Consider the following 72,089-nt stretch of genomic DNA (forward strand, 5'->3'; position numbering starts at 1 on the left):
CAACATCTGCAGTCTCATTTATCGCCATCTTATGTGGGAGTTCTCTCTCTGAACACCAGGCTGCATCTCCAGACTTCACCTTCGTGCTCTGCACAACATTCCTGCACGACATCATCACACTTCAGCGATTGTTAGCGAAACGCACGCGTGTAGATCTGTGTGCTCGCAGCGTGGGGACAGGAGATGGCGTGTGTGCGTGCACATCGCGATGCAGCGTCTGCGTTCATTCCAGTTTGAGGCTGCTCTGCTGCAGACGAGAACAAAAGTTCAGTGTTTTAGAGACAGAGGATTACAGGATTTTCTCTCTCTCTGCGGCTGATGCACCAGCCCGTGTCTCTCTGGGCGAATCCCTCCAGAAACTGTGCCCACCTCACACCTCGAAAGACCCGCGCGTCCTGCAGCAGAGACACGACTCGGGGTTTATCCTCTTTTCGGAGGTAGTGAGGGATGGCAGAGGATGGAGGGTGATGCTCTCTCTCTCTCTCTCTCTCTCTCTCTCTCTCTCTCTCTCTCTCTCTCTCTCTCTCTCTCTCTCGCTCTCTCTCTCTCCCTCGCTCGCTCTCTCTCTCTCAGATACAGTAGTGTACGTGCTGCCGGAGGAGAGAAGGTGCACCGGGGTTCAACACGGTGCCGGAGCGCGGGACTTTATTGTTGATTCCACTGTACATAAATATATATATTTTTAACTGAGCGGAGATGAAGATGCTGGGGAACTGGAGGAGTATTCCCTCCCACATGTGCAGCAGCAGCTTCCCTCTGCTCTGGATCTTCGTCGGCTTGAATGTGGTGGAGGTGGCGGGGTCCCAGCAAGGAATCCCCCTGTCAGTGTGAGTGTGAGAAGCAGCTCTGCAACTTTATCATCACATGTAAATAACTCACATGTTGGTACCTCAGTGGCAGGTTGAATACCATTCTTGCATTTTCATAGATTGCGAGGAATTTAAATAGGTGAATGTTGTGAGATTTGGATTTTACACAAAGATCTCTGAACATTTAGTTTGTTTGTTGTTCGTTTTCCTTGTGATGAAGTTTCTTCTATGGTGGTGAATTTAACCACACACCACTGATGTGTTCCCCACACAGGCCTTATTAATGCTTTTACTCAGCTCTCAGACAGTTGTGGTGGAGGGACGAAAGAAATAATTACAGAGCGGATTTTAGCAACTAACCAGGAGGATTAATAAAATACAGGAGGAATTCAAAACAGAGTTGAAAAAACTGCTACAGCAAAACAATATTTATATTTCAGTCTTATTTTATTGTGGTTTTTGTGTTAGGCTGTTAGTTCTGCCTAGCTCAAGATACACATTTTTATATCTGTTGGACTTGTTGTGGGATTCATTTCTCAGCGGAGCCATTTAACTAAATCTATTTTCTTACTGGATAATAATAAAGAATTGATGAAGAGCAGGCCGATTGTTAATTAGTTTTACAAACTTTTATAGTAACTGTTAATGTGCTTAGCTGAAATGACAGCTCTCATTCCCTTTATAGCAATTGAATACTGCCAATGTTTTATATAGTGAACTGATGACACATTTTTGAATGTGTGAATCGTTTAAATCACGTTTTTCTTTGTAAATCAGATTGTATCTGCGGCAAACTGCAGGCTTGTTGAACTGCACTGGTTTACTTCTGCAGGATTTAGTTTCCTAGATCTTCCTTCAACAATTGGCAATGAAAAATCCCAAAATAAAAATCTTAGACATAAGTTGAATTTCAATACTGACAATGTCCTGTAAAACACTGATGTCACTACTATATTAACCACTATACTGTAAAGCGCTTTGAGTGTTCATCACGACTAGAAAAGCTCTTTGTAAATACAAACCATTTAATTTAATATTAAGTCTTATAAATCTATATGTGGGAACGTATATGCTATGTACATTGTCAAAAAAGCTCTATTAATGTACTGCGTTTACTTTACTCGGTGGTGGCAGCTTTTCAAATGTTTCATGCAGTTTAAAACGCTTACTGCTACTTCAGAAACCCTCAAGCTTTTGCAAACCAACAGAGAACAGAATATCAACTAAAAACAAATTATAAATATTGTAGGAAAGCTCAACCACATGAAAAATACAAATCCTAAATTTTTCAGAGATTATTGAAAATATTTTTCAAAGAATTTTAGAATAAATAAATCAGGTCTTGAAACATTTGTATCCTGAAGGGTTGTTGCAGTAATCTTTATTTCATATTTAAGGTACACTACTGTTTCATTTAGAGTTAGAGTCTTCTTAAAGAGAAGATGCTCCAATATTTACAGAATATAGATCATTAAAATTATAAGCATCCTGTGTCTGGACCTACAGGTCCGAAACACTGGGCCATGACAACTTTATTTGGATGGATCATGTCAGAAAAAAGAAGAATGAATAAACGAAAAATGCTGAAACAGCAAATTTGATTGAGAGCATGGAATATTCAATAAAGACAATAAGTCTGGGCAATAATTTCTATTTCTAAAAGTAAGTCAGTCTGTTACTTTTCCACCTATTTGTTTTTACATTTATAATCTGCATTTGTCCATGATATCTGTGAGTCTCTCAGCTGAAGTGTTATTTATTTGTCTATTTTGTGTCTTTTTTTAGGGTAAAGCTCTGGGCCTCAGCATTTGGTGGAGAAATTAAATCAATTTCTGCAAAATATTCTGGATCCCAGCTACTGCAGAAGGTACTCTTCTTATTACCACTGATCTTTCTCTTTGTCTGACGGTCATGTAGTTACACACATTGTAGTGTAAGGCTGTATTCCCTCTCTAATGACTGCAGAGACACTTTGATGTCGCAGCTGAATGCTGATGCGTTGTTCTAGAGGAGACTGGCTGAGAAGGAGACCTGCATCTCAGTATGTGTGTGTGTGTGTGTGTGTGTGTGTGTGTGTGTGTGTGTGTGTGTGTGTGTGTGTGTGTGAGAGAGAGAGAGAGAGAGAGAGAGAGAGAGAGAGAGAGAGAGAGAGAGAGAGAGAGAGAGAGAGAGAGAGAGAGAGAGAGAGAGAGAGAGAGAGAGAGAGAGAGAGAGAGCACATGTGTTTGTACTTGATACGGCCCATTAACCACGGCTGTGTTCCTCATCTCTCATCCCATCTCTCCAGTCAACTCTCTGGAGTCAAGAGTTTCAACCTCTGGATAAGAAAGCGACCAGGAGACAAATTGAATGTGTGTTGTGGGGTTGGATGGTGGGTATAGGGGCGGTGATATGATGAACAACTGAAAACTGAAAAAGGCTGAGCGATATTCTAGGGCAGTAGATTTACATGTGTGACCACTTGATGGCAGAGGTGTGCTCTGTGTTCACAAGCATGCGGCTTATGAAGGTGGTCGGAGGTGACAGAGGTGGATAAATGGGAAACTGCTACACGAGGACCAGAGCAGAGAGCGTGAAGTAAACAGCTGGAGGTGAAGCTCCGCTGCGTGAATGCTGCAAACTGCACTGCAGTGATGTGTCCAGGGATACAGTGCATACGACACACGCTCTGTGTGACGCTCATGCGCCTCGGTACAGTAGGAAATGTGGGAAATAAACAGCATGTGTGTGATGTGGTTTGAGACATTTCATTCTTACCCTTTGGCATTTTTAAATGGTTCAAAGTCTAATGATGTCGTTAGGATACATTATGGAAAAATGTGCTTTACGGAATGAGAGAAAAGAAAAGAAAATACAGAGACAAGGCACAAAAGCATTTCCACAAACTGCACAAGCCTTAACACTAGATGCTGTCATGAAAAGTTATTATAACACCATATTTAAATAAAGAAATATCTATCAGCTCTGTGGTAGTTTTGGTTCATACAATGTTTCCCCAGAATGCAGTGTGACATATTAAGTGTAATTTTAAAACAATGGGATCTGCACTACACTTGAAGTAAAGAGTTGGTGTCTGAATGAGTTTTTAAAACAACAAACCCACAGGGTCCCTGGGGTTGCACATGTGCACATGCATCATAAACACAGCAGGCGGACCAAACGGCGTCTAAATAAGGTTATCCACTTAAATGTGTCGTTGCCTGTGATTACTATTGTTTTGTTTTTTAGAGAATGCAGTGAAAGGACCACCACTGACTTTAAATACACTGGGCGCTGCAAAAATGTATACTCCTGTAAGATGTCATGTCATTTAAAAAATGATCTAAAATGTCCAGTTTCAGATGATCTATTTCATCTGTTTGCCTGTTGACTCAGATCTATGGAAGATGTCATTGTGGCATCAAACTCGACTGCACTGTGCTGAAGGTGTTTACAGAATTGCCTAGAGACACAGTGCAATGATGCATTTCAAGAACAGGACAAACTACAGCACCAACACTCACGTTTTATCGTCAACATATTTACATCTATTGCACTTTATGACAGTTCTGTTTATCTGCTCTCATCAATGATGTATAGATGCATTTCAGATTAGACAATCTGTCTGTATCTCCCGTTCTCTCCCTTCATTCGTCTCCTCTCTGCTTTAGGAGCTATGGGCCATCACAGCGCCACGTCCCGGGACCAACTCCAGCTCGGAGCCCATCGCCTCCGGGAAGGGCAGCAGCAGGATTAATTCTAAAGGCTCCGCTGCCTGTCTTGGAGGATGGGAGGAAGGCGGAACACCCAGAGGAAGTCCACGCAAACATGGGGAGAGCATTCAAACAGCGTTTAGAAAACGGCTCCAGGCTCCAAACCTGGGACCTCCCTGCTCTGAGGTGACATTTCATTCATTTCAAAATTTGAGTGCAAATGTGTGATCGAAGCTGAAGCACAATGTATCCCTTTCTTCTCTTTGTTACCAAATCTGAATTGTATCATTGTTCAAAGTCACTTTCTGCAGATTTCTTCCCTTTTTATGTGTGTAAGCACTTTTCCCATGCTCCTGTTCATGGATGCATGTCTGCAGAAAGCTGTGCGGAGCCAGTCAGCACAAAGCAGCGAGCTGTGAGGGAAGTGACGGGTCGTTAGGGGCTTCTCATTAAGGCTGATCATTAGATTCTTTTATGATGAATTACTCGCTTCCAATAGGACTTTTTGCCAAACTGGGGAAACACTGTGGCTCGTCAGGCTGCCGCTGGCAGGCAGACCTCACTCATGCACTGGTCACTACTCTGATCAATAATCATGATCACTGCTTTTGATGGATGGGGCTTAACCTCCACTTGAGACTTGAGGAGTGTGAGTCAGGAGGAGGAGGAGGAGGAGGAGGGTGACTGGGGGACTGGGGGTGCTGAGGCGAGGAGGACAGGCGTGAAATGAACTGTTCTGCTCCACTGCGAGCCCACACTCTTCCTTTCAGTAGGTAATTTGTCGCCTCATGTACTGAAGTGTGTGTCTTTTTTGTGCGTTCCATGCACAAAACCTGTAATGTGTTTGAGCCCATTGTGGTTTGGGTTTATTTTTAGATAAGGTTGTGGGACATGTGTGTGTTTGGGATGTGGCTGACTGGACAGGGAGAGAGGAACATGCTTTAGTTTTCATCAGGCGAGTGTGTGTGTGTGTGTGTGTGTCTGTGCTGGGCAGGTGTGGGATTATGTAACGTTATATTCCTCGGAGCTGTGGCGGGCTTTGTTCTGTATCACTGGAGGTCCTGTGCATCCAGCAGAATCAGCACGATGTGAGGTGTACTTCATTACCCAGAATCAGCCGAGCTTGACACATTATTATCTTTCTCCTGTGCTTTGACTCCATTTCAATTACCCTCTTCCCATGCATAGCCTCCAGAGCCCCCCCCCAAACGGCCACCCAACAGGGCCCTCTCCAGCCAATCAGGGAGGGAGACGCGGCGGGTGCAGCCAATGACTGAGACCAGATAAAGACGATCAATCATTGTGTGCTGCAGAGGCTTTTATCAGCCGATCATCTGAGACTGGCTGCAGCTTGTCAGCCACCATGTGAAGGCTGAGAAGCCACGTTTAGCAGTTCCCAATCTCTGTGGAGCAGTGGTCCGCTCGCATGTTGCAGAACACACAAATAAACAAAGATGCTATCTATGTGCTTTCTTTTTTCCTTGACTTACTAGAATTTAGTGAAAGTTTTAAGACCCCCTGAAGTGATGAAATGATGTCTTATTTTATGTTTCTTTTTAAATATGTACTTAAGCTAATTGCCTATAAACTTCCATAATGTTTTTAGTGTCATGGGATTTTCAGTTTTCCTCTGTGTCAATGCCACTCTGTTGTTTTCTGTGGGTTTTTTTTCAGAAATATAAAGAATTGGAAAAGTCAGTCCGAGTGGAAGAAATTGATGGAGTTAAACTGGTCAGAAATCTGGCTGTGAAGATGGAGGAGATGTTCCGCAAAAAAGCAGAGGCCACCCGGGTGAGTTAACATCTGGTTTGAAAAAGGATGTGTGTGTTCTCTTTTCTCTCGTTTTGTTTCAGGGGTAAGGGACTGTATTCAAATGATCAGGGTGTGGGGGAGAGCTTCAGAGATGGAGGAGAGTTTTATATAATGCTTTTATTTTTATTTTTGTCTTGAGGGAGGGTCTTTGTTCTTATTTTGGGGTTGCTGTGGTTTAGGAGGTAGAGCGGGTCATCTACTAACCAGAAGGTAGGAGGTTTGATCCCAGTCCCCTTGGCCAAATATACAGAACCCCAAAATTGCCATCAGTGTTTTAGTGATGTATGCAGATAAAGTGCCATATGTATGTGTGTGTGTGAATGGCTGAATGGCAAAACTGTACAGTAAAGCCCTTTGAGTGGTCATCAAGACGAGAAACTGTTTTATAAAATACAGACCATTTACATGGTTCAATGAAGGAAAAACAACCGAATCTGTGGTTATGTTAATCAGGGGTGGGATTACAAATCTACACTTCTAAAGCCTTTCATTACTGAGCTGCAGCATCTGTGCCTGTTTCATTCACTTACTGTGCTAATAGCTCTTATTGTACAGTTGTTGTAACATCCAGTGGCTCTCAGTGCAGCGTCATTCTGCATCAGTCTTTTTATCTTTTACTATTGTGCATTTTGGCACCTCAGTCATATTAACCTTTCTTTAAACTTTATGATTTTAATGATCGATTGTTGAAATTTGACTTAACGGGTCCAATAAATCCATTGGGAATTAGGGCATTACCTGAGTTTCTGAGCTAATGTAATGTAAAGATCTCTGTATTTAAAGATGATTTCTGTCCTGGTTGCCAGTGTCAGAGGTCCGTCTGGAACATGCTCTTGCATCTAGTTCATTTCAGTCCAGGTCTGAGCTGGAGTCAGAGTCAGAGCCTCAGCAGCAGCAGCAGCAGCCTCAGGAGCTTGTAACCATTTTAATGCTGCACCTCGCAGGGACTGCTGGGTAATGATAACGTTTATCTCTCCCAGCCTGATCCCATGTGGGTGACCATTCAGACCAATTCCATAAATTACACTGGCAGGAGGGCGCTTAATTTAATAAACCTTGTACCATGTGAAAGCAATTGACTTGGCCTACAAATAAAAAAAAATAAAAAAAACACACTCTCATGTCTCAACGGCACATGCGTAACAACCGATGACGTCATTATTGCTCTTGATATAAAAAAGCTAAATGAGACCTTGACCTTAATAAAGCGTTGAAGGTGAAAATTACGCACCAGCAAATAGAACTAGAAAACTTCCCATTTCCTCCACGGCTTTATTTAATTTTCTCCACTGCTGACGACAGGAGATCTCTGCGCCACAAGGTCAATTGAACGTGGCCACCGCGGCTCAGCGTTGTGTTTGTATTGCAGTTATTTTGACACATGATGTGAATGATGTTAATTATATCCGCTCGGCTACGGGAGGCGAGAGTGACCGGAGTGTGTGGGAAACACAGAGTCAAGCACATTTTCCTGAAACGAGTTATTACAGGAGGAACCATGGACCGTTACTGCTGCTGGTGCACTGTGGGGAACCCCCCCTCCATCAGTCATTTCACACCTGGTGGGGGGGGGGGGGGGACTCCTCACTTGGGCAGCAAATGTTGACTTCACCCAGATTGTATTGTACGCCCTGGCTGTGGTCCTCCAGTGGGCTGACATTTGCTCAGATGAGGAAATAACAAAGCGCCAAAGCAAAGTTTGAGAAAATCCAAGAGCAGCAGAGGGTAAAAGAAACTCCTCGAAGGAGATGCTCTATAGAGGCCTTCTGGAAGGATGGTAGCAGACTTTGAAACGCCCATAGTAGCATTTATATAAGGTTTTTAAAAGGGCATTGGGAAATGGTGGTTTCTACATTTATATAAACTGTTTACATAACTTTTAATCATGTGCGTAAAAGCAGTTCTCTAATTAACCGATCGTCTCCCTCCGCAGCGGCTGGTGGAGGCGGCGGAGGAAGCGCACCATCAACACGAGGACAATCCAGACCTGCAGGTGAGGGGAGAAATAAGAATAGAAAAGAAAAGTGAAGACGTAATTGTTAAAAAATGTGTCATTGCGTCAGACCGGGTTGGATCCTTTTTTTTTTTGTCGGGCAGGGGAGGAGCGGCTGCAAGGTGAGAGAAGGGTAATAGGCCTTAAAAGTCTTTAATATCGTCCTTCACCCTGATGTGCTGTCAGCGCTGTGATTCATAATGTTCCTCTAATGAGCTGAGCCTCACACACTGAAGGCTGCGGCGCCCTGCTGTCGTTACTCACTGGAACAAATCTCCAAAAGCAAATCTCTGAGTTCCACGTACAGTAACGGAGCAACTGTAAAAGAACACTGCGGGCCTGTTGGACAAAGACGCGTCTGCGCGCAAAACCACAGGCTCAGCTGCAGGATGACATGTGTAGAATTATCTCTGCAGATATCTAATGCTTCAGTGGCTCAAGTCTTTGCAGTATAACATGGGCCGACGCGCAGAGAATCGTGGGACACTTCTTAATTTTAATCACACCTCGCAGGATCCGCTCATGTCCCCAGAATCTGCTCAGGAAATAATTGTGCGACTCTCATTGCGCACAGAGCTGCCTGAGTGTCTCTGCAGAGGTAATGCAGCATTCCTGTCGTCTGTTACTGCTCCCTCTACCCCCCCCCCCCCCCCCCTCTCTCTCTGTGGACTAAGATGAATGGAACACTTTTACGCGGCGCATTGTTTCACTCTCATGGCTCCAGATTGGAAACGCGAGTTTCCAATCTGAATTGAATCTGATTGAAAATGAGAGTTTTAAAGGAAATGTTTTTTTAACCAACACTTTTCTTCTTTGCACTTCTGTAACAGATCTACGAACACACAATTACAGTTCTTAATATATGTTTATTTTATTTGATTACTTTATTTATTCTCTTTGCATCATTTTGTTAAATTATATTTACAGTGCTATTAATAAAACAAGGTTTCCATCTTCTTAATATAAAGTCACTTTATATATAAATTGCAGATCAGATAACGTTACTGTGGACTCACTTTGTAAAATACACTGGCATTACTTACATGATTCATATATTTTTAAGACATGGTTATCAAAAAATTACGTTAAATTAATTTCTATTAAATTAACACAGTTACGTTATATTTTAATCTCTTTTTTGCTGGAGAGAAATAATGTTCGAACCATAAAGGTATTTTTTATAAAGCATAGAAAAAAATGATTACAATTCTTGTATTCTTCTTTTTTATTGTCACTTATTGGTAGCCTTACAGCACAGGCCTATCACTGAAATTTCATTTTCAAGGGTGTAAAAAATAATAAGAAAAAATTCAATATCCACCTGCTGTAATGATGTGATGCTATAATATTACTCCTTGTGGCATCATTTAGCCGAGCTCGCCTCCTCTGACACCGCACATTCTTCATGCACCATTTCATTGACCACGAGGAGATAAGCCCGCCGCCCTTATCTCGGCTGCTGGGTGTCAGCACAGTCGGGTGTTTTGCATTGACCCGGGTGTCTGCGGTTCAAGGGTGTGCAGGTCAGGTCTGATGGAGCAGCAGAAAGTTGGCTTTTCAGAAATGTATCTGTTGTAATATTTATTTATTATTATAAGTGCAGGTTTTTAACATTTATGTGGGCCTAGAAAATGCTTCTATTATACTTTAAAGGTAAGGAAGGAATGCAGTGGCTCATGAGGTTATTGTTTTAGCATTTCAAATAAGAAAGAGGTGCAGACCAATGGAATAAACACGTTTGAATTTAGTCCTTTTTTGTGGAGTCGGATTCTGTAGTTTTTTATGTTAAATGAGATTACATTTCTACATTGCAGTTTGCAACATCAGAATAAAAGTTATTATTGCCTTTTGTTGTGTAATTTAGGAATCATTGTTAACTTTATATTTTGTACGTTAGAAATGAAAAATAATTCAATTGGACAGAAAGTGTGTTATTTTGGAATGGCCGACTGCTACCATGGGAGTTTCTTAACATAATAAAATACATTCTATTACTTACATTCTTATGCTACTGATTAGAAGTGTTTTAAAATAATAATGCAAATGTTTTTAAGTTAAGTGCATTTGATTAAATTCCCTAGTTAAACATGTACTTAATCAAACGACAACTCTAAAAAAGTCTTCCTAGTGAAGAATGGAAAGGATGATATTAATTGTAATGTAAGAACAGGGCCTGTTAAACCTAAAGGGTTCAGTAGCACTGGTTGAGACCCACCACCTCCACCACCTCCATCCACTGGAGCCTGGTTCTGCAGTACAGGCCCAGCAGTCTGCAGTGAAGGGCTGCTCTCTGCTGCAGGGCCTCCAGATAACTGCAGTGGTGTAAGAGTCAGTGGGGCGTCTCGGAGAGCTGCAGTGTCCCATGGCCTGCTCCTCAGTAATAACCCCGGTGGTTAACGTGCCTCTCCACAGCACCATCACTTCTGCTGAGGGTGCACGTTTCTCCTCCGCCCTCTGCGGCTCTCTCCTCCCCTCCGCCCCACCGCAGCTCGTCAGAGAGCTGCTCAGGCGTGGTATGAGCTGTCAGGGGCTGCTTGATGGTGATGCCTGCGCGGCCTCCCCCGAGTGTGATGCTGCAGAGTCCATCACCCATCTCTCCCCTCTCTACCTCCGTCGCTCCCCTCTCGTTCTCTCTCTCCGCGCAGACATTGAGGACCAGAGGCCACAGAGAGGCTGCTCAGACGGGTGGAAGTATTTCTCGTGCAGCAGTACAGAGAGTGAAGGACAGGACAGACGCACGGTTGGGTTTCACTTAAGAAAGGCCAGACTTTTCTCTGGCACCCGTGAAGCTGCCCGGGCACATTCTTAGACACCATAGACAACTGCAATACTTCATGTACATTCTCACCAATGGAGGCATTAGAAAAAAATGGTGCTGACTAAACTTTGACATGAAATTTCCAAACTGTCATGTACTTAATGGCTGTTAATTAAGAGTTGGTGTAGCTCAGGTTGTCGAGCGAGACAGCCTTTAATTCCTCATCTACCGCTCACATGTTGAAATGTCCTCGAGCAAGAGGCTGAAACCCAAATGCTTCTAACCTGCTTCGGTGTATTACTTTTTGATGGTACATGATAGTAATTATATATTGTGGAAAAACTATTTGTAGCTGATAGGAAATTGATGGAAATGTTCAGTTTTTATTGTGCCATTTGCCTTATTTTCTTCTAATCCTTCTTTAGAAGCCAGCTGTCTTATTTTATTATTTCTTATGTCATGGCTTGTTATTGTGAGGGCATATGTAGACTACATGAATCATTATAATGGTTCCCTCATTGTTATTATCACTGAGCCTCAAATCTGAAAAAAAAATGGAATTTTATAAGTTTTTTTAAAGTGAGGTATAGGGGCAAATCCAGGGGTTGGACTAAGAGGGAACTGGCCCCAGCTGAAATCTGATTGGCCTCTGAAGTGCCCCTGTTCTGCTAGTAGTCCTAATTTTAATACACTAATCACTAACTAACAATAACTATGACAATTTGTTAAGATTTTTTAATTTTCTAAGTTTTTTTGAAGTAGATAATGTTCTTGAACAAAAAACAATTTCCCAAATATATTTAATGAAGTCTGGCTTTGCTCAAAGTTATAGAGCAAACAATTAACCCAGGAAGGACTTAAATTTTCACATCACTAAAAAGGAATTGAACATAGATGTTGGAGATATTATTGATCATGCAGCACAAATTGTGTCCCCTTTATGGCAACTGATTTAGAAAAATCTTAGATCTGCCACTGGAGTGAGGACTGTGGATTTTGTGTCCCGTTACATACTGTGCAATAAAATCATAAAAAGAAAGGGATCTCATAATGAACAGTAATTACAGGAGGAATCAATAAAGCAACAGAAAGCATCCAGTGTACATGGACATGTGAGTATTTGTAAGGCAGATTCAGAAAGATAAATAAGGTAGAACACTGTCCTTGTGAATATGAAAACTGTACTTGTAATTGATAGTTTTGAGTTTCATGCACGACTACACTTGCTGCAACTGCAGTGTCTCTAACATCCTTCACATTGGCTCCTCTCCTCAGTATGAATACTTCAACGCTGTGCTGATAAACGAGGTGGACGAGGAAGGTAACAACGTGGAGCTCGGTGCAGAGTTCCTCCTGGAGCCCAACGACCATTTCAATAACCTGTCGGTCAACCTGAGCCTCAGCGTGGTGCAGGTGCCCACCAACATGTACAACAAAGGTGAGGGACCATGCAGCCAGAGGACAGGATTATGTGTGGGGCTATTTAACTACAGCGGGCTGATGAACAGGGGGGGAGGAAAGTGAGAGGTGAAAGGGAGAGGGATGGTGGCTGAGGCTGTATCAGTGTTACCGTCTGGGAGAAGTGGAGTTCGGGGGGGATCGATAGCTGTCCGGGCTGAAAGAGAAAGCACACAATTCACCGACTTCAGAAAGAGAGCTGAGGGAGGCGGGGCCGGGAAAGATGTTGCTCATTGGGAAGCTGCTGGCTCTTCTCTTGTTGTATAACAGAGTGTGTCACCTCTCCCTGTGTGTCGCCCGGGCCGCTTTTGTTTGCCTGTAATGGACTCTCCATAAGTCCGTGTTCGCAGCACAAAGGGAGGCTCATCCAGCAGCAGGAGGGGAGGGGATGATGGAGTCAGGCACTAAATCTCCTTTTTCTTTGTGGGTGGGGGGTCAATAAGGTACAAAGGTCGACTGTGCACTGTGCAGGATGGTCCAGGATGAACACCATGATCACCATTATCACCATTTCATTGGCCTGTCTCTTTTCCCTCCTCCTCCTCCTCAGATCCTGACATAGTGAACGGAGTTTACTGGTCCGAGGCCTTGAATAGAGTGTTTGTTGATAATTTTGAGAAAGACCCCACGCTCATCTGGCAGTACTTTGGGAGCGCCAAGGGTTTCTTCAGGCAGTACCCTGGTGAGTGCTGCCATTTCATATTTCTGTGTGTCTGTGTGTGTGTGTGTGTGTGTGTGTGTCTATGTGTGTGTGTGTGTGTGTGTGTGTGTGTGGTGTGTGTTTGAAAAGAAAGGACCGTCCCATGGGAGCTATCAACTGTCAGCGCAGTAGAGAAAAAAATCAGAACAAATGATTCAGGAGAAGTAAAAGGGTGATTTGGCTAATGTTGTAATTTTACAGACCATCAGAGAGGATGCATAAATACAGACTGTAATTAATCAGCATTTGGCAGCGTGGACCTTCAGCCACAGTGAGGAGCAGTGTGTGGCTGCTAGATCCATTCAGAGATATCAGACCATCACAGATGTGAAACCCGGCTCTCTGGAGTGAAGCCACAGAGATAAAATGAATCTAATGATATAGATTGTGTATATATGTTTAATTTATAAGAAGAAATGCATAATGGAGAGATGAGAGAGACACTCTCATTGAAACGCTAAAATCACACCCGAGTCTTCCGGGCTTTTTTGGACAGATTCTATCGAAGATAATAGATGTGTTTTCAGTTTCAATAAAAATGTAACTGCATTTAACACAAAAATGTGAAATGTTATTTTATTTTTTGTCGACGAATTAGATGAAAGGCCAAAAATAACTTCAACATGTTACTTTTTCCTCTTATGCTTATAGGTTCTTACTTAAGTACCATGAATGACAAAAAATGTCCCCACCAAAAAAAATAAAAAAATAACATATAGGCTACTTTCACTTTTTACACACCACAGTGCATATAGATTTCATCAACCTTTTCTATAACAGGGTTAAATAACGTAGTTTTCTTTGTCAGGGAGTATTCTTAGCCACATGTGTTGTTTGTATTTACTGCAGCTGGATGGTGGATGTGTGGCTGCACTCAAGATAAACTACAGTGTGTGTGTTCATCATTATGAAGGAACACGTTGCTCCTGAGCCCGCTGATGTCTTTTTAATTGACTCTGGACAACAGTGGAGGTCAATGACTCAGAGGAATAAACTGTACCAGGCTTTCAATACACAGGCAATTTATTTGTTACAGGAGAAATTCTGGCAATATTGAGTCTATACAGTAGAATCTCAACAAACTCATCCTGTTAACATATACAATTTGTGTTGCACAATTTTTATACAATATATAGTTTATTCTACAAGATCTAAAATGGAATGTGCCTGTGATGTTTGCCTCCAGTTTCTCAATATCACTTTGACCCCCTCTGGCTTAAAATGCTGTTACCGTTTACATGAGACAATCTGGCCTGCAGCCTGTCATGTTTTTTAATTAAGATTGAAAAGATAAGATTCTCAGTGAATGGATCAATGTGGCAGTTTTTTATTTTATATAGAACAGTTGACTTAAGGCCTCTAAATGCTGAATAATAGGTGCTGTGTAGGAAATATTTATGTAAAAATGGTGGATCTTTTTTCTTGCGTTTAAGGTTTTTATAATAGTGTTTGATGTGATTTGTATGTTACAGTCTGTGTTAAGTTTCTGCTGTATATCTGCATTGTGTTTATGTTTAAAACTTAAAATAAATTGATCGTGATAAGAAGAAATTTAAAAAAAAGAGAATGAACTTTGATGCGGCTGCTATAATCTTGATTATCAAATATCCTGTGTGTCCGAGTTTAAACTGTGAAACTCTTATATTCTGCCTCCGTCTCTCTTTCCTGAATCTCCTCTGCAGGAGTGAAGTGGCATCCAGATGAACACGGCGTCATCGGCTTCGACTGCAGAAATCGAAAGTGGTGAGCCTCCACACACCGGAGAAAAGATTGTTGCACAAATTATAATTATTATCACAATGGTAAAAGTTGGGATTTGATGTATAATTGACTCTGATGTATCAAAGGTATATCCAGGCAGCAACGTCTCCAAAGGATGTGGTTATCTTAGTGGATGTTAGTGGAAGTATGAAAGGACTGCGGCTGACCATTGCCAGACAGACCGTCTCCTCCATATTAGACACTCTGGGAGATGACGACTTCTTCAACATAATTGCAGTAAGTTTTACCTAAACTGTAGTTACATCCTCTTCTCAGTCACATTTTTCTGTAATTTGAGATATTTTGGAGACACTCGTGCTGAGGCTTTAATTCTCTTTTATCTAAATACTGTTTATATTCCTTCAGTATAATCAGGAGATTCACTATGTGGAGCCTTGTCTGAATGGCACGCTGGTGCGGGCCGACCGAACCAATAAAGACGTGAGTCTCTATTCAAACTGACTTGTGATTAATGCATGTGGATTTTTTTTCATCAGGCTGAATTTGTGTGATTAATGTTTTAAACCGTTGTCTTTTTTTTTGGTCTCCTACTTTCATTGTTATCTGTCAGCATTTCCGTGAACATCTGGACAAGCTGTTTGCCAAAGGGATCGGGCTGCTGGGCGAAGCTCTGACCGAAGCGTTCACAATCCTGAGTGATGTGAGTTCCACTACAGTAAACTGGGACTGTCAGTTTAATCAGGACGCTGCTCGAACAGAAATCTGCCCAGTCTATTCTCCACTGAAATTATTTATCATGAAGCAGATCATCTAAATTCTTGTTTTCTGTTTACTGATTATGTGACAATGGTGTTGATTATTCATGAGCTTTCACAAAATGAATAGTTTTTTTTATTGATTACTTTAGAAGAAAGTAATGAATGTGTGCGTGTGCTGGGATATCGCAACAAAATGTATTTCTGAGGCTCCACTTGACCAGAACATTAGGAAAACATTCATTTTACAAGCCACATTTGTTTCCAGTGACAGTGTTGAATCATGTTCTGCCTGTTCTCAACTAATCATAGAAAGCAGCACCACTCCAGTCAAATGTATCTGAGCGTCTGGGAGGTGTGAAGCCTGTTGAAACGCTCCAGTGCTATCCCCATCCCGCCCTCCAAACACAGACACATCTATTCTGAAGCGTGATTAATGGCTCTAATTAATGTCAATGATTAATAACGTGGCTGATTGGAACACAAAGCAGATAAGGCCAGGAGCCGCGCCGCACTCTTTTTATCTCCCTGCTTTCAGGCGAGCTTTGGCTGCGCCGCTGCAGCAGAGGGTGAGCAGCTCTTACCTCTGCATTTGTCAGATTAATTAAAGCCCTGCAATGAATATGGTAATCAGGTAGCCAGCAGCACGCTTTCCGAAATCCACTGTTGTGCCGCTGCCCAGTGAGTCAAGTCAAAACGCAGCCTTATATCGTGGAGCGGATCAAAGAAAGGAAAATGCTCTTGCAGAGCACTGCAGCATTTCTTTACATTGAGTCAACTGAATGAGAGCCGAGCTGTGATACAACATGTTCTCACTGGGGGCTGATAAGAAAGAATCAGAAAACAGCAAAACTATGATAAAATATTTCACCACATTTTATCACAGATTATGAAATACAGATTCTTGAAGGATTTCAGAGGAAGAACATTGGCTCCGAAGCAGAACGAGCTGAGGATTTTCTAGATTTTATCAACATCGAGTCCTAAAATGTCCCTGTTGCTCATTATCTTTTATCTGTGACATTTATATTTCCACACTCTGGACGATACTGAAACAAATGATATATAACACATTTAAACATAGACTGAAGACTTTTCCAGAAATTACTTCAGAAACTGCCCACTTCTCTTTCTCTTGCTCGTGTGGGGAAACGTAATAAGAAATCATTTGAAACTGCACAATTTATTAAACTAAATGTGGCTAAAACAAAATACATGGTTAAAGCAATACAGATTGTTTAGGGCTAAGGAGGTGCGGATCCTTTGAATGGTGCAAAAGGGGGAAAAACCTTGAAGGAGGAAAAAGAAGTTTGCGGCAGAGAGAGAAGAGGGAGAGCACATGTGAAACCTCTTATATAAAAGTCCAGGTGAAATACCTGAACCTCTACTGTAAGTGAACTGTCTCCTGAGCTTGATGAGAAAAACCCACAGACGGCTGCTTTGACCTTTTCTGTCTGAATCGCGTTTGGCTGCTATACTTTAGTTTTACTGGGTTTACTGGGTCATGTTGGTTCACTGTCATGATTCACTGGGTCACCCGGATAGAACAGACGATGCTTTAAGTTCTACCTGTAAAAAATGATCTTATAAGCAAAACAATTCATTATATACTGTATAACATTCAAATTTCATAAATGACCATGTTAGTCAGCACAATATTTTGTATCTGGAGGTAGAAGTGTTGATTTCCTCTCCTGCTCCACACAACCTGTCCCAACGGATGAAGTTTATTAGCGAAAATTGGCTCCTGGAGTATGAGATTAAACACAATCTAATAAAAATATAAACTATAAAGGAAAATATATTTTTATATAATTATGTCTGGTACAAAAAATCACCACTGTTGTTGATCTCAAACCTGTGACTTCGTATCCAAGACCCCCGGAGCATTTATTTGCCTGGCTGGCCAGAACGTAATCACAGATTAAATCAAGAATTAACTTTAACTAATGCACCTGGGATGTGTGACAGACTGTTACAGAATCGTTGTGAGTTCACATTAAATCTCAAATGGTCTCTATTTTTATTTTAAGCACTTCTTCAGTCATGATGACTCAAAGTGCTTTACAGTAAAGTTATGCCATCTACCACAGTGCACCACCAACCTTCTGGTCAGTGAACGACTCGCTCTATCCCCACTGCAATACACTGCACGACTGACGAGTGGCTTCATTTCATTTCTGTGTATGCACTGCATTTGTGTGTGTGTGTGTGTGTGTGTGTGTGTGTGTGCTGCAGCACTCAGCAGGTTTCAGTCTGTGAGTGTGTCTCGACAAACTCCTATCTCTCTCTCTCTCTCTCTCTCTCTCTCTCCCTCTCTCTCTCTCTCTCTCTCTCTCACCACATTCCATGTTACAGGTCAATAAACCACTTAATTACCACCATGCATCTTCTTCCCTCACAATAAAGTGGAGCACATTCCTCAAGTTTATTTACAGAGACATTATCGGTATTTTATTAACCGATGGCCTCACAGCCACCATATCTGATATCGCTGTTAAAAGTTTAAACTAAAACATAAGTATAACAGTTTTTTTAAATTATAATGTTTTTTTGTATTAATCCCCACGTGCTGTGTGTGTCTCTGCAGTTCAATCAGACTGGTCGTGGCAGCTTGTGCAGCCAGGCCATAATGCTGGTGACCGACGGGGCGACTCAAATGTACGACAACGTCTTCGAGAGGCACAACTGGCCAGAAAGAAAGGTGAGTTTCTCTCTCTCTTTCTCTCTTTCCTTTCCTTCTCTTTCTCTCTCTCTCTCTTCCTGTCCCACAGGGTACCTAATGTTCAACATTACCCGCGTCCTTCTCAGAATTTTCCCGCCTGCGCTGCACTTTTCTTGCTTCAGCGATAGATGGACATTTTAATACTCGATATGCCGGCTGGAGCTCTGCCTCTGACGTCTGGAGGAATTGGTTTCGTCCTTCATTACTAACTCTGTAATGTAAAACCCCGTGTCGGCGTGATGTTTTTCTACGTTTTGACACATTACAGGGCAATATTTGCCCCATGAGAAATAAAACATGGGAAATTAAGTGCTTTCAAGGGCGGAGCAGGAACGAGCAGCTCAGCCTCAGAGGCTCCTGTCCTCGTGCCCCCCCCCCTCCCCTGAAGCGCTCGGCTCAACACTTCTTCCAGGTCCCAACTCTTTTGTTAGGCATCCTTTGTCAGACCCTAAAAAGCAATTGAAATCAAATGGACTGCTGTGCTATTCACACAGCAGTTAAAACAACAGCTCAGGGGCTTTTATTCAGCTCTGCCGAGCATATGTGTGTTGGCAGTGTTTGGCAGCGTATGGGGCAGTATTTGGCAGGGTGTCCCATCCCCCCCTCAAACACCCCGAGGGCCGCTATATGGCAGCCATTCAGTGTTTTCTATACGCATTATGCTTAGCAAAGCATCTGGAGCCAATGAGCCGCACCGGTTTGGCCAAGTGTCACGCAGCGTTCTCTATAAGGACAGTGGAACGTGCCCTCGTGCCCAACCCCCAACCGGAGAAAAATAATTGAATTTATCAGCATAAACTGAAAACTGGGGGAGGGGGGGGGGGGGGAATCCACAAGTCACTGTAAACGAAACAGAAGGAGTGGAAAAGCAGCTAAACTCTGTCCCCTCACGAGGATGCAGAAACATGCAGCCGCTCTTTGCTCCTGACGCAGATAGAATCAGGACGGGACGATAAGGCCGGAGACTGAGGAGACGCATCGCTTTGCATCTTTTGTTTTATCCTTCCATCTTTGAATCTGTCCACATCTGCGTGTCCCCTGCACAGGTGCGGATCTTCCCCTACCTGATCGGACGAGAGTCGGCGTTTGCTGATAACCTGAAATGGATGGCTTGTGCCAACAAAGGTTTGAGGCTCTTTGATAAACACATAACCAGCTTCAGCGAGTGGAATGAGGCCCGATGTGGTGTTTCTGTGCACTAATGTGACAGGTTAGGGATGTGTTGGGATCCATGTGGTTTGGTTGCGTTGCGTGTTTGTGTGTGTGCGTGTGCGTGCTTGCGCGTGTGTCTGTGTGTCTGTGTGTGTAGGTGTGTGGTGGCTCAGGCTCTTTCTGCCAAGAGGCAATGAAGTGGCACTTGAGGGGTCAGGGGTCAATCTCCTCTAATCCCTCTTCCTGTCAGATTGTCTCCCCCTCGGCTGCTCGCTGCTGATGGCTCCGACATGTCAGCGCTCTGGATGAGTGCCCTCTGGAAAGGAAAGTCACAGCCAGGAAAACAGATCACATGGGGGATCGTGGGGAGACAAGCCCCAAACCTCCCTCCCCACTCAGACCCCTACTGCGAAACAACCTTACATGTCCAATGTGAAGCATTGTCAGCAGCAGCAGGAGCTGACACTGAGTCAAATGACTCTGGTGTCGCTCTGAGCTCAACCACTGGAGACCTGCTCCACAGTGGTTCCCACAAATGATCCGCAGTGCTTCTCCTCCTCAAAACAAACTGATTGAATCTGGTGAAAAAACCCAGTTTAGTTCAGTAAAAAAAAGGCTAAAAATCTGTTTTACTCTGTTACTGTGACTTTTTCTTTAAAAAGTAAATACGTCTTTTCCCCCTTAAGGTAACTTTTCTGTATTGATGCCTCGCACTTACAAACACATTTTGAAGAAATAGGTTGTTGAGAAAATCAAATGACAGACATGCACACACAGACACACACAGTTTGCTAGATTTATCTGTAGGACTCTTAACTATGTTTTTGCCCATTTTAAATGTGTCTGTTGCTGCGCTGCATTGTTACAAATTGCATTATGAGGATTATGAGTAAAGCAATGTTGTGATGTCAACGTTATCCCGCCATTTAAGGGATGTGTCTAAAATATCATGGTAGCAGTAAAGCACAGTTGGACGGTCAAAGGTTAGGGTCTCAACAACCACTGATTGTAAAAAAAATGTACAACCCACACAACACCTTGGTGGGTCCTCAATAACAGACCCGCTAAATTCAACTTTCATCAGATAGGCGGTTATCGAGTTACAGACAGAAAGACAAACAGTAAGAGGGATTTCTGTATTTATCAGTAGCATGTGTGTGTGTTTTATTGCAGGATATTTCAGTCAGATCTCCACCTTAGCAGACGTTCAGGAGAACGTGATGCGGTACCTTCACGTCATGAGTCGACCGAAGGTGATCGATCACGAGCACGACACAGTGTGGACTGAAGCTTATGTGGACAGTGCTGTAAGTGTGTCATATAACCAGTGTCATGACTTTTTTGTGTGAGTGTCCAAGATATAAATCCTTAGTTAGGGTACATTTCATTAGCATGCTTTCTAATAGGAGCCTCAGTGTAATTTCATCCAGAACATTAACAAATGCGATGAACTTGTAACAGAGAGGTTCCACTATCAGGTCATTTCCCAGGCTGTATTTTTTGTTGTTAATTTTCTGCATTTTAGTAAATTGTAAGGTATTCCTGTTATGTAGTCGACCCCTGCACTGCGCAGTGAGAGTGCACATGTGTGCGTCTGCTCCCTCATCATTACTCTTTGTGCTGCTGCAATGATTCCTCATCACGAGCTCCGTTAATCTGCATGGATCTTCCCCCCCGCTGTACATCTGTGTCCACAAAGTCAATGCAGATAGTGCTGACTTTAATTCAAAGGACGATTCAATTTTGATGTGTCTTCTCTTTCATTTCAGCTCTCACAGGCTCATAAAGTAAGTATCTGCATGTGATCAGATTTCAGTGTGCTCTCAGTTGGAGTCAAAGTAATGGAGATTACAGCGCAAGCCTCTGCCAAGGTCCAGCAGTCCCTTTAAACTCATTCAAGTTGCACCAGATTTCTCACAAATATCCGTCCCCTGAATATGCCTGAATTTCTTTTATCAAGATCCATGAATTATTACCTCAGAGTTTTGTGAAAATCTTAATTTCCAGGATCGTCCCCCTGATCTGAATCCGCACATTTTTTGACACATGTCCCATCCCTCCATCTGATTTCGTTAATTAACGCATAATAGTTTTTGGGTGATCCTTCTGACCCTAACTAACCCGAACAAAAGCGGTAAATGTCCAGAAAGTTTTGGACTGAATATTTTCTGAAGATTGCCTTTCACATAGACCGAACCGAATGCAGCAGATTATGCAGGTCAGACGAGTTCACCACAGCAGGACAATACTGTATGTGGATCAGTTGAGCATGGGGTGGTGCCTGGGGAGATCATGACGTCTAAATTCTGGAAAATTCAGTATTCTGGAAAATATCTGGTGCAAATGACTTGGACATTTGCGTTCTCACATACAGCCTTTATGGAATATTTCAGGAGATTATCCATGCAGACGTTAGTGTGTGACTGAAAGCTGCTTTGTCATTATTGTATTAATAAAGTTTAATCTTTTGTAAAAGCATCGGTTGAATTTTTGAGATAGTATAGTTTTAAACTTAGAAAGTCAGACGACAACACTGGGACCAGAGGGTTAGTTGGTGTGAATTAGAAGTGACCAGTGGGAGGATAACCAGCTGCTTATTGTCCCGACATTTCAACATTACGCTTCAAACATTCCCTAAAATGAGAAGAGACTCCTTCCTCTGAGGAGCAGAAGCAGGGGACAGGCATTTATTGCACTACTTTCCTGTATGGAGACGATGAGCATACACACACACACACACACACACGCGCACACACACACACACACACACACACAGACACACACACACTCGCACAAACAGAAGGGTTGGGAGATTGTCCTCTGGAGTGTGTGCTGTTGTATCTCAGCCTCAGACACACCATTCATCATTCTGTGGATCATTGCATTTTATCTCCTAAAGCCTATAATAAAACTGACATTGGAGGAGAGACCAAGCAAGAAAGAGAGAGAGGGAGAGAGATGGAGGTGGAGGTGGTTGGGCATTTGTGGATTTCCTGTGTGCGCGTGTGTGTTTGTGCACAGGTGCGTGTGTGAGCTTGTGTGCATGTGTGGACTTAAACACTCCAGTTTTCTCTTCCATTGTGTGCTGTGATGAATTTAAGGAGCCACCATTCTTCATTTTGTCAAGTTAGGTAGAACACACCACAGTTCACGGCTCGTTTGTTTCATATGCATGGACATACACAAATGAACAACAGCACACACACACACACACACACACGCACAGTAGCATGAATACACGCTCAGCTGTGCCGACTCAAGAGGTGAGGGAATAGCAGACCTACTTTAACAGCCCTCATGTGCTTCATTATGTCAGCCCTCGTCCTCCTCAGCTGACCCTGTCCTGAGCCTCACTCCAGCCTGGCTCGGTGCAGGTTTGACATCAGGGCGGCTGTGACATTGGAGACGTGCATTCTACAGGACACATTTATTTTTAGTAAACTCTGTTGTTTTAAAGCTCGAGTCAATCTTACATTTCTAGATTGAGTGAGACTTTTTGCTTTTGTTGGTGGTTTAGTTATAGTTATAAGTCATGACGCTGCTACTTTTTTACCTTCACAAGGGAGGATTGGTTTTCATTTGCATTTGTTTGTTACTTAGCAAGATCACTTTAGAACCACTGAACTGAAATCCACTGTGGAGGAGTGGAGCATGACCCAAGGAAGAACCCATTCAATTTTGGATCTGATCTGAATAAATAGGCAGATCCAGCACTTTATTTAACTTTCTTTGACATGGCGAGATAGGGCGCTAGCCTTGGTGGAGGTATACGCTCTCGTGTGTGTACGTGTTTAATATGTGTGGACATTTTAATTGAATTTTTTGTGAATCATGAGTAGTTATTTGTTGTACAGGTCGCTGCATTTATGAACATGTCCAAGGCTTGTTGGGTTTGTGTTTTGTTGTTATTAGCTCCACCAGGGAGCTTATGTTTCCATCGGTATTTGTTTGTTACTGGCATTACACAAAAACCACTGAACAGATTAATGTGAAACTTGGTGGAGGGATTTGGTACGGGTTACAATTAGGTGCAGTCTGTTGAGACTGTTGGGCCTTGGCGGAGATAACCGTCCCATGCCACTCTCGTTTTGTTTTTGTCGCTAATTTCCCTGAATCATAAGTATCATGGAAAGTGATTTCAATTTTGTGGTACTTGTGATTTACTTGAGTGATAATGTTCAGTTTTATGACACTTCCTTTTTCAGATACTGCTACTTTTCTGCTACTGTTTACTGACCTTAGGCAAATTGAAAAATTCCCTGTAGTAACTGTTCCTCAGGAGATTAACATTTTACATTAAATCATATGTTTAATCTATAAAAGATGTTGCATCATTATTCATAAAACTTCAGGTCGGCTTAACCTCATCTGGGTCAGCGCGGCTTATGTTAATGCGTTAATAATCCAGTGATAGTTATATGATACAGTACAAACAAAACTACACTTTATTCATACAGTTTTTGTACTCTTATTTAGATAAAACCTTGAATACAGGACTTGTACTTGTACTTGAAGTACTTTTGCAGAGTAGTTCTTCCACCACTGATAATGATTTATTGTAATAGTTGTAGTGACTGAAAAATTACATCACCTTTGGAATCTCAGTTTTATGCTTCTCTCAGTGGTCTCTCAATCCGCTTTATAACTAAGTCCTGACTCTGTTTTTCAGTTGAAAGCCAAATCAGGCCCAAGTCTAATGACCACAGTAGCCATGCCAGTCTTCAGCACAAAGAATGAAACGGTGAGTGGGTGAGTGAGTGAGAAGCTAAGATAGGATTTGGAGAGTTTTCACCTAAAGCTGTGTATCTGTGTGTGTTTGTGTTGAATCCTCTCATGCAGAAGAACCAGGGTATTCTGTTGGGGGTCGCAGGAACAGACATCCCTCTGCAGGAGCTGATGAAGCTCATCCCCAAACATATGGTACCATCAGCTGCTTGTGTGCTTTTACTTTAACTAAATTAATGTATTATTATGCATTTTTTGCAAAAGAAATGAATGTCTTCCACGTTCTGTCTCTCACTCTGTGTCTCCAGTTAGGGATCCACGGGTACGCGTTCGCCATCACGAACAACGGCTACATCCTGACCCATCCGGACCTCAGGCCTCTGGTAACTCACTTGTTTTACAGTCTCCTTTAGCTTTCCCTGACTTTACCCTGTTTTTCCTTTTTTTTGTTTTTGTCCATGCAAAATTGTATGCATAACCAAAATGATGGCGTGAACCCCCCCATGACGAGGGCACGCAGAGACTAATGTGTTTTGTGGTTAGAAGGCGCCATGGGCTCGTATAGTCTGTAATCCCCACCTTTTCCTTTGGTGTATGCATGCAGGGATAAAGGCCACTCATAGGGCTGGCTGGCCTGAAATTTCCCAGAGGTAACTTAACACTCGCTGGCAGAGACCACAGCCGCTCACCCTGGGACCGCTGGTTCCTCAGGAGCTATGGCTGTGCTATAGTGGATCTGTGTGTGCCAGTGTTAGTGCTATTCCTCTGTGTGCAACTCTGTGTGTGGTTGTCTGTGTTGTTTTATTTTTGTGTTTCTTTGTGGCTAATACTTGTGCTGTGGGTGTAGTCATTGACTTGTCGTTTTCTTGTGGTCCCGGCTACGTGCAGTAGCAGCATCTGACATGTACATTGTAATGCATTGACGTACAGTTGTTTGAGTGTGGCTTTTACTATCAATCAAATTAATACATTTTTAATTTACCTGACAGTGTTAATTTCATACATGATTTGCTGAATAATTGCTCTGCAAAATCGCCACAACAGCTTTTATAAATGAGAGCCTTTGTTTTAACAAGGAAACACAGAAAAGACTAATGATGTTGACACATTTATAAAGAGATTTATTTATTTAACTCACAATTTGTAAAATCTGTGTCACGTACAGGTTTTACATTAGTTTGTCATTTGACATGTCGGAGCAATAGCTGAACCTTTAGTCCAGTTAAACCCTGTTGCCCACAGGGATCATTAAATTGTGTGTATTGTGTTATTTTGTGTAGTACCAGGAGGGTCAGAAGAGGCGGAAGCCAAACTACAGCAGCGTGGATCTCTCTGAGGTGGAGTGGGAGGACAAAGACGACATTGTACGTGTGTCAAAAACAATAATACAGACGAAAATGTTGTCAATATAAGAAATTTGCCGTTATTTTATTGTTGACAATGGGGGGATACTGAATGTGCTTAAATCGAAATATAACATTAGATGACTGTAACTGTGCAATGTCTATATTCATGACTTAGTCCTATGAAAACAACAGTTTTTATTAGACGAGAACAACTATAACAGTATTAAATCTCAGGTTTCAGAATCACAGTCAACTTGCAGCCAATGACAATCTGCCGGATCAATGACCCCACCTCCACTTCTCCGCTCCGTGTGCTATATGTTTCAGCTACGTAACGCTATGGTGAACAGGAGATCAGGGACGTTCTCTATGGAGGTGAAGAAGACAGTGGACAGAGGGGTGAGGCTGCTGATGAAGACTCTCTCTCTCTCTCTCTCTCTCTCTCTCTCTCTCTCTCTCTCTCTCTCTCTCTCTCTCTCTCTCTCTCTCTCTCTCTCTCTCTCTCTCTGTTGTCTCTGGACTGAAGGAGTAAATCTCATCGGAGCTGTTCTTCTGTTGTTTTAGAGGCGCGTCCTGAAAATGCACAATGACTATTACTACACTGACATTAAAGGAACTCCATTCAGGTGGAAGAGAAGTTTTATTACATTCCTATACGACCTTCTGTCAGTTTATGTCTCTGCTTCAGTCAAACACAGACTGACTCTTCTCTTGCTGTTTCCAGTGTCGGAGTGGCTCTGTCCAGAGGACATGGAAAGTTCTTCTTCAGGGGAAATGTGTCAGTCGAAGCAGGTACATAACTTCAACTTTGGTGAACTTTGACCTGCGATATTCGCCCACTCTTGTATATTTGTGACTCTTACACATTCTAGTCTTCCAAGTAACCTCTAAAATTAAGAACCGTTCGGCAGAAAGTTAGTATGCGGTCTTGTTAGAGGGTTTCCGACCTCGGTGTTGTTCCAGTCCCCTGTTCATAGCTAATTATAGAATTTAAGGGGTCCTAGCAAAATTATGTGAACTAACAAAATCAGCCATTTTCAGCTGTTAAACAAGAGCCTGAATACAGTTTAGATGCATGTGACTCTGACCTGCTTGTTGTATCAGTCCTCCCATGCTGGCATTGCTGAAGCGTTACTGACTTGTGTTTTTCAGGGCTCCGTGATCTGGAACAGCCAGATGTCGCCCTGGCAGATGAATGGTAACGCTGGGATTATATGGAAGAGGGCATTCATGCGTTATGTAGGTTATGCCTCAATGTTCATCAGGGAAGTCGAGGCACTCATTGACGTAACACTGTGGTTCTGTTTGGACTGCAGGACCTACTGCAACACAGAGGAGCAGCATGAGCATCGTCACCTCACACAGATTCAGGCCATCAAGCTCTTCTTGACGGGTCGCAGACCACAGCTCAAATGTAAGAGAAATCCGAGTCAGGCCTAAATCAACAGGACTGAATGGAGTGTGTCTCAGGTATTATTAAAATAAAGTCTGTATTTATTGATGGGGTCATTGTGTCACGTTCGGCAGGTGACAGAGAGCTGATCCAGGAGGTTTTATTTGATGCGGTGGTGACTGCTCCACTGGAGGCCTACTGGACCGGACTGGCCCTCAACAAGTCAGAGTAAGAACCACGTGGCACCACTACTGAAATCTGAAATCATAGATGTTTGTAAGCTCTTAGCAAAGGCTCATGAGTTTTGCCTGTGAGTGATCTGCAATTATAAATGGTAATGAATCATCAACAAACAGCACTAATGATGATTTAACAAGTCAGTAGTTACCTCTGCTGCATCTGGTGTTTGTTTGTTTGCAGGATTACGCAAAAACTACTCAATTGATTTTCACAACATTTTGTGGAGGGTGTAGAACACGACCCAAGCAAGAGCCCCTTGAATTTTGGTGCAGCCCATTGCTTCACTATAATTTTGTAAATCACAAATTTAAGAGGAAATCATAAATCTCACAAGGGGTTGTGTAATAGTGTGTAATCAGCAGTCAGACATGCTTGGGGTCACCACTCATAAATCAAGCACCAGTGCTCTGCTCTGCATGAATCCTGCAGGAACTCAGACAAAGGGGTGGAGATCACTTTCCTGGGAACACGCACCGGCCTGTCCAGGACCAACCTGTTTGTCCCGGCAGATCAGCTCTCCAATCAGTGAGTGCCACTGCTCCACGTCTCTCTAATCATTACTTACAGCACCAGGCGAGGCCGTGATTGCGCCTGATGAATCTAATCCGTGGCTCCTCACTTCATCCTCTGTGCGTCCTCAGAGATTTCCTGACAGCGGAGGACAAGGAGGGTGTGTTTAATGCTGATCACTTCCCCCTGTGGTACAAGAGAGCAGCAGAGCAGGTCCCCGGCACGTTCATCTACTCCATCCCCTTCAGCACAGGTACGCAGGACAATGTCACTCATCACGTGTGAACTGTGCCCCATCAAATATCATGATACAACCACACAAAGCATACGTTTATCTGAAGTATCTGCACCTTCCTGTCACACAAGTTCATCTCAATATTCTTGACTCTCCAGAGCAGGAGTATATAAAGTACTTTTTGAAAGTTTAAATTGGTTTCCTTAGCTTTTCAGCATTTTCACATCTTTCTCTTTGTCCCTGGGTGTGTTGTGGTTTGTGGTTTTTACTGGTTTCCACTGAGAGGACGTGCAGCACAGCTCACCTCCCTCACGGCTTTTTCTAGCAGTTTATGTGTCCCCTGTTCAGGCTGCTCGCTGCAGAAAGGAGAATAAAAAGCCTCACTCTCCAGGACATTTACCACCTTTTCCCTGTTAATGATAACTGCATTCAGTCAGGCTTCACCATCATAACCTGAAGTGTCCCATCACAGCGCTCGTTTCAGAGAGATTGCAGTCATCTGGCTGTGGAAAAGCCCCCGACTGGACTCCATTACTGTACAGTAATGAACTGCTGCTGAGGCTTTCAGAGAGCGCAGAGCGCCATCTACTGAGAAGAAAGTGAACCGATGAATGATAGTTATCTGCTCTGTCTCTCCAGCTATAGATAATAAGAGCGTGGTTTTGGCCAGCACAGCAATTCAGCTGCTCGATGACAGAAAGTCTCCAATTGTTGCAGGTAACAACATCTGAACTGAATTTCATATCATCATGAATCCTAAAGTTTTTTTTGTTTTTTTTAATTCTAAAGCCAGCTTTTATCTGTTTTCATCCAGTTTTATTTTTGTGTTCTTATTGTTCTTTCACTGTTTTAACTTTTCATACTTTTTTAGATGTTCTTGTAGCTCTTATTATTATATAATTATTTTCTGTTTACAACAAAGCATTTACTCTTTCTCCGTAAACCATTTAAACTAGGGGCCAGTTTTAATGTTGTGATTTATCTGCTTATATGTATAGCCTGTTTTAAAGAGTTCCTTTTTAGTAGAAAATTTGATTCAAAATCTATATACTAAGCCAAAGATAAACTGATGTACCACTGTCTATAACCAGTCATTGTTTGTGATGTTGTGGCTGATCGGTGTAAATAAAGTTAGAGTTTCTATTATATAGTTCGGTCTCTTATGCTCTTTGTGCTTTGCTCAGCTGTCGGGATTCAGATGAAGCTGGAGTACTTTCAGAGGAAGTTCTGGACGGCCTGCAGACAGGTAACTACACAACAACTAACGTGACACGTTTTGGTTGTTATTCTAAGTGAGTGTGAAACAAAACTCTTTATGTTTTGTGCTCAGTGTACGGCTCTTGATGGAAAATGTAGCATTAGCTGCGACAATGAGGTAAAAACAGTCACTTAATTCTAACTCCTTATTCTCTTTTCCCTTTGTTTTGTTGTTTTGTTTATTAAATCTTTTTTATTCACCCACTCGCAGGACATTAACTGTTATCTCATCGACAACAACGGATTCATTCTGGTCACAGAGGAGCACTCTCAGGTACTGTGTGTGTGTGTGTGTGTGTGTGTGTGTGTGTGTGTGTGTGTGTGTGTGTGTGTACATCTGTGAACACATGTTTAGATCTCCACCAACTTCACATCAACTTAAAAGATGATATGTGAGTGTTCTGTTTCTGCAACTTATCAAAAACAGTTACTGCTGGTTTGATCATTTTTATTTCCATTATTTTGTTTTCTTCCATCTACAGTTTGTGGCTGTGTGCGTTGAAATATCTTCTCTCTCAGACAGGGCTTTTCTTTGGAGAGGTGGAGGGGGCTGTTATGAACAAACTTCTCCAGATGGGGTCCTTCAAAAGGTCTGAGCCACAGTTTAACACTAACCAGCATGTTTTTGTTAATGATTGTATTTGTTGTTGTTGTTGTTGTTGGTATTTTCTTTGACTGTAACAACTTTCTGACTGTGACAGGATCACTCTGTATGACTACCAGGCCCGATGCAAAGAGTATGCTGGGAGCAGCGACAGCGCACGCACTTTATCTGACGTAAGTGACAGATCACTTGCTGGTAGATTTAGAGATAAAGACACGAGAAGCAGTCATTTTATCACCTGTAAAACAACACATCAACATTTGAACAGCCAGAGTTAAAGCCAAACTCGGTAACTTACTGAGCAACAGCGCCCTCTGCAGCCACACGTGTTGATTAATCCTGAGAAATCTCTGTGTGTGTAGTTTCTCCCCACGCAACAGAAACACACTGAACAATAGATATTACCCATGATCCTTGACTTCCTGAACCAGAAGAGCTGCAGCTGTAGTGAAATACACCAAACTCTGTTTAGTATTTTTCATATGTTAAAATGTTATGACTTCTTTTAACTGATCGAAAGTTCATTACTCTAGAACTGACTGGGCCTGATTCTGTCAGTTTAAGCTGTGACAACTAGTTACTCTCTCACAGAAGTAACAGAGAACAGTCGTTAAGGGTGTTAACACTTTTTTAAGCTTATATTTTGAGGTATATAGTGTTGCTTTCAGATCATGACCCTAGAAGGTGGTAGGTTTCATAGAGTTTGTGGTGAACAGTGTTTAGACACTAGTCAAATATGAATTTAGATTAAACTAACATTAAATATTTCTCTCTCTCTCTCTCCCTTTCTTAGCCTTTCACTGTGGTTAAGTGGCTCCTGGCTGAACTTGTCATGTAAGAATTTAAACAAAATTTGTATATTTGTTTAGTACGGGAAGATAATACCTGTACAATTGATGCATTAATACATTGCATCATTGTACATTGATACAATAATGAGCACAAAACAATTAAAAAGTTAAATGATAAAACCATAAATGGATGTATAACACTACGATGAACACTGCTAAGATATAATCAGTTTCATCTTTAACTAATTCAGTGATAATTACATTTACTTTATGAACTATGTAATGAAACCAGTTGATAAATTAATTGTAATGTTTGTGTTTCTCCCTTCAGTTTTCTGCTAGAATTTAACTTGTACAGCTGGTGGAACGTGGACCTGACAGTAAAAGGTAACTACAGCTAATGATGGTTACAGGCCTGTGTCAGTCAGCTGAGTTCTTGGAACAAAGGACAAACACAGTTAAACCAGAGTAGAGCAAAAGGTCCCCATAGAATTCAGGTGATCTCAGGATCAACTTCTGCAAGACATGAATAGACAATGGGCTCACATGCTGGACAGTGGGTGCACCATAACGTTTATATCCTAGATCTGTGCCCTAGATTGAAATGTCTTCTGTAAGCATAAACTAGGAAGTTATTAAGTAAATTTCCATTACAGACGTTTGACATAACCACAGATAAAGAGTGTATTTCCCTGTCCTCACACATAGACACATACACCCCCCCCCCCCCCCCCCCCCGCATGTTTTGGGGTCAGGAGGTAACCCACACAGAGACACTTAAATATGAGCACAGACACACACTTTTCATATCACTTGCAACCTCCGCCTCGTCTGTGTGATCCTTTCTGCAGAGAGCTTTTAAAAATACACTTACAAAGACAACTTGTCTCAGAACCTCGTTTGTTGACCAAATTCACACCACACTTCTGTTGTTCAGTTCAGTTTTCTTTGTCCCACATTCAGCTCAGTGGCCTCGGGGTAAATCCATGATGGTTCCATGTGACACAGAGTACCCTGCTTTTGTCTCTGAACGCACCATCAAAGAAACAACAGGCAACATCGACTGTGAGGGCTGCACCAGGTACTGCTGCAGCCCATTTCAGATTATTGACTCAAACATCAACAATCAATTCCTTGATATCCATCCATATTAAACAGTGTGTGTGTTTTTGTGTTTGTTGCTGCAGGTCTTTTGTCATACAGCAGATTCCCAGCAGCAACCTCTTCATGGTTGTTGTGGACAATAAGTGTGACTGCAGCAGTTCTCCTCCAGTAACCATGGATCCCATCGAGATCATGTATATCCTTTCTAAAGGAAACACTAATAATTGATAAGTTGGACCTAGAATATGTGGTTTGTTTCATAATGGAAATACTGACTGAGCGGAGCTGCATTTTTTCTTTGTGGTTGTTTTTGGAGTTGTGCGCCTTGTTTGTTCAGTTTCAACCTTAACGAGTCGTGATGCAGGTTAGAGAAGTTTTAAACTTAGTTCTGTTCAGTTTGTTTTTTTTGTCCTTGACACCTTTGAACACAACGAGTCCCTGAAATGTTACAGACTGAAGTTTCAGAAGGACAGAAAGAAACCTGAATCCTGTCATCCGTTCCACCCTGAGGTATGACAACATACCTGTGTACTGTTACCTGTGTGTGTGTACATTTGAACGTGTGAGCCCACACTGAAATAATAAGATCCTTTGAATGAAAGACACCCAGTTTATACAAATAATCATTGATTGAATATCTTAGTTTGTTTCATCTTATTTTAATAGTTTTGGATTCCCTTTTGTAATGATATGATTGTATTAAACTTGAATTCTGAGTTCTGGGAATGCAGCAACATTTCTAAAAGTACATGTCAGATAGAGAAAGAGAAATGTGTAATGTAATGTGGACGGTTATAGGTAAACTCCTAGGTCAGCCAGACTGACTTCACCTTTAACTTACTGTACTTATCGGAGCTGTGTGCTCACTTCTCCTGTGCAAGGAATTAATAAAACAATTTACACGCTTTCTTCCCGTTTCACTCTGAAACAAAGTGGTTTCTATGCAGTGATTTGAGCACTGGTAGTTCTTTCTGCTTTTGTGCGTCTACCTTTGTGGGCCTAATTAAAATGGAATAACACCTTACATGTAAACTGCTCAAAAAAAATCTGTAATCACACACAACTGTGTCTTCTGCAGGAAAATGCCATGGAGTGTGGTTCAGCAACACGCCTCTCCGGTGCCCTAACAGCGGCTCTGCTCCCTCTGATAGCAGCGGCCGTCAGCAGGTGACCGTGAGCAGCAGGACCTGAGGACGACCTCAACTAGAATATGCTTATAAACACACATGGCCAATCAGAGATGAATTTGCTCATTAGCTCTGCAACTGGCAGCGCTCCACTAGGAAACAAAAAAAAACTGTAGCACCGAGACTCGCATCCATTAATGCAGAAATCATGAACGATGTGGCGCAGCTAAGAAAGTGAGCTTCATGGGAGTGCTTGGGGACTTTGCTCAGAGCATTGCAGTTCACAGTTTGCCATATTGTCCCGAAAATGCGCTGAAATTAAACACGAGAAAGCAACATGTCTACAGTCGAAGCAAAGGCATAGGAGAAGAGACGAGAAAATTATTACTTTGTGCAAAAGATGATATAAGACATCAAACATGTTTCTTAAGTTAATGTGAAAGTCTACAGAATGTAAAATGCACTTTCGTCATGTGAAAAGGAGGCAGAGCGCTCTGTATTCTTGGCATTAAAATGCTATACAAAAAAAAAAACACTAATGACAGTGGCGTCATATTTTTCCATACATTCCTCAGATATTTTAAGTTTATTTTTGAACTGAGTTCTTTCTGATGTTGATAATAATGTGTTTTTGATGTGAAATACTGGAGAGAAAAACAGAGCTTGTGAACTGTCCTCTGTCAGTTCCTCCTCATTTCAAAGCAGGAGACGGTTCAGACGAGCTAAAGATGCATGATGAAGATTCAACAAAGTGTGTTTGAAGAATGTCACGTTCATACATCCAGCCATGATTTGTCAAGGTGACCACATCCTCTCAACTGTGCGTTTGAGAGAGATGATGAATAAACACAAAGAAATATTTTACCTCATTTACACTGTGCTTCATTTTCTCAAACATTGTGTGTGTTTGTGTGTATGTGTGTATTACTAATGTTGCAGGGACATAAATAAGTTTATCTATTTTATGATCAACTTAGTTCTCACCAGACACAGCTGCTAACTCCAATGACCTTGTTTCTTCTTAGAAACGACATAACAGAAACTAGTTGCATGTCTTTATATCAAATCAATCAAATTTTATTTGAATAGGGATAGGGCATAGGGCTTTACAAGGTGCAACATCCTCTGCCCTTAATCCTAAACTATAGAGTAAAGAGAAAAAAAAATCTTTTAACAGGAAAGAAACATAGAAACTTCAGAAAGAGACACATTTGAGTGATCCCTCTCCCGGAATGGACAGAAGTGCCATAGATGGCACGTGGAGCAGAGCACATCGACAGAAAAACAATACTTACAACAATCATTGGAAAAGACAGAGTCTAAATGAAGAAATGTATACAATTTAAAAGTTTTTACACAAAAGAAAATGTCTGACAGAGATGAAGGGAACAGCAATGACAAATTGAATAATGCCAATGCCAATAATATGTTATCCAGGTTTCTGATTCCAAATATGCTTCCAAACCCAGAGAGGCTCAACAACAGCCGACTGATGTAACAGAGACAGAAACAGAAACAGTCTCTCACGTTTGAAGCGATTAGATACAAATGTTTTTCTTTCGGCCATGACAGACTGAAAATAATTGCTCATTTAGATTGGAAAAAGTCAGGTGACCTCTTGAAGTAGAGAAGCTACACATGACATCCTTCTATTAAATATTACAGGCGGTGTGGCCTAGGGGGTAGAGTGGGCGTTCTCCAACAAGATCTGCATGCCGAAGTGTCCTTGGCAAGATACTGAACCCCTAAATGGCCCCTCATAAATGTTGAGTGTACTAAAAATGTAAGTCGCTTTGGACAAAAGCGTCAGCTAAATAACATGTAACATGCAAATATCAATAGAGTACATTTCCAAACACTGTATGACTTATAATGTTATAGGAAGGGGCTTCTCAATAACCACAGTCTCATTATTAACAATTTAAGGAATCTCAAATCCACCACTTTGTTTATGAAGATCACAGCAGCTGCCTGTTCAGGTAGCATGCAGTAATCAGTAATCAATACGTTTCAGAGTGAGACCCCTCAACCTCGACCTGCTGGTCCCTCTCTGACAGAAAAAGAGACAGCCAGCAGAGACTCAGCAGTTTCCTGTCAGTTTGCAGATTAACACCAGACCACGTACATTACCCACATAATTTTCTCTCTGTATTAGATCATAAAATGCTGTATGATAGACGAGGCTAAAATTACATATGGTTTAAAAGCAGATCTTTGGGCAGTCTCCTGTGTCTTCCTCTAAACCGGCTGCAAGGTGCTGTACACCATGTTGTCTGGGGCTGATGCAGACGGCTTCTCGGAGATGGTGTCGTACTTGTAGTAAATGACCGACTAGAAAAGAAAGACACCAACTCTGAGCGCTCTTATGACATCTATAAACCTCTCTAGCAACTATATACAATACTGTGCCTCATGTCTCACTTACTTGTTCATATTGAGAATCTTGTCTTTTCGGTTTCTCGGTACCTGTGAGTGTGTAAGATGACAGAGACATTGAAGTTAGATGTGTCTGATATAGATTTTAAAGACCTACATTTTCTCTCTGCATGTGGATTGTTTGATATCAAAATGTCAGTAACATACTTCAAGTATGTACATGTATATTAACTGGAGATAAACACTAAATGGACACATGGACTCACCACTTTCTCTTGTGGTGCAATGAAAGGTCAGTCCTAGTGAGATGAAACCCACAGTGACTCCAAAAGCAGCTGTAACTACCAGTGCCCTCAGTGTCCACATCCTCACGTCTGTTTCAGAGGAAACAAGATTTAGTCAAACTCACAAAAACAGAAATACTGTGTGGACTTTCTGTTTCTACCAGTTCATGTTACACCACTAATGAATATCACAACAGTATTTCTCTGCAACTAATGTGAAACAAATAGGTAAAATAACTAAAGTGGTGAACATGATGAATCCTGGAATTTACAATAACTGTTTCTTGAATGCAAAAATTGTAATTAAAGAAATATTAAAGGTATATATTTCCTAAAACATCTGTCCCAGTTAAAAAAAGGTTTTCTGTGTGAATCTTTAAGAAAAGAGATTTTGTCACCTGGTTTCCCTGGTGTTGGCGAAGACGTGCTAACATGTTCCTTAGCGTTCCTCGATGTGGTGACAGTCAGAGCTGATGAATAAAGAAAATTACACTTCATCATTTTGCTTGGAAAAAGGCACAAAACATGTGTGATTTTATTACCTTTTGTATGAGGTCTGTCAACTGACAGATCTGTTCAATAAAAAGATTAAATTAAAAGAATTTAAAAGAACAAATATAGTGAGTGTTTTTGTCCTGGTTTCTTATCTTCTGATAGACTTAAGTATTTCTTTCAATGCAGCAGTTAGAAGAAAAAAATGTATTTCTAGTGACAAACTAAAGTGACAAAAGTGGTGAAAATGATGAATCCTGGAATTAGTAATAACTGTTTCTTGAAAGCAAAAATTTAAATTAAAGAAATATTAAAGGTAATTATATCCTAAAACTTCTGTCCCAGTTAAATAAAGGTTTTCTGTGTGAATCTTTAAGGAAAGAGATTTTGTCACCTGGTTTCCCTGGCGTTGGCGAAGACGTGCTAACATGTTCCTTAGCGTTCCTCGATGTGGTGACAGTCAGAGCTGATGAATAAAGAAAATTACACTTCATCATTATGCTTGGAAAAAGGCACAAAACATGTGTGATTTTACTACCTTTTGTATGAGGTCTGTCAACTGACAGATCTGTTAAATAAAAAGATTAAATTTAAAGAATTTAAAAGAACAAATATAGTGAGTGTTTTTGTCATGATAGGTTTATTATCTTCTGATAGACTTAAGAATTTCTTTCAGTACAGCAGTTAGAAGAAAAAACTGTATTTCTAGTGACAAACTAAAGTTATGAACATGATGAATCCTGGAACTGTTTCAACGAGGAAAAATGTATAGAAAGGTAGAAACACCTGATGTTACTTTCCCTGGCGTTCGTAGAGTAGAAATAACATTTCCCATAGGGTTCCTTGTACTGACAGTCAGACCTGATGAAGGAAGGAACATACATTTCATTATTAAGGGCCCTATGAGACAAATTGTGATAAGTGAATATGGGCTATACAAATACAATGATATTGATTAATTGATTGATTATAATGGTTGAGAACAAAGTCACAGAATATTTTTAATTTCATTACCTTTTATAGATGTTACAGGAGTTGAAGTAGGAGATCCTGTTGAATAAAACATTTTTACAACTCTTAACAGAACAAATATACTGAATATTTTGTTAAATAGGTTTCAAGGTAAATGCAGCATGTCTTCCCTGAGGTCATAGGAAACTGCGTAGTTTGCATCGTGTGTGACTCGATTTCCACAGATTCTATACAATAAAAGACAGTGGCTCAGTTTCCTTAATAGACAAATGTGTGGGACATCAAATTTGCGCATTATTTTGATCAGGCATCAAAAGATGCAGTGTGTACTTTGTGATGTCTCAATCATATACACACAACAATACTATGAATACTGTAATACAAAACATTCAAAATCTAGAACCTGAGAAAGAAAACTTTACTTATCAAAGTGACAAAACTTGAGTTATGGGAAAATAAGTTGTTGAATGGTTGTTTCTTATCCTTCACTCCTTCACACACAGTAAGAGTAAAAGTAAAGTAACTCACTGTGTATGGTGATGGAGGATATTTCACTGTGTGGAGACGGACGATGTACATCTCCAACCTTTACAGTGTAAAAACATCCCACTTTAACCTCAGCGGGGGAACTCTGACCTGCCATCAGCAGCAGCTCGCTCCCTGACAGTGTCTTCTGACATGAGGACATTTGGGTTTGTCCTCCCACAGTGTAGAAATAACACTGAAATGCAACAGTTGGACACTGACAGTCCAGTGTGACTGTGTCTGTCTCTGTGATCACCGGTGGACTCACGACCAGTTTAGGTGGAAGAAGAGCTGAGAGGGTAAAAAAAAACATTTAGTTATATAAAGCTTTTAGAAGTCACACTAATGTCATAAAGTTAATGAAGTAAAGAAATTATACTGTACAAGCAAACTGATTAAAAAGGTGTTTAGATTGTCCATTTTGGACAATTGTAAAAAATATGACAGCATCTGTAGAGAGGACCTGCTCCCTGTAAATATGAAATATTAAAATATAAATGGCCCGTTCTATGGAAAAAAACAACAATTCATAGAATTTAGATGAGACACTAGTGAAAACAGCACTAGGGTAATTTTAATTCAATATCAGCCAAAGATCCCTTTTACCTAAATCTTACACACTGAACCTTTGAAACCATTCACACATGTACATAGTGTTTCACAAAGTTCAGTTTTCTTTGTCCCACATTCAGCTCAGTGGTCTCAGGGATAAACCATGATGGTTCCATGTGACACAGATTATCCTGTTTCTGTCTCTGAACGCACCATCAAAGAAACAACAGACAACATCGACTGTGAGGGCTGCACCAGGTACTGCTGCAGGCCATTTCAGATTATTGACTCAAATATCAACAATCAATTCCTTGATATCCATCCATTTTAAACAGTGTGTGTGTGTGTGTGTGTGTGTGTGTGTGTGTGTGTGTGCGTGTGTGTGTGTGTGTGTGTGTGTGTGTGTGTGTGTGTGTGTGTGTGTGTGTGTGTGTGTGTGTGTGTGTGTGTCTGTGTTTGTTGCTGCAGGTCTTTTGTAATACAGAAGATTCCCAGTAGAAACCTCTTCATGGTTGTTGTGGACAATAAGTATGATTGCAGCAGTTCTCCTCCAGTAACAATGGATCCCATCGAGATCATTTATATCCTTTCTAAAGGAAACAGTAATATTTGATAGGTAGAAGCTTTGAATATGTGGTTTGTTTCATAATGGAAATACTGACTGAGCTGAGCTGCTTTTTGTCTTTGGGTTTATTTTTGGAGATGTACGACTCGAGTGTTCAGTTTCAGATCAGCCTAAATGAGTCGTGATTCAGGTGAGAGAAGTTTTAAACTTAGCTCTGTTTGGTTTGTCTTTTTTTTCTTGACACTTTTGAAGACAACCAGTCCCTGAGATGTGACAGACTGATGTGATGCAGGGAAGATTAAACTACTTTTCCTTCCAGGGAAAGGCTCTCCCACCCACGACCTGACCATTACCTTTGACAACTCTGTGTTAGCCCCCACCCAGACTGCTAGGAACCTGGGTGAGACACTCGACAGTCAACTCTCCCTTACTGCCAGAATACGCCCCATTCTCACTCAGAAGGTGGCGCAGGTTCTGGTCCAGGCCCTGGTCATCTCACGCCTAGACTACTGTAACTCCCTCCTGGCTGGTCTACCTGCTAGTGCCATTCGACTTCTGCAGCTCATCCAGAATGCAGCATCTCGACTGGTCTTTAACCAACCTAAATTCACTCACACTACTCTCTCTTCACTGGTTACCAGAGGCTGCCCGCATCCGTTACAAAACATTAGTACTTGCGTACCATGCCGCGAGCGGATCGGGTCCAGTCTACATCCAGGACATGGTCAAACATTTACACCCCAGCCCGTTCAATCCGCTCTGCTTTGGCCAATCACCTTGTTGCTCCCTCACTGCGAGCTGAACACTCATCAAAATCACGGCTGTTAGCTGTCCTGGCTCCTAAACGGTGGAATGAGCTCCCCATGGAGATCAGGACATCAAAAAGTTTACACATCTTCCGCCGCAAACTAAAAACAAACCTCTTCCTACAATACCTTGGATAAAGTTTAAACTAAAGATTTAGTAGCACTTAAATGGACCTTACTTTTTGAAGAAATTGTACTTTCTTGAATATTGTTGTTCTGGGTTTGTACCCTCATGGTTGAATGCACTTATGTAAATCACTTTGGATAAAAGCGTCAGCTAAATGAAATGTAGTGTAATGTTATGTAAAAGATGATGGATCAGTTTCCTTTGTAGACAAATGTGTGGGACAGCGAATTTGTGCAATATTTTGAGCAGGTCTCAAAAGATGCAGTGTGTACTTTGTGATGCACCAATCATATACACACAATAATACTATGAAAACTGTAAAACAAAAAATTTAAAATCAAGAACCTGACAAAAGAATGTACTTATCAAAGTGACAAAACTCAAATTATGGGACAAGAAGTTGTTGAATTGTTGTTTCTTATCCCTCACTCCTTCACACACAGTAAAAGTAAAAGTAAAGTAACTCACTGTGTATGGTGATGGAGGATATTTCACTGTGTGGAGACGGACGATGATTATCTCCAACCTTTACAGTGTAAAAACAGATCACTTTAACCTCAGTGGGGGAACTCTGACCTGCCATCAGCAGCAGCTCGCTCCCTGACAGTGTCTTCTGACATGAGAAGATTTGGGTTTGTCCTCCCTCAGGGTAGAAATAACACTGAAACACACCAGGTGGACACTGACAGTCCAGTGTGACTGTGTCTGTCTCTTTGATCACCGGTGGACTCACTACCAGTTTAGGTGGAAGAAGAGCTGAGAGGGTAAAGAAAAACATTCAGTTATATTTAGCTCTTAGCTCTTAGTAGTTACATTAATGTCATAAAGTAAATGAAGTAAAGAAATTGTACTATACAAGCAAACTGATTAAAAACGGTTGAATTAATAACAGCTCACAATAAACTTTACATACAGTGAAAACAAAAGAGCTGAACATGAAATGTAAAAAAATGACTGACCTTGAATTTGAATCTCGTGAAAGGAACCTGCTGGAAATAAAATAGATGCAATAATAATTGATACTGTAGTCTCATAAACAAACAGAAACAAAAACTACAATATAAAAGCCAACATTGATAATTACAAAATGTCTACCCACTGATGAGAACGACGAACAACACCAGTCCTACCATGACGAAGCTGTCCAGGATGGTTCAGAGACACTTGTGTGTTTGAATACTGAGACTTCACTGACTGAATTTTCATTGTACAGAACGAGGAAACCACAACGACAATGTAAGTTACACACTTCTTCGATGTGTGACTTATTTAAAGGTTCAGTGTGTGGAACTCAGTGACATCTAGTGGTGAAGTCTCCAGTTGCAGCTGATTTCCCCTCACCTCACCCTCCCCTTTAAAACAAGAGAACCTGTTGAAGCCTTCAGCTGTGATTAAAAACTCTAAAGGTGTTTAGATTGTCAAGTTTGGACTACTGTAAAAAACATGACAGCCTCTGTAGAAAGGACCCGCTCTCTGTAAATATGAAATACTAAAATATAAATGGCCCGTTCTATGGAAAAAAATTTAGATGAGACACTAGTGAAAACATCACTAGTTTAATTATAAATCAATTTCAGCCAATAGATCCCTTTCACCTAAATCTTACACACTGAACCTTTAAAAACTATTCACACGTGTGCATAGTGTTTCACAAAGTTCAGTTTTCTTTGTCCCACATTCAGCTCAGAGGTCTCAGGGTAAAACCGTGATGGTTCCATGTGACACAGAGTATCCTGCTTTTGTTTCTGATCGCACCATCAAAGAAACTGAAGTATATTCTGGTCAGCCGAGATGTTGATGTTTGCTTTAGAAGTTGATGGTGAAGGAAAGGAACGCGGACCCAGTACTTACAAGTATAATAATGTTTATTACACAGAAGTTTCACAGGTCAGGACGAGCTCTAGAACTCAGAGAAATAACCCAGGACAAATGGTGAAGTCTGACCAGCCGTGGTCTCACACACATTATATAGAGAGGTTAGTTCCGCCCACGACTTCGGGTAACATGTCATCCCACCAAGGGCCTTCTAAGGACGTGTTTTGTGTCCGAACATGAAGACACATTGGTCAAGGACATTCCTTCTACAGCCATCCATTAGCTGGTCAGAGAATATTCCCTAGGTTAAAGGTCCTTCCAAAGAGGGACAGACCTACTACTAGGGAATGTCTGAGAGTCACGAAAATAAGCATCATAAATATAAACCTGTCTTTATATTTAAACACATGCTAAAATCATTAACTCTAGTGAATACACGACAAAACAACAGACAACTTCGACTGTGAGGGGCGTTTCAGATTATTGACTCAAATATCAACAATCAATTCCTTGATATCGATCCATATTAAACAGTGTTTGTGTGAGTGTGAGTGTTTGTGTGTGTGTGTGTGTGTGTGTGTGTGTGTGTGTGTGTGTGTGTGTGTGTGTGTGTGTGTGTGTGTGTGTGTGTGTGTGTGTGTGTGTGTGTGTCTGTGTTTGTTGCTGCAGGTCTTTTGTTATACAGCAGATTCCCAGCAGCAACCTCTTCATGGTTGTTGTGGACAATAAGTGTGATAGCATCAGTTCTCCTCCAGAAACCATGGATCCCATCCAGATCATGTATATCCTTTCTAAAGGAAAAACTAATATTTGTGGAAGCTTTGAATATGTGGTTTGTTTCATAATGGAAATAATGACTGAGCGCAGCTGCATTTTTTCTTGGGGGTTACTTTTGGAGTTGTACGATTAGAGTGTTCAGTTTCACATCAGCCTAAAGGAGGCTTGATGCGGGTTAGATAAGTTTTTAACTTAGCTCTGTTGGTTTGTCTTTTTTTTTATTGACATCTTTGAACACAACGAGTCCCTAAAATGTTACAGACTTAAGTTTCAGAAGGACAGAAGGAAACCTGAATCCTGTCATCCGTTCAACCCTGAGGTATGACAACATGTTTGTGGACTGTTACCTCTGTATGTTTACATTTGTATGTGTGAGACCACACTGAAATACTCAGGTCCATTGAATGAAAGACACACAGTTTATACAAATAATCCTTAATGGGATAGTTCACCCAGGAATGTCAATTCACTCCTCTTCTCACCACAATGCCGATTATATGTATTATATAATTGTATTAGAGATGAGTGTGGAGAGTAAGGTGTGTCGCCTGGTGGATGTGACATGATTGGAGCAGCGCAGCTCGAGTTGGCTGCCTGAACCAGCTCCATTTAGAGCAGCATCAAATACAATTGAAGTAACACGTGACCAAAGCAGAGACGTAACAAAACAACAGAAGTGATACAATACAAGTACAAAAAAACATTTGACCTCATTTACACATTACGTTATTTTCTCAAACATTGTGTCTGTTTGTGTGTGTGTATGTGTGTGTTACTGATGTTGCAGGGACATGAACTTGTTTACATGGGCTCAGCAGGGCCATCTCGTGGACAGATGAAGTATTTCCTCTGAAAATAAATCATTCCATGTTAGGGTGAAGACTTAGTCGAAGGTTAATGTTACGATAAGGTTAGGTGCCATTCTACACTTCATTATTAAACAGTGAACACTGATGTTATAATCAACTTAGTTTTCACCAGCTTTGTTTGGGTTTCTGAGAACTGCCAGTAAAAGCAAGCAGACAACCACAGCTTCTCCAAAACCAGCCACAATTACCCACTCCCATCAACTTGTTTCTTCTTTGAAATGAGATAAACAAGTGTCTGTTACATTTGATCAGTCTTCTGTTTGTTGTTACAGACAGTGAAGCAGAACTTAAACCTGACTGCACCTGATAATCACATCCTCTGATTCTGTTACTGTGGACAAAGACAAGTCAGCTGTAAAAAAGAAAGTGGATGTTGAGTCAAAAATGACACAAAAAGCCACCGGAATATGTGAATGAGTGAGGTTTTGAGAAACACGGATTTGCCATAAACCAGTTGCAAGTATGTTTTCTTAAATCAAACTTTATTGGTATAGCCCATATTCACACATCACAATTTGCCTCATAGGGATTAACAAGGTGCAAAATCCTCTGCCCTTAATCTAAGGAAGAAAAAATATAAAAACTGAAAGTCATATAAGGAAAGTCAAATCAAACACTTCATTTTGTTTATGAAGATCACAGCAGGTGCCTGTTCAGGTAGCATGCAGTAATCAGTAATCAATAAGTTTCAGAGTGACAGCCCTCAACCTCGACCTGCTGGTCCCTCTCTAACAGATAAAGAGACAGCCAGTAGAGACTCTGCAGTTTCCTGTCAGTTTGCAGATTAACACCAGACCACGTACATTACCCACATCATTTTCACTCTGTATTAGATCACAAAATACTTTATGATAGACGAGGCTAAAATTACACATGGTCTAAAAAAAGTTCTTTGGGCAGTCTCCTGTGTCTTCCACTAAACCGGCTGCAAGGTGCTGTACACCATGTTGTCTGGGGCTGGTGCAGACGGCTCCTCGGAGATGGTGTCGTACAGGTGGTAAATGACCGACTAGAAAAGAAAGATACCAACTCTGAGCACTTTTATGACATCTATAAACCTCTGTAGCCACCATATCTAATACTGTAACTCGTGTCTCACTTACATGTTCATTTTGAGGCTCTTGTCTTTTCGGTTTCTCAGTACCTGTGAGTGTGTAAGATGACAGAGACATTGAAGTTAGATGTGTCTGATATAGATTTTAAAGACCAACATTTTCTCTCTGCATGTGGATTGTTTGATATCAAAATGTCAGTAACATACTTCAAGTATGTACGTGTATATTAACTGCAGATAAACAGTAAATGGACACAGTCCTCACCACTTTTCTTGTGGTGCAATGAAAGGTCAGTCCTAGTGACATGAAACCCACAGTGACTCCAAAAGCAGCTGTAACTACCAGTGCCCTCAGTGTCCACATCCTCACGTCTGTTTCAGAGGAAACAAGAATCAGTCAAACTCACAAAAGCAGAAAGACTGTGTGGACTTTCTGTTTCTACCAGTGCATGTTACACCACTAATGAATATCACAACAGTATTTCTCTGCAACTAATGTGAAACAAATAAGTAAAATAACTAAAGTGGTGAACATGATGAATCCTGGAATTTACAATAACTGTTTCTTGAATGCAAAAAATGTAATTAAAGAAATATTAAAGGTATATATTTCCTAAAACATCTGTCCCAGTTAAATAAAGGTTTTCTGTGTGAATCTTTAAGGAAAGAGATTTTGTCACCTGGTTTCCCTGGCGTTGCCGAAGACGTGCTAACATGTTCCTTAGCGTTCCTCGATGTGGTGACAGTCAGAGCTGATGAATAAAGAAAATTACACTTCATCATTTTGCTTGGAAAAAGGCACAAAACATGTGTGATTTTATTACCTTTTTTATGAGGTCTGTCAACTGACAGATCTGTTAAATAAAAAGGTTAAATTTAAAGAATTTAAAAGAACAAATATAGTGAGTGTTTTTGTCATGATAGGTTTCTTATCTTCTGATAGACTTAAGTATTTCTTTCAGTGCAGCAGTTAGAAGAAAAAACTGTATTTCTAGTAAAAAACTAAAGTGACAAAAGTGGTGAACATGATGAAACCTGGAAGTGTTTCATCGAGAAAAAATGTATAGAAAGGTAGAAATACCTGATGTTACTTTCCCTGGCGTTCGTAGAGTAGAAATAACATTTCCCATAGGGTTCCTTGTACTGACAGTCAGACCTGATGAAGGAAGGAACATACATTTCATTATTAAGGGCCCTATGAGACAAATTGTGATAAGTGAATATGGGCTATAGAAATACAATGGTATTGATTGATTGATTGATTATAATGGTTGAAAACAAAGTCACACAATATTTTTGATTTCATCACCTTTTATAGATGTTACAGGAGTTGAAGTAGGAGGTCCTGTTGAATAAACATTTTTTTACAACTCTTAACAGAACAAATATACTGAGTATTTTGTTAAATAGATTTCAATGTAAATGCAGCATGCCTTACCTGAGGTCATAGGAAATTGCGTAGTTTCCATCGTGTGTGACTCGATTTCCACAGATTCTATACAATAAAAGACAGTGGATCAGTTTCCTTTGTAGACAATGTGTGGGACAGCAAATTTGCACATCAATTTGATCAGGCATCAAAAGATGCAGTGTGTACTTTGTGATGTCCCAATCATATACACACAATAATACTGAGAATACTGTAATACAAAAAATTCAAAATCTAGAACCTGAGAAAGAAAACTTTACTTATCAAAGTGACAAAACTTGAGTAACAGGAAAGGAAATTGTTGAATGGTTGTTTCTCATCCCTCACTCATTCACACACAGTAAGAGTAAAAGTAAAGTAACTCACTGTGTATGGTGATGGAGGATATTTCACTGTGTGGAGACGGACGATCTACATCTCCAAACTTTACAGTGTAAAAACAGATCACTTTAACCTCAGCTGGGGAACTCTGACGTGCCATCAGCAGCAGCTCGCTCCCTGACAGTGTCTTCTGACATGAGGACATTTGGGTTGGTCCTCCCTCAGGGTAGAAATAACACTGAAACACACCAGGTGGACCATGACAGTCCAGTGTGACTGTGTCTGTCTCTGTGATCACAGGTGGACTCACGACCAGTTTAGGTGGAAGAAGAGCTGAGAGGGTAAAGAAAAACATTCAGTTATATTAAGCTCTTAGTAGTTACATTAATGTCATAAAGTAAATGAAGTAAAGAAATTATATTGTACAAGCAAACTGATTAAAAAGGTGTTTAGTTTGTCCAGTTTGGACTACTGTAAAATATATGACAGCATCTGTAGAGAGGACCTGCTCCCTGTAAATATGAAATATTAAAATACAAAGGACCCATTCTAGGGAAGAAAACAACAATTTATACAATTTAGATGAGACACACTAGTGAAAACATCACTAGGGTAATTTTAATTCAAAATCAGCCAATAGATCCCTTTCACCTAAATCTTAAACACTGAACTTTTAAAACCATTCACACGTGTACATCATGTTTCACAAAGTTAATTTTTCTTTGTCCCACATTCAGCTCAGTGGTCTCAGGGTAAATCCATGATGGTTCCATGTGACACAGAGTATCCTGCTTCTGTCTCTGAACGCACCATCAAAGAAACAACAGACAACATCGACTGTGAGGGCTGCACCAGGTACTGCTGCAGGCCATTTCAGATTATTGACTCATATCAACAATCAATTCCTTGATATCCATCCATATTAATCTGTGTGTGTGTGTGTGTGTGTGTGTGTGTGTGTGTGTGTGTGTGTGTGTGTGTGTGTGTGTGTGTGTGTGTGTGTGTGTGTGTGTGTGTGTGTGTGTGTGTGTGTGTGTGTGTGTGTGTGTGTGTGTGTGTGTGTGTGTGTGTGTGTGTGTTGGTGTTTGTTGCTGCAGGTCTTTTGTCATAGAGCAGATTCCCAGCAGCAACCTCTTCATGGTTGTTGTTGACAATACGTGTGACTGCAGCAGTTCTCCTCCAGTAACCATGGATCCCATCTAGATCATGTATATCCTTTCCAAAGGAAAAACTAATATTTGATAGGTGGAAGCTTTGAATATTTGGTTTGTTTCATAATGGAAATACTGACTGAGCGGAGCTGCATTTTTTCTTGGGGGTTATTTTTGGAGTTGTACAATTCGAGTGTTCAGTTTCACATCAACCTAAACGAGTCGTGATGCAGGTGAGAGAAGTTTTAAACTTAGTTCTGTTCGGTTTGTCTTTTTTTTTTATTGACAACTTAGAACACAACAAGTCCCTGAAATGTGACGGACTGAAGTGATGAAGTCAAGACGATGGATCAGTTTCCTTTGTAGACAAATGTGTGGGACAGGGAATTTGTGCAATATTTTGAGCAGGCATCAAAATATGCAGTGTGTACTTTGTGATGTCCCAATCATATACACACAATAATATTGTGAATACTATAATACAAAACATTTTAAATCAAGAACCTGTCCAAAAAGTATTTACTTATCAGGTTGAAAAACTTGAAATATGGGAAAAGAAGTTGTTCAATGGTTGTTTCTCTTCCCTCACTCATTCACACAGAGTAAAAGTAAAAGGTAAAGTAACTCACTCCTTATGGTGATGGAGGATATTTCACTGTCTGGAGATGGATGATCTACATCTCCAGACCTTACAGTGTAAAAACATCCCACTTTAACCTCAGCTGGGGAACTCTGACCTGCCATCAGCATCAGCTCGCTCCCTGACAGTGACTTCTGACATGAGGACATTTGGATTTGTCCTCCCTCAGGGTAGAAATTACACTGAAACACACCAGGTGGACACTGACAGTCCAGTGTGACTGTGTCTGTCTCTGTGATCACCGGTGGACTCACTACCAGTTTAGGTGGAAGAAGAGCTGAGAGGGTAAAGAAAAACATTTAGTTATATTAATGACTTAGTAGTAACATTAATGTCATGAAGTAAATGAAGTACAGAAATTATACTGTACAAGCAAACTGATTAAAAACGGTCAAATTAATAACAGCTCACAATAAACTTTACATACAGTGAAAACAAAAGAGCTGAACGTGAAATGTAAAAGATCAGACTCTGACCTAGAATCTCAGGAAGGGAACCTGCTGGAAATAAAATAGATTCAATAATAAGTGATACTGTAGTCTCATAAACAAACAAAAACTACAATATAAAAGCCAACATTGATAATTACAAAATCTCTTCTCACTGATGAGAACGACGAACAACACCAGTCCTACCATGACAAAGCTGTCCAGTATGGTTCAGAGATACTTGTGTGTCTGAATACTGAGACTTCACTGACTGAATTTTCATTGTTCAGAATGAAGAAACCAAGTCCCTGAAATGTGACGGACTTAAGTGATGAAGTGAAGATGATGGATCAGTTTCCTTTGTAGACAAATGTGTGGAACAGCGTATTTGTGCAATATTTTGATCAGGCATCAAAAGATGCAGTGTGTACTTTGTGATGTCCCAATAATATACACAAAACCATTATATGAATACTGTAATACAAAAAATTCAAAATCTAGAACCTGAGAAAGAAAACTTTATTTATCAAAGTGACAAAACTTGAGTTATGGGAAAATAAGTAGTTGAATGGTTGTTTCTTATCCCTCACTCATTTACACACAGTAAAAGTAAAAGTAAGTAACTCACGGTGTATGGTGATGGAGGATATTTCACTGTGTGGAGACGGAGGATGATGATCTCCAACCTTTACAGTGTAAAAACAGTTCACTTTAACCTCAGCTGGGGAGCTCTGCCATCAGCAGCAACTCGCTCCCTGACAGTGTCTTCTGACATGAGGACATTTGGGTTGGTCCTCCCTCAGTGTAGAAATAACACTGAAACACACCAGGTGGACACTGACAGTCCAGTGTGACTGTGTCTGTCTCTTTGATCACCGGTGGACTCACGACCAGTTTAGGTGGAAGAAGAGCTGAGAGGGCAAAGAAAAACATTTAGTTATATTAAGCTCTTAGTAGTTACATTAATGTCATCAAGTAAATAAATGATTATTTACAAGCAAACTGATTAAAAAATTATGAACTTAATAACAGCTCACAATAAACTGTGGATACAGTGAAAACAGAAGAGCTGAACGTGAAATGTAAAAGTTCAGACTCTGACCTTGAATTTGAATCTCATGAAAGGAACCTGCTGGATATAAAATAGATGCAATAATAAGTGATACTGTAGTCTCATAAACAAACAGAAACAAAAACTACAATATAATAGCCAACATTGATAATTACAATATGTCTACCCACTGATGAGAACGACGAACAACACTAGTCCTACCATGATGAAGCTGTCCAGTATGGTTCAGAGATACTTGTGTGTCTGAATACTGAGACTTCACTGACTGAATTTTCGTTGAGCAGAACGAGGAAACCACAACGAGCCTCAGAAGTGAATCAACCACACATACATTTACATCCTGTTTAAATTAACAGACTTGGCGCATGTGTTTTAATGAGCTGAAAATTCACCACTAAAGACATAAACCTCATAGTAAGATGGAACTTTGTTCTGCATTTTTGTCTTATTGTTCCCAGATATACAGATGTACGCGCCTGTGGAGGAGCATGTCAAGCTAAATCAGGTCTGTGCAGAAACGCCAAAGACTAATATTGAGTTGATGCTGCTGCTGTGGCCAGTGTTTGAACCATCCCTCTCTCCTTTGAATGTATCAACATATCATTCGTTCTCTAGATGCTGCAGCGGTGTGTAAACTTGTAACTCATCCATCCACATTCATTATGGTGAAAGAGGCGCTCATCGAGCTGGACTCACGCAAAGGGGTCTCCTCCAAAGCCATACAGAGATGGGATAGTTCACCCAGAAATGTAAATTAACTCCTCTTCTCACCACGATGCCGATGGAGGGGTGGGTGAAGTGTTTGAGGGGCTTACAGGTGGATTCTGGGCTGGTGGAGGGGCTGAAGCAATGGACAGCAATACTGATGCAGCAGCACGGCAAGCAAAGGGAGTGAGGGGGGATTTTCTCATCTTAAATAGACAGCCTTATGTATTATATAATTGTATTAGAGATGATTGTGGAGAGTGAGGTGTGTCGCCTGGTGTATGTGACATGAATGGAGCAGCGCAGCTCGAGTTGGCTGCCTGAACCAGCTCCAAGGCCTCGCTCCATTTAGAGCGGATCCAATACAATTGAAGTAACTGGTGACCAAAGCAGAGACGTAATATAACAACAGAAGTGATACAATACAAATACAAAGAAATATTTTACTTCATTTACACTTTACGTTATTTTCTCAAACATTGTGTGTGTGTGTGTGTGTGTGCTACTAATGTTGATGGGACATGAACCTGTTTACATGGGCTCAGCAGGGCCATCTTGTGGACAGATGAAGTATTTTCTCTGAACATAAATCATTCCATGTTAGGATGAAGACTTAGTCGAAGGTGAAGATTACGATAAGGTTAGGTGCCATTCTACACTTCATTATTAAACAGTGAACACTAATGTTATGATCAACTAAGTTCTCACCAGCTTTGTTTGGGTTTCTGAGAACTGCCAGTGAAAGCAAGCAGACAACCACAGCTTCTCCAAAACCTGCCACAACTTCTCACTCCCATCAACTTGTTGCTTCTTTGAAATGAGATAAACAAGTGTCTGTTACATTTAATCAGTAATCAGCTTGTTGTTACAGATGGTGAAGCAGAACTTAAACCTGACTGCACCTGATAATCACATCCTCTGATCCTGTCACTGTGGACAAAGACAAGTCAGCTTTAAAAAAGAAAGTGGATGTTGAGTCTAGAGATGTGACAGTTTACTTCTCAAAACAATTATGTTAAAAATGACACAAAAAGCCACCGGAATATGTGAATGAGGGAGGTTTTGAGAAACACGGATTTGCCAGAAACCAGTTGCAAGTATGTTTTCATCAATCAAACTTTATTGGTATAGCCCATATTCACCCATCACAATTTGCCTCATAGGGATTAACAAGGTGCAAAATCCTCTGCCCTTAATCTAAGGAAGAAAAAATATAAAAACTGAAAGTTATATAAGGAAAGTAAAATCAAACACTTCATTTTGTTTATGAAGATCACAGCAGGTGCCTGTTCAGGTAGCATGCAGTAATCAGTTATCAATAAGTTTCAGAGTGACAGCCCTCAACCTCGACCTGCTGGTCCCTCTCTAACAGATAAAGAGACAGCCAGTAGAGACTCTGCAGTTTCCTGTCAGTTTGCAGATTAACACCAGACCACGTACAATACCCACATCATTTTCACTCTGTATTAGATCACAAAATACTTTATGATAGACAAGGCTAATAACAGATGGTTTAAACACAGATCTTTGGGGAGTCTCCTGTGTCTTCCTCTAAACCGGCTGCAAGGTGCTGTACACCATGTTGTCTGGGGCTGATGCAGACGGCTTCTCGGAGATGGTGTCGTACACGTGGTAAATGTCCGACTGGAAAAGAAAGACACCAACTCTGAGCGCTCTTATGACATCTATAAACCTCTGTAGCAACCATATCCAATACTGTGAGTCATGTCTCACTTACTTGTTCATTTTTAGGCTCTTGTCTGTTCGGTCTCTCGGTACCTGTGAGTTTGTAAGATGACAGAGACATTGATGCTAGATGTGTCTGATATAGATTTTAAAATACCTACATTATTCACATACTTCAAGTATGTACGTGTATATTAAGTGGACATAAACAGTAAATGGACACAGTCCTCACCACTTCTTCTTGTGGGGCAGAGAAAGGTCAGTCCCAGTTTGATGACACACACAACGATTCCAAAAGCAGCTGTAACTGCCACTGCCACCAGTGTCCACTTCATCGTGTCTGTTTCAGAGGAAACAAGAATCAGTCAAACTCCTGGCACAAAGGCAAAAGGAAGATGAATTCTGGAATTAGCAATAATTGTTACTTGAAGGCAAAAATAAAGAAATATTAAATTGAAACATTTAGATATTTCCTAAAACATTTTTTCATCGTCCTTTGTCACTGCCTTCAATATTTTTCTTTGTGAGTCTTTGTGAAAAAGGATTTTGTCACCTGGTTTCCCGGGCCCTGGCAAAGACAAAACAGCATGTTCCCTAGTGTTCCTCGATGTGCTGACAGTCAGACCTCGTAAATGAGGAATAATATATTTTATTTTAATGCTTGGAAAAAAAAGTAAAGTGTGATTTTATTACCTTTTGTAGACATTGCAGGAGTTGAAGTAGGAGTTCCTGTTGAATAAAGACATGGATCAGTTTCCTTTGTAGACAAATATGTGGGACAGCGAATTTGTGCAATATTTTGATCAGGTATCAAAAGATGCAGCGTGTACTTTGTGATGCACCAATCATAAACACACAATAATACTGTAATACAACACATTTTAAATCAAGCACCTGACCAAAAGGATTTACAAAACTTGAAATATGGGAAAAGAAGTTGTTGAATGGTAGTTTCTCTTCCCTCCCTCATTCACACACAGTAAAAGTAAAAAGTAAAGTAACTCACTTTGTATGGTGATGGAGGATATTTCGCTGTGTGGAGACGAAGAATGTCCGTTTCCAGACCTTACAGTGTAAAAACAGATCACTTTAACCTCAGCTGGGGAACTCTGACGTGCCATCAGCATCAGCTCGCTCCCTGACAGTGTCTTCTGACATGAAGACATTTGGGTTTGTCCTCCCTCAGTGTAGAAATAACACTGAAACACACCAGGTGGACACTGACAGTCCAGTGTGACTGTGTCTGTCTCTGTGATCACCGGTGGACTCACGACCAGTTTAGGTGGAAGAAGAGCTGAGAGGGTAAAGAAAAACATTAAGTTATATTAATGACTTAGTAGTTACATTAATGTCATGAAGTAAAGAAATTATACTGTACAAGCAAACTGATTAAAGCGGTCAAATTAATACCAGCTCACAATGAACTTTACAGTGAAAACAGAAGAGCTGAACGTGAAATGTAAAAGATCAGACTCTGACCTTGAATCTCATGAAAGGAACCTGCTGGAAATAAAATAGACGCAATAATAAGTGATACTGTAGTCTCATAAACAAACAGAAACAAAAACTACAATATAATAGCCAACATTGATAAATACAAATTGTCTACCCACTGATGAGAACGACGAACAACACCAGTCCTCCCATGACAAAGCTGTCCAGTATGGTTCAGAGATACTTGTGTGTTTGAATACTGAGACTTCACTGACTGAATTTTCATTGTGCAGAATGAAGAAACCAAGGCTCTGAAATGTGACGGACTGAAGTGATGAAGTGAAGATGATGCATCAGTTTCCTTTGTAGACAAATGTGCAGGACAGCGTATTTGTGCAATATTTTGATCAGGCATCAAAAGATGCACTGTGTACTTTGTGATGTCCCAATCATATACACACAACAATACTATGAATACTGTAATACAAAACATTCAAAATCTAGAACCTGAGAAAGAAAACTTTACTTATCAAAGTGACAAAACTTGAGTTATGGGAAAATAAGTTGTTGAATGGTTGTTTCTCATCCCTCACTCATTTACACACAGTAAAAGTAAAAGTAAAGTAACTCACTGTGTATGGTGATGGAGGATATTTCACTGTGTGGAGACGGAGGATGATTATCTCCAACCTTTACAGTGTAAAAACATCTCACTTTAACCTCAGCTGGGGAACTCTGACCTGCCATTAGCAGCAACTCGCTCCCTGACAGTGTCTTCTGACATGACAAGATTTTGGTTGGTCCTCCCTCAGTGTAGAAATAACACTTTAACATAAAAGTTGGACACTGACAGTCCAGTGTGACTGTGTCTGTCATTATGATCACCGGTGGAATCATCACCAGTTTAGGTGCAAGAAGAGCTGAGAGGGTAAAGAAAAACGTTTAGTTATATTAAGCTCTAAGTTATTAGATTAATGTCATGAGGTAAATGAAGTAAAGAAATTATACTGTACAAGCAAACTGATTGAGAAGGTCAAATTAATAACAGCTCACAATAAACTTTACATGCAATGAAAACAGAAGAGCTGAACGTGAAATATAAAAGATCAGACTCTGACCTTGCATTTGAATATCGTGAGAGGAACCTGCTGGAAATAAAATAGATGCAATAATAAATGATACTGTAGTCTCATGAACAAACAGAAACAAAAACTACAATATAAAAGCCAACATTGATAAATACAAAATGTCTACCCACTGATGAGAACGACGACCAACACTAGTCCTACCATGATGAAGCTGTCAAGTATGGTTCAGAGATACTTGTGTGTCTGAATACTGAGACTTCACTGACTGAATTTTCGTTGAGCAGAACGAGGAAACCACAACGAGCCTCAGAAGTGAATCTACCACACATACATTTACATCCTGTTTAAATTAGACGACTTGGCGCATGTGTTTTAATCAGCTGAAAATAAACCACTAAAGACATAAACCTTATAGAAAGATGGAACTTTATTCTGCATTGTTTTCTCATTGTTCCCAGATATGCAGATGTACGAGTCTGTGGAGGAAGAAGTCGAAGCTAAATCAGGTCTGTGCAGAAACGCCAATGACTTATATTGAGTTGATGCTGCTGCTGTGTGGCCAGTGTTTGAACCATCCCTCTCTCCTTTGAATGTATCAACATATCGCTTGTTCTCTAGATGCTGCAGCGGTGCGTAAACTTGCAACTCATCCATCCACATTCATTATGGTGAAAGAGGCGCTCATCGAGCTGGACTCGCGCAAAGGGGTCTCCTCCAAAGCCATAAAGAATTACATCAAACAGAAATACCCCTCTGTGGATTTGGTGAGGTTGAAGCACTTTGTGCGCAGAGCCCTGAAGAAGGGGATCGAGACTGGCACGCTGGTGCGTCCGGCCAACTCCAGTGTTGCCACAGGCGTGATTCATAAATTCAGGGTAAGCTGTCAGTTCATCACCTTCATTAAAGCGGGTCAAATTGTGTCATTAACAAGGTTTAATTTGTTGTCATGTCTTAAGCTTGCACCAAAAATCAAAAACTGAGAATACAGATCCTAATGTGCAGAAGGCTTCAAAACCAGCAAAAGATGCAGCCAAGAAGAAATCCCCAAAGGCAGGTGAAAATAGACTGGTGAAATTAACACTAATAATTACAAAATCTCTACTAACTGATGAGAACGACGAACAACACCAGTCCTAACATGACGAAGCTGTCCAGAACGGTTCAGAAATACTCGTGTGTCTGAATACTGAGACTTCACTAACTGAATTTTCATTGTGTAGAACGAGGAAACCACAGCGACCATGTAAATTACACAACTCTTTGCTGTGTGACTTATTTAAAGGTTCGGTGTGTAGAGTTAAGTGACATCTAGTGGTAAAGTCTCCAGTTTCAGCTGATTACCCCTCACCTCACCCTCCCCTTTAAAACAAGAGAACCTGTGGTAGCCTTCAGCTGTGATTAAAAACTCCAAAGGTGTTTCGATTGTCCAGTTTTGACTACTGTAAAAAGTTTTAAACTTAGCTCTGTTCAGTTTGTCTTTTCTTTCCTTGAGTCCCTGAAATGTTACAGACTGAAGTTTCAGAAGGACAGAAAGAAACCTGATTCCTGTCATCCGTCACCCTGAGGTATGACGACATACCTGTTTACTGTTACCTGTGTGTGTGTACATTTGTATGGGTGAGACCACACTGAAATAATAAGATCCACTGAATGAAAGACACACAGTTTATACAAATAATCATTAATTGGATATCTTAGTTTGTTTCATCTTATTTCATAGTTTTTAATTCCCTATTGTAATAATATGATTGTACTCACCAAGTTAAATTCTGAGATCTGGGAATATAGCAACATCTCAATAAAAGTATAAGTCAGATGGATAAAGAGAAATTAGTAATAGGACGGCTATATAGGTAAGCTCTTATCTCATCAGTACATGATACTAACTTGACCCCTTCCCCGGAGTTTCTGTGCCTTATCGCCCGCAGATGCAGGGCCACAGCTGTGGCCGCACCATGGATTATGATTGTGAATTGCGCGTCAGAGGTCGCAATGGTGGATCCAGTTTGGTGGATTCTGTATCGTGCAGGCTGATCATAGTGGGAATGGCGGATCCTTTGTTGCGTTGGCATTGGATGGTGGTGGACCACGACCGTGGCGGCGGCTGATAATGGATCCTTACTGGCGCGAGTGGACACTGACTGTGGACTATAGTGGATCCCATCCTGATGCTGGATCGTGATCTTGCTGGCTGCTGACCAGAGACTATGATTGCAGCAGCACTGCTTGACATATAGTATTGAAGTTATCCTTCAAAAATGTTTACCCTCATCAATGCTGCTAAAAACTTTAATCCCGATGATGTTTTCCTACACTTGACATCTATTGCACTTCTGTCCGTCCTGGGAGAGGGATCCCTCATATGTGGCTCTCTCTGAGGTTTCTACATATTTTTACCTGTTAAAAGGGTTTTTAGTAGTTTTACCTTACCTTAAGGACAGAGAATGTCACACCATGTTAAAGCCCTATGAGACGAATTGTGATTTGTGAATATGGGCTATACAAATAAAATTTGATTGATTGATTGATTGATTGATAAACTCATAGGTCAGTCAGACTGAAAACAAATTGATGGTACATTTTTCAATTGCAGACTGACTTCACCTTTAACTTTAAGGAGTGTTCGTCCTCCAACCTGAAGGTCGGGGGTTGAATCATCAGTCTTCCCCATCTGCATGCCGAAGTGTCCTTGGGCAAGATACTGAACCCCTGATAGGCCACCCATAGATGTTTAATACACTCAATGTAAGTCGCTTCGAATGAAAAGCGTCCACCAAATGACCTGTAATGTAATGTAATACTGTTATCTGTGTTAGTGTAACCTGTGAGACCACACTGAAATACTCAGGTCCACTGAATGAAAGACACACAGTTTATACAAGTAACCCTTAATGGGATAGTTCACCTAGAAATTTAAATTACTCATCTTCTTACCACGATGCCGAGGGTGTGTTTGAGTCTCCCACCTTACATGGGCTCAGCAGGGCCATCTCGTGGACAGATGAAGTATTTCCTCTGAACATAAATCATTCCATGTTAGGGTGAAGACTTACTCGAAGGTTAAGGTTACGATAAGGTTAGGTGCCATTCTACACTTCATTATTAAACAGTGAACACTAATGTAATGACCAACTAAGTTCTCACCAGCTTTGTTTGGGTTTCTGAGAACTGCCAGTAAAAGCAAGCAGACAACCACAGCTTGTCCGAAACCAGCCACATGTTCTCACTCTCATCAACTTGTTTCTTCTTTGTCACGACATAAACAAGTGTCTGTTACATTTGATCAGTCTTCTGCTTGTTGTTACAGACGGTGAAGCAGAACTTAAACCTGACTGCACCTGATAATCACATCCTCTGATCCTGTCACTGTGGACAAAGACAAGTCAGCTTTAAAAAAGAAAGTGGATGTTGAGTCTAGAGATGTGACAGTTTACTTCTCAAAACAGTTATATTAAAACTGAAATAAAAAGCCACTCAGAACATGTGAATGAGTGAGGTTTCGAGAAACCTGGATGTGCCAGAAACCAGTTGCATGTATTTATTCATCAATCAAACTTTATTGGAATAGCCCATATTCACACATCACAATTTGCCTCATAGGGACTAACAAGGTGCAAAATCCTCTATCTAAGGAAGAAAAAAAATATTAAACTGAATATTTTTTCAAGGAAAGTGAAATCAAACATTTCAGTTTTGTTTACAAGGTCACAGCAGGTGCCTGTTCAGGAAGCATGCAGTAATCAGTAACCAATAAGGTCATCAATAAATTTCAGAGTGACACCCCTCAATCTCGACCTGCTTGTCCCTGATTAACAGGTTTAAAATAAGATCTTTGGGCAGTCTCCTGTGTCTTCCTCTAAACCGGCTGCAAGGTGCTGTACACCGGGTTGTTTGGATCTGATGCAGACGGCTTCTCGGAGATGGTGTCATACAGGTGGTAAATGTCCGACTAGAAAAGAAAGAAAGAACTCTGAGCGTTCTTATGACATCTTTAAACTTCTATAGCTACCATATTCAATACTATGCCTCATGTCCCACTTACGTGTTCATTTTGAGGCTCTTGTTTGTTCGGTCTCTCGGTACCTGTGAGTGTGTAAGATGACAGAGACATTTGAGCTAGATGTGTCTGATATAGATTTTAAAAGACCTACATTATTAACATACCTCAAGTATGTACATGTATATTAACCGGACATAAACAGTAAATGGACACAGTCCTCACCACTTCTTCTTGTGGGGCAGAGAAATGTCAGTCCCAGTTTGATGACACACACAACGATTCCAAAAGCAGCTGTAACGTAAGTTATGACCATAACTATGGATCTATGAGACCGACCGATGACCGTCACCACGGTCTTAACACGAATGATGTCCTCATCTCCCTATCCTCGAGACCAAATATCAACAATGTCACGTGAGTGACCTTAAGGGGGCTGGGCTCACCGCCCATAAAGCTCCCCGGTGAGCACGGCCGCCTCCTCCTTGTCTGAACGCCTCAGCCCGTTCTGAGTGACAAAAGAGGGTGACGGTCATCGGTCGGTCTCATAGATCCATAGTTATGGTCATAACTTACGATCTATTTCGACCTCCCTCAGACCGTCACCACGGTCTTAACACGGATGACTAGTATCATCAGGGTCGCGAAGAACGGAGGACTCTACCGCCTCACATCCTCGCCCAGCAGCTGAGAGCAGCACTGCGGAAGCCATTGGTGTGGGGGAAGCCACATTGACCCTGTAGAATCTAGAGAATGTGCAGGGAGCACTCCATGTTGCTGCTGCACATATTTCTGAAAGAGGGACCCCCTTTAAAGCAGCCCAGGAAGTGGCCATACCCCTGGTGGAATGAGCTACCAAGGAATCTGGGACTGGTATGTTCTGTCCAGAATAGGCCTCAGCGATAGTATTAACGATCCAATGGGACAAACACTGTTTAGACACAGGGTGGCCGACTTTCTTACCCCCAAAACAGACAAATAACTGAGAGTATGAGCCCCTCAGAGACTTTGTGCGTGCAATATAAGCCTTCAGTGCCCTTACTGGGCACAACATAGGCAGGCCGGCTTCCTCCTGTAGTAGAGCCGGATCAGGTTGAAAAGTGCTGATCTCGATCACCTGATTTACCGTCTGATGGTTTATGACCTTAGGCAAAAACGAGGGGTTTGGCCACAGAGACACACCTGAGTCACCTGCCCTCCATCTTAGACAATCGTCACTTATTGACAGAGCATGCAATTCACTCACCCTTTTGGCAGAGCATATAGCCAGGAGGAAAGCTGTTTTGTAAGATAGAGACTTAAGGCTGGATTGCCCTATGGGTTCAAAGGGAGACTGCATCAGGGACCGTAATACCAAGGGGAGTTGCCACGATGGAGCCCTGGGAGCCCTGCTTGGTCGCAGGCGGTGTGCTCCCTTAATGAACTGAGACACTAGAGGGTGTCTACCAACTGTAACATCTCCCACTGTCTCATGGAAGAAAGAGATTGCGGCAGTGTATACCTTAATGGTGCTAGGTGCCCTGTTAGAGTCCAAAAGTGACTGAAGGAAACGGAGAATCAGCTCAATAGGACAAGCGGCTGGATTTTCCTGTCTGTTGCGACACCATGTAGAAAACACACTCCATTTATGGCCATAGTTAGGCCGAGTGGAGGGAGCCTGGGCATTGTCTATGGTCCTCAGGACAGCCTCATCTAACCTTTGAGAGAGGTACTGAGAAGGGGCCAAGCCCAAAGCTGCAGGATGTCTGATCTGGGGTGCCATATCTGAGCTTCTGCCTGTGAGAGGAGGTCTGCCCTGACTGGCAGGGCCCATGGTTGACCGTGAACCAGGCGAAGGAGCGTTGAGATCCAATGCCTCCCTGGCCACCTGGGGGCTATTAACAGCACCTCGTAGTGGCCCGAGGCAACCCGGTTGAGTACCTGGGGAATCAGAGGGAATGGAGGAAAAGCGTACAACAACCCTTCCGGCCATTCTTGAGATAGTGCATCTAGGCCTAGGGGACCTCCCTGGTTTTCCAGAGAGAACCACATCCTGCAGTGGGTTGTCTCTGCTGATGCGAATAGATCGGCCTGAGCCGTGCCAAACTGACTCCATAGGAGGGATACAACCTCTGGATGAAGTCTCCATTCTCCTGGGAGAGGACCAGTCCTGGACAAGAGGTCTGCTGCTCGATTTACAATCCCTGGGATAAAGATTGCTTTGAGTGAAGCCAGATGCTGAAAAGCCCAAAACAGAAGTTTCTGTGCCACCTGGAGGCAACGCAGGGACCTTGTGCCTCCCTGGTGATTTATATGATACACAGTTGAAGTGCTGTCTGTCCTTATCAAGACATGCCTGCCCTGGATGGAGGAAAGGAGAGCCTTCAGAGCAAGGTGAACCGCTCTCAACTCCAGAACATTGATGTGTTCGCCACCCCAAGGGGGTATCCACGGGCCACGCACCATTCTGCCTTCCCAGACTGCTCCCCAACCTGTGAGGGAAGCATCTGTCGTCACCACTGTCCTCCTCGAGGGAATGTTCCCAAGGGGGACTCCTTGGAGCAAGAGCACCCGGTCTGCCCATGGGCGTAAGGCTTGGAGACATGTGCGTGTCACACGAAGTTTCACGTGTCTGTCCAGCTTCGGGTTGAGCTTGAAGGCATTCAGCCACCTCTGAATTGGCCTGGCCCTGAGGAGGCCCAGAGGAACAACAGCTGCTGCGGCTGAAATCATCCCCAGCATCCTCTGAAAGCTGATAAATTGTAGCTGCCTGCCGAGACGGAATCATTTCCGGAAGACTAGAATCTTCCCCACCCTCTGAGATGTGAGGGATGCAGACATTGTAAGGGAATTCAAGCAAAGTCCCAGAAAAATCACCTGCTGCCTTGGCTCGAGGTTGCTTTTCGTCACATTTACCTTGAAACCCAAGGACCGTACATGCGACAACACCCTCTGGGTATCCTCTACAACTTGGCCAAGAGATGGAGCACAAATCAGCCAGTCGTCCAGGTAGGGAAGGATTTTTACTCCTGACAACTGGAGAGGAGACAAGGCCGCCCCAACCACTCTGGTGAACACCCTTGGTGAGAGGGAAAGGCCAAATGGCAGGACCTTGAACTGATAGGCTTGCCCCTGGAATGCAAACCGAAGAAAAGGTCTGTGGTTTGGACAGATGGGCACATGGAAGTACGCGTCTTCCAGGTCTATCGAGGTGAACCACTCTCCTCTTTCGATAGATTCTAAGATCTGACCCGTGGTCAGCATCTTGAAAGGAAGTACCTTTATGAAGGCGTTTAATCGCCTTAGGTCCAAGATGGGACGTATTCCGCCATCTTTTTTCGGCACGAGGAAATACGTGGAGTAGAAGCCAGTGAGCTGTTCGTCTGGATCTACTTTCATAATTGCATCCTTCTGCAGAAGGGTTAAAATTTCCTGTGCCAGGATTTGAGCCTGGACTGGGTCCGTGACAATCGTCATGCGGATCCTGGAGTAAGGGGGGGGCCGCCGCCGAAACTGAATTCTGTACCCCTTTGATACTGTAGCAAGCACCCATGGGTCTGACACAGTTTCTTCCCAGCTGTCCAGGCATAGCCGAGAATGAAGTTCGGCGGGTGTCCCCCCACCCCTAGGCTGTACCGCCCCGAGGTCCTTGACCTCTGGGGGGGCGCCTCCTCTGGGGAGCACCTCTAGTCGAAAAACGGGGATAGAACCCACGTCGACTTTGTGAAGGCTGTTTGGAGTCACCAGAGGCTGTGAATCCTGTAGCCTGTCGCCTGTCATTCACCCATGGCTCCTTACGGGCCCAGGATGATGATCGGTGGGGAGGCTGGGAGCCCCTAAGTTTATACCTGGTAGACGCAGCCCCTCTGAAAGTGCGCTGTACTGACTCTCTGGTACGCCGAGACTGTTCAGCCTTATCTAACACACCCTGGGAGTCAGGATGAAAAACATGTGCCGGCACGACTGGCATATTGGTCAGTTCTTTCCTGATATTCTCGGGAAGAGTTGTCTGTGCCAACCAGATCTGCCTCCGAGCTACCATGGCAGATGACATAGCTGCACCAATGTCCCTTGTTAACTGGGAATGAGTGACCAGGGCAGAGTCTATCAGGCTCATGGTGTCCTGGTCCTCTGGGTTGGCTGTTCTCCTAAGAGCTGCCAATAAAATGGCGAGTGCATTGCCCGAGCGGGCTGCTCGTGTGGCTGCATTATAAGTCCGAGACACCAGTCGGTCTGACTTACCACACTCTTTCAGGGGACAGCGTGGATTGGTGGTTACCCGCTCTGGACCCAGAGATGTTAAGGCTGCCATCTCCCGCTCAACTGGAGGCATATCCCCCATACCTGTTTCAGGAGCATACTGATTCTTAGTCAGTCTCCGACAACCTGCATTGAACTGAGGTGCCCCACTTGGGATGTTCCATGCTTTCCTGAGCATGTGCAAATAGTCACCAGCCACAGGTACAGTAACTGATTGCTGGGTCTGAGTGATGCCGGCCCAAATCCCATCCATTGGAGCAGGAGCCTCAGTTGGAACATTGAGCCCCACAATTTTTGCCGCACTTGAAACCCTTGAGATGACGTCCATGGGTGAAGGCTCACTTTCACCCATGTTGCTGAGGTTGGACGCCCCCTCACATTGTGTGGATTTAGGCTGTTTTAGCCCAGCAGCACCCTCAGACTGCCCATCACTTTCAAAAAGGGAATTTTGAGCATAGAGAGAGAGAATGTCAGGGTGAACCACATTCTCCTCCTGATAGGAGGGTAACCTGTCCGGGGAGGAGTGCCCATGCCTCGATGCCCTAGCTGTTGTGGCCGGGTACTGGGCCTCAACTCTACCCAACCTGTCTGACAGACTACGTATGGCCGCTAGGATTTGCAGCTGAGTGTCATCATGCTGACCAGCTGGGTTCTGTGAAGGTTTTGGAGCCTGTGTCTCGCTTGAGTCCCGCCTGCGAACAGGGGTGTGCTCATGCCCACGTTTTCGGGGGGCTTTCCTTGAGGTGTGTCCCCTTTCATTTAGTTTGGCTGGTAGAGGCTGCACGGCCCCAGCACGAACAGACTGCTCCACCCATCTGGCTCTTTTAACACGCTCCTCCACAGGCAGTTCCACTGCTGCCACACAGGGGTTCTCAATATCATCCATTAAATGTGCCATGCCCAAACAAGTCGGGCATTCACGGTGGCCATCTCGGGGATCCATGATACCCCGGCAATAATGGCACAAATGTGAGGACATTTCTGTGTTACTTTTGTGATTTAAGAATAAATATATAAACAATAGCGCCCAGCAGCTACGGATAGCTGGTAAAGGGGATCTTATAAACAGGCTAATCACAGCTGGCCAATATCACATAAAACGAAGGAAGGGGTGAAATAACTAATTCACCTGAAAATGCCCACTGTATGCCTGCAATGGCAGAAAACAAGGGGGGTGGGGGGGTGGAGAGAGAACAACATCCCAGCCACTGCGAACAGGGCTTTAAGGGAAACAAAATAGCACCTACAAAGGGTGATAACCAATAACCAACTGTATTTTATACAGGGAACACAGGCAAACAATCCCACCTGCTGCGCACAGAGGCGAAAAGGGGACACTACCTGGCCTCAAACACGGTTTATTTATTCATTTTTGAAAGGCAAATAAACGTGAAAAGGTTGGCTTTAACTCACCTCCACTCATTGTGCGCGAACGCACGAGGGGGAGTTGGAGAAACCCCACTCCCTGCGGACAGCGAGTTACGGGGTGCCTTTTTCAAGGGGGGTGGGGGGGTGGAGAGAGAACAACATCCCAGCCACTGCGAACAGGGCTTTAAGGGAAACAAAATAGCACCTACAAAGGGTGATAACCAATAACCAACTGTATTTTATACAGGGAACACAGGCAAACAATCCCACCTGCTGCGCACAGAGGTGAAAAGGGGACACTACCTGGCCTCAAACACGGTTTATTTATTCATTTTTGAAAGGCAAATAAACGTGAAAAGGTTGGCTTTAACTCACCTCCACTCACTGTGCGCGAACGCACGAGGGGGAGTTGGAGAAACCCCACTCCCTGCGGACAGCGAGTTACCGGGTGAGGAGGGGGGGGGGCACCCCCGATCCAAATCAGTTTTAAGGGATAGATTATTTATTGATTAAGCTTCCCAACTTTTCTACTCACTCCTGTAAGAGAACAAACTCTGTATGGACACAAACAGCACGAGATAAACAATACTTACCCAAAGCTGTGAACATGAGTAGTTAGTGCCAGGTGCAGCTAATTAAGCTGCCTGAAACAAAGAGCAGAGCTTAACACATGCAGTGTAGCCCTCTGCCTCACTTTTAGAGAAGGGGAAAACCACAAACAATCCTCAGGGACACAAGGCGCCTGCACAAAAGTGTCGGATTGATAAAAGTGGAGTCCCAAAATATCTTACTTACCTGTCGGTCTCGGATGAGGCGAGTGAAGAAAAAAGGAGGAGGCGGCCGCGCTCACCGGGGAGCTTTATGGGCGGTGAGCCCAGCCCCCTTAAGGTCACTCACGTGACATTGTTGATATTTGGTCTCGAGGATAGGGAGATGAGGACATCATTCGTGTTAAGACCGTGGTGACGGTCTGAGGGAGGTCGAAATAGATCTGCCACTGCCACCAGTGTCCACATGATGTCTGTTTCAGAGGAAACAAGAATCAGTCAAACTCCTGGCACAAAAGGAAGATGAAATCTGGAATTAGCAATAATTGTTACTTGAAGTCAAAAATAAAGAAATATTCAAATGAAATATTTAGATATTTCCTAAAACATTTTTTCATCGTCCTTTGTCACTGTCTTCAATATTTTTCTTTGTGAGTCTTTGAGAAAAAGGATTTTGTCACCTGGTTTCCTGGGCGCTGGCGAAGACAAAACAACATGTTCCCTAGTGTTCCTCGATGTGCTGACAGTCAGACCTGGTAAATGAAGAATAATATATTTAATTTGAATGCTTTGAAAAAAAAGTCAAGTGTGATTTTATTACCTTTTGTAGACATTGCAGGAGTTGAAGTAGGAGTTCCTGTTGAATAAAGACATGGATCAGTTTCCTTTGTAGAAAAATATGTGGGACAGCGAATTTGTGCAATATTTTGATCAGGTATCAAAAGATGCAGCGTGTACTTTGTGATGCACCAATCATAAACACACAATAATACTGTGAATACTGTAATACAACACATTTTAAATCAAGCACCTGACCAAAAGTATTTACTTATCAAGTTGACAAAACTTGAAATATGGGAAAAGAAGTTGTTCAATGGTTGTTTCTCATCCCTCACTCATTCACACACAGTAAAAGTAAAAAGTAAAGTAACTCACTGTGTATGGTGATGGAGGATATTTCACTGTGTGGAGACGGACGATCTACATCTCCAGACCTTACAGTGTAAAAACAGATCACTTTAACCTCAGCTGGGGAACTCTGACCTGCCATCAGCAGCAGCTCGCTCCCTGACAGTGTCTTCTGACATGAGGACATTTGGATTTGTCCTCCCTCAGGAAAGAAATTACACTGAAACACACCAGGTGGACACTGACAGTCCAGTGTGACTGTGTCTGTCTCTGTGATCACCGGTGGACTCACGACCAGTTTAGGTGGAAGAAGAGCTGAGAGGGTAAAGAAAAACATTTAGTTATATTAATGACTTAGTAGTAACATTAATGTCATGAAGTAAAGAAATTATATTGTACAAGCAAACTGATTAAAAACGGTCAAATTAATAACAGCTCACAATAAACTTTACATACAGTGAAAACAGAAGAGCTGAACGTGAAATGTAAAAGATCAGACTCTGACATTGAATCTCAGGAAGGGAACCTGCTGGAAATAAAATAGATGCAATAATAAGTGATACTGTAGTCTCATAAACAAACAGAAACCAAAACTACAATATAGTAGCCAACATTGATAATTACAAATTGTCTACCCACTGATGAGAACGACGAACAACACCTGTCCTCCCATGACGAGGCTGTCCAGTATGGTTCAGAGATACTTGTGTGTCTGAATACTGAGACTTCACTGACTGAATTTTCATTGTACAGAACGAAGAAACCAAGACCCTGAAATGTGACAGACTGAAGTGATGAAGTGAAGATGATGGATCAGTTTCCTTTGTAGACAAATGTGTGGGACAGCGAATTTGTGCAATATTTTGATCAGGCATAAAAAGATGTGCTGTGTACCTTGTGATGTCCCAATCATATACACACAACAATACTATGAATACTGTAATACAAAACATTCAAAATCTAGAACCTGAGAAAGAAAACTTTACTTATCAAAGTGACAAAACTTGAAACATGGGAAAATAAGTAGTTGAATGGTTGTTTCTTATCCCTCACTCCTTCACACACAGTAAAAGTAAAAGTAAAGTAACTCACTGTGTATGGTGATGGAGGATATTTCACTGTGTGGAGACGGAGGATCTACATCTCCATCCTTTACAGTGTAAAAACATCTCACTTTAACCTCAGCTGGGGAACTCTGACCTGCCATCAGCATCAGCTCGCTCCCTGACAGTGTCTTCTGACATGAGGACATTTGGATTTGTCCTCCCTCAGTGTAGAAATAACACAGAAACACACCAGGTGGACACTGACAGTCCAGTGTGACTGTGTCTGTCTCTTTGATCACCGGTGGACTCACGACCAGTTTAGGTGGAAGAAGAGCTGAGAGGGCAAAGAAAAACATTTAGTTATATTAAGCTCTTAGTAGTTACATTAATGTCATAAAGTAAATAAATGATTATGCAAGCAAACTGATTAAAAAATTATGAACTTAATAACAGCTCATAATAAACTGTGGATACAGTGAAAACAGAAGAGCTGAACGTGAAATGTAAAAGATCAGACTCTGACCTTGAATCTCATGAAAGGAACCTGCTGGAAATAAAATAGATGCAATAATAAGTGAAACTGTAGTCTCATAAACAAACAGAAACAAAAACTACAATATAAAAGCCAACATTGATAAATACAAATTGTCTACCCACTGATGAGAACGACGAACAACACCAGTCCTCCCATGACGAGGCTGTCCAGGATGGTTCAGAGATACTTGTGTGTCTGAATACTGAGACTTCACTGACTGAATTTTTGTTGTGCAAAATGAGGAAACCACAGCGAGCCTCAGAGGTGAATCTACCACACATACATTTACATCCTGTTTAGATAAGCCGACTTGGCACATGTATTTTAATGAGCTAAAAATAAACCACTAAAGACATAAACCTTTTAGAAAGATGGAACTTTATTCTGCATTGTTTTCTTATTGTTTCCGAGATATACAGATGTACGCGCCTGAGGAGGAAGAAGTCGAAGCTAAATCAGGTCTGTGCAGAAACGCCAATGACTAATATTGAGTTGATGCTGCTGCTGTGTGGCCAGTGTTTGAACCATCCCTCTCTCCTTTGAATGTATCAACATATCGTTTGTTCTCTAGATGCTGCAGCGGTGTGTAAACTTGCAACTCATCCATCCACATTCATTATGGTGAAAGAGGCGCTCATCGAGCTGGACTCACGCAAAGGGGTCTCCTCCAAAGCCATACAGAATTACATTAAACGGAAATACCCCTCTGTGGATTTGGTGAGGTCTCTACCCACTGATGAGAACGCCGAACATCACCAGTCCTACCATGACGAAGCTGTCCAGAACGGTTCAGAGACACTTGTGTGTCTGAATACTGGGACTTCACATACTGAATTTTCATTGTGCAGAACGAGGAAACCACAGCGACCTTGTAAATTACTCACCTCTTTGCTGTATCACTTATTTAAAGTTTCAGTGTGTAGAGTTTAGTGACATCTAGTGGTAAAGTTTCCAGTTGCAGCTGATTACCCCTTACTTCACCCTCCCCTTTAAAACAAGAGAACCTGTGGATGCCTTCAGCTGTGATTAAAAATTCCAAAGGTGTTTAGATTGTTTGGACACTCGAAAAAGTTTTAAACTTAGCTCTGTTCAGTTTGTATTTTCTTCCCGTGACACCTTTGAACACAACGAGTCCCTGAAATGTTACAGACTGAAGTTTCAGAAGGACAGAAAGAAACCTGAATCCTGTCATCTGTTCCACCCTGAGGTATGACAACATACCTGTGTGCTGTTACCTGTGTGTGTGTACATTTGTATGTGTGAGACCACACTGAAATAATAAGATCCATTGAATGAAAGACACACAGTTTATACAAATCATGAATTGAATATCTTAGTTTGTTTCATCTTATTTCATAGTTCTGGATTCCCTTTTGTAATAATATGATTGTACTCACCAAGTTAAATTCTGAGATCTGGGAATATAACAACATTTCAATAAAAGTATAAGTCAGATGGATAATGAGAAATGAGTAATAGGACAGTTATAAAGGTAAACTCATGGGTCAGCCAGACTGAAAACAAATTGATGGTACATCTTTCAATTGCAGACTGACTTCACCTTTAACTTTTAAGTGTTCGTCCTCCACCCTGAAGGTCGGGGTTGAATAATCAGTCTTCCCCATCTGCATGCCGAAGTGTCCTTGAGCAAGATACTGAACCCCTGATAGGCCACCTATAGATGTTTAATACACTTACTGTAAGTCGCTTTGGATAAAAAGCATCCGTCAAATGACCTGTAATGTAATGTAATACTGTTATCTGTGTGTGTGTAACCTGTGAGACCACACTGAAATAATCAGATCCATTGAATGAAAGACACACAGCTTATACAAATAATCCTTAATGGGATAGTTCACCTAGAAATTTAAATTAACTCATCTTCTCACCACAATGCCGATGGAGGGGTGGGGGGGGGGGGAGTGATGAGAGTGATGAGCCCCCCCGTCGGGGCTTACAGGTGGATTCTGGGGTGATGGAGGGGCTGAAGCAACTGGCAGCAATACTGATGCAGCAGCACGGCAAGCAAAGGGAGTGAGGGGGGATTTTCTCTTCTTAAATAGACAGCCTTATGTATTATATAATTGTATTAGAGATGATTGTGGAGAGTGAGGTGTGTCGCCTGGTGGATGTGACATGATTGGAGCAGTGCAGCTCGAGTTGGCTGCCTGAACCAGCTCCAAGGCCTCGCTCCATTTAGAGCAGAATCCAATACAAGTGAAGTAACTGGTGACCAAAGCAGAGACGTAACAAAACAACAGAAGTGGTACAATACAAATACAAAGAAATATTTTACTTAATTTACACTGTGCGTTATTTTCTCAAACATGCTTTGTGTATATGTGTGTGTGCTACTAATGTTGCAGGGACATGAACCTTTTTACATGGGCTCAGCAGGGCCATCTTGTGGACAGATGAAGTATTTCCTCTGAACAAAAAATCATGTAAGAGTGAAGATTTAGTCGAAGGTGAAGGTTACGATAAGGTTAGGTGCCATTCTACACTTCATTATTAAACAGTGAACACTAATGTTATGATCAACTTAGTTCTCACCAGCTTTGTTTGGGTTTCTGAGAACTGCCAGTAAAAGCAAGCAGACAACCACAGCTTCTCCAAAACCAGCCACAACTTCTCACTCCCATCAACTTGTTGCTTCTTTGTCACGACATTAACAAGTGTCTGTTACATTTGATCAGTCTTCTGCTTGTTGTTACAGATGGTGAAGCAGAACTTAAACCTGACTGCACCTGATAATCACATCCTCTGACCCTGTCGCTGTGGACAACGACAATTCAGCTGTAAAAAAGAAAGTGGATGTTGAGTCTAGAGATGTGACAGTTTACTTCTCAAAACAGGTATATTAAAATTGAAATAAAAAGCCACTCAGAACATGTGAATGAGTGAGGCTTTGAGAAACCCGGATGTGCCAGAAACCAGTTGCATGTATGTATTCCTCAATCAAACTTTATTGGTATAGCCCATATTCACACATCACATCATTTGCCTCATAGGGATTAACAAGCTGCAAAATCCTCTGCCCTTAATCTAAGGAAGAAAAAAATAACTAAACTGAATTTTTTTTCAAGGAAAGTGAAATCAAACATTTCTATTTGTTTATGAAGGTCACAGCAGGTACCTGTGCAGGTAGCATGCAGTAATCAGTAATCAATAAGGTCATCAATAATTTTCAGAGTGACACCCCTCAATCTCGACCTGCTGATCCCTTATTAACACCAGACCACTTACATTAAACCACATCATTATCTCTCAGTATCATTTTCTCCTGTGTCTTCCTCTAAATCGGCTGCAAAGTGCTGTACACCATGTTGTCTGGGGCTGATGCAGTTGGCTCCTCGGAGATGGTGTCGTACAGGTGGTAAATGTCCGACTGGAAAAGATAGATACCAACTCTGAGCGCTCTTATGACATGTATAAACCTCTAAAGCAACCATATCTAATACTGTAACTCATGTCTAACTTACCTGTTCATATTGAGTCTCTTGTTTGTTCGGTCTCTCGGTACCTGTGAGTTTGTAAGATGACAGAGACATTGACGCTAGATGTGTCTGATATAGATTTTAAAAGACCTACATTATTAACATACCTCAAGTATGTACATGTATATTAACTGGACATAAACAGTAAATGGACACAGTCCTCACCACTTCTTCTTGTGGGGCAGAGAAATGTCAGTCCCAGTTTGATGACACACACAACGATTCCAAAAGCAGCTGTAACTGCCACTGCCACCAGTGTCCACTTCATCGTGTCTGTTTCAGAGGAAACAAGAATCAGTCAAACTCCTGGCACAAAAGCAAAAGGAAGATGAATTCTGGAATAAGCAATAATTGTTACTTGAAGTGAAAAATAAAGAAATATTCAAATGAAATATTTAGATATTTCCTGAAACATTTTTTTATCGTCCTTTGTCACTGTCTTCAATATTTTTCTTTGTGAGTCTTTGTGAAAAAGGATTTTGTCACCTGGTTTCCCGGGCGCTGGCGAAGACAAAACAACATGTTCCCTAGCATTCCTCGATGTGCTGACAGTCAGACCTGGTAAATGAAGAATAATATATTTAATTGTAATGCTTGGTAAAAGTCAAATGTGATTTTATTACATTTTGTAGACGTAACAGGAGTTGAAGAAGGAGTTCTACCTGTCAGACCTGTTGAATAAAAACAAGGATGAGTCTGCTTTGTAGACAAATGTGTGGGACAGCGAATATGAGCAATATTTTTAGTAGGTATCAAAAGATGCAGCGTGTACTTTGTGATGCACCAATCATTTACACACAATAATATTGTGAGTACTGTAATACAAAACATTTAAAATCTATAAACTGAGCAAAACAACTTTACTTATCAAAGTGACAAAACTTGAGTAATGGGAAAATATGTTGTTGAATGGTTGTTTCTATTCGCACACTCATTCACACACAGTATAAGTAAAAGTAAAGTAACTCACTGTGTATGGTGATGGAGGATATTTCACTGTGTTTAGACGGAGTATGATTATCTCCATCCTTTACAGTGTAAAAACAGTTCACTTTAACCTCAGCGGGGGAGCTCTGACCTGCCATCAGGAGCAACTCGCTCCCTGACAGTGTCTTCTGACATGAGAAGATTTTGGTTTGTCCTCCCTCAGTTTCGAAATAACACTTTAACATAACAGTTGGACACTGACAGTCCAGTGTGACTGTGTCTGTCTCTGTGATCACCAGTGGACTCACGACCAGTTTAGGTGGAAGAAGAGCTGAGAGGGTAAAGAAAAACATTCAGTTATATTAAGCTCTTAGTAGTTACATTAATGTCATAAAGTAAATGAAGTAAATAAATTATACTGTACAAGCAAACTGATTAAAGCGGTCAAATTAATACCAGCTCACAATAAACTTTACAGTGAAAACAGAAGAGCTGAACATGAAATGTAAAAGCTCAGACTCTGACCTTGCATTTGAATCTCATGAAAGGAACCTGCTGGAAATAAAATAGACGCAATAATAAGTGATACTGTAGTCTCATAAACAAACAGAAACAAAAACTACAATATAATAGCTAACATTGATAATTACAAATTGTCTACCCACTGATGAGAACGACGAACAACACCAGTCCTACCATGACGAAGCTGTCCAGGATGCTTCAGAGAT

General features: G+C 41.7%; 1 protein-coding gene across 1 annotated transcript; it reads left to right on the forward strand.

The window, feature by feature from the left end:
- The first annotated feature begins 702 nt into the window (after positions 1-702).
- cacna2d3 (calcium channel, voltage dependent, alpha2/delta subunit 3) lies at positions 703-32,952 on the forward strand. The gene is made up of 38 exons (XM_061070220.1): positions 703-827; positions 2,595-2,676; positions 6,176-6,292; positions 8,247-8,306; positions 12,340-12,502; positions 13,073-13,204; positions 14,905-14,965; positions 15,070-15,220; positions 15,350-15,424; positions 15,555-15,644; positions 18,290-18,403; positions 19,471-19,549; positions 20,750-20,883; positions 21,346-21,363; positions 24,246-24,317; positions 24,416-24,496; positions 24,610-24,684; positions 25,582-25,665; positions 25,975-26,046; positions 26,212-26,273; positions 26,372-26,439; positions 26,800-26,845; positions 26,964-27,061; positions 27,175-27,268; positions 27,710-27,805; positions 27,922-28,043; positions 28,671-28,742; positions 29,210-29,271; positions 29,356-29,400; positions 29,494-29,556; positions 29,802-29,872; positions 29,984-30,059; positions 30,680-30,720; positions 31,009-31,064; positions 31,641-31,758; positions 31,865-31,977; positions 32,209-32,291; positions 32,860-32,952. The coding sequence occupies exons 1-38, from the start codon at positions 703-705 to the stop codon at positions 32,950-32,952; spliced, it is 3,264 nt and encodes a 1,087-aa protein (XP_060926203.1).
- Positions 32,953-72,089: the final 39,137 nt, after the last annotated feature.

Source organism: Limanda limanda, chromosome 4, assembly GCF_963576545.1.
Source record: "Limanda limanda chromosome 4, fLimLim1.1, whole genome shotgun sequence".
Taxonomy (NCBI): domain Eukaryota; kingdom Metazoa; phylum Chordata; class Actinopteri; order Pleuronectiformes; family Pleuronectidae; genus Limanda; species Limanda limanda.

Coding starts and splice junctions, on each gene's coding strand:
- cacna2d3 (XM_061070220.1), top strand. CDS start 703: ATGCTGGGGAACTGGAGGAGTATTCCCTCCCACATGTGCAGCAGCAGC. Junction 15,425..15,554: donor CCGACCGAACCAATAAAGAC/GTGAGTCTCTAT, acceptor GTTATCTGTCAG/CATTTCCGTGAACATCTGGA. Junction 29,557..29,801: donor TCACAGAGGAGCACTCTCAG/GTACTGTGTGTG, acceptor CTTCTCTCTCAG/ACAGGGCTTTTCTTTGGAGA.